At 44.2% G+C, this 72,089-nt stretch overlaps 3 protein-coding genes across 4 annotated transcripts in view; 1 reads left to right on the top strand and 2 right to left on the bottom strand.

Moving 5' to 3' along the window:
• The first annotated feature begins 29,561 nt into the window (after positions 1-29,561).
• Positions 29,562-30,797, top strand: LOC123158652 (uncharacterized). The gene is made up of 2 exons (XM_044576559.1): positions 29,562-30,094; positions 30,184-30,797. The coding sequence occupies exons 1-2, from the start codon at positions 29,817-29,819 to the stop codon at positions 30,482-30,484; spliced, it is 579 nt and encodes a 192-aa protein (XP_044432494.1). The 5' UTR covers positions 29,562-29,816; the 3' UTR covers positions 30,485-30,797.
• A 172-nt stretch (positions 30,798-30,969) lies between these two features.
• LOC123158651 (acid phosphatase 1) lies at positions 30,970-34,102 on the bottom strand. The gene is made up of 3 exons (XM_044576558.1): positions 33,560-34,102; positions 32,413-32,622; positions 30,970-31,355 (listed from the first exon to the last, which is right to left on the bottom strand). The coding sequence occupies exons 1-3, from the start codon at positions 33,949-33,951 to the stop codon at positions 31,178-31,180; spliced, it is 780 nt and encodes a 259-aa protein (XP_044432493.1). The 5' UTR covers positions 33,952-34,102; the 3' UTR covers positions 30,970-31,177.
• A 32,407-nt stretch (positions 34,103-66,509) lies between these two features.
• LOC123162744 (solute carrier family 40 member 1) overlaps positions 66,510-72,089 on the bottom strand; it is an 8,162-nt gene continuing 2,582 nt past the window's right edge. Inside the window, exons 1-7 of one of the 2 annotated variants that reach the window (XM_044580508.1) lie at positions 70,779-71,233; positions 70,556-70,706; positions 68,251-68,447; positions 67,623-68,072; positions 67,346-67,517; positions 66,984-67,232; positions 66,510-66,869 (exon numbers count right to left, since the gene is read on the bottom strand). In XM_044580508.1, the coding sequence (XP_044436443.1) occupies positions 66,723-66,869; positions 66,984-67,232; positions 67,346-67,517; positions 67,623-68,072; positions 68,251-68,447; positions 70,556-70,706; positions 70,779-70,903 (1,491 nt within the window). In that variant the 5' untranslated portion in view covers positions 70,904-71,233 and the 3' untranslated portion in view covers positions 66,510-66,722. Of the gene's footprint in view, positions 66,870-66,983; positions 67,233-67,345; positions 67,518-67,622; positions 68,073-68,250; positions 68,448-70,555; positions 70,707-70,778; positions 71,234-72,089 lie in introns of those variants that run through there. The other variant, XM_044580507.1, reaches the window with a different exon arrangement.

Below are 72,089 nucleotides of genomic sequence, written 5' to 3'. Positions count from 1 at the left end.
TTGGGAACCTATGCATAGGGGTTGGCACACATTCTTGACTCTCCGGTAGTAGCTTTGGGGCACTCTTTGAAGTACTTTTATGTTGGTTGGATGAATCTGAGATTGTGTGATGCATATCATATAATCATGCCCACGGATACTTGAAGTGACAATGGAGTATCTAGGTGACATTAGGGTTTTGGTCGATTTGTGTCTTAAGGTGTTATTCTAGTACAAACTCTTTTATAGATCGATCTGAAAGAATAACTTTGAGGTGGTTTCGTACCCTACCATAATCTCTGCGTTTGTTCTCCGCTATTAGTGGCTTTGGAGTGACTCTTTGTTGCATGTCGAGGGCTTGTTATATGATCTATCTATGTTATTATTGTTGAGAGAACTTGCACTAGCGAAAGTATGAACCCTAGGCCTTGTTTCCTATCATTGCAATACCGTTTACGCTCACTTTTATCACTCTTTACCTTGCTGTTTTTATTATTTCAGATTACAAAAACCCATATCTACTATCCATATTGCACTTGTATCACCATCTCTTCGCCGAACTAGTGCACCTATACAATTTACCATTATATTGGGTGTGTTGGGGACACAAGAGACTCTTTGTTATTTGGTTGCAGGGTTGCTTGAGAGAGACCATCTTCATCCTACGCCTCCTACGGATTGATAAACCTTAGGTCATCCAGTTGAGGGAAATTTGCTACTGTCCTACAAACATTTGCACTTGCTGGCCCAACAACGTCTACAAGAAGAAGGTTGTGTAGTAGTCATCAAGCTCTTTTCTGGCGCCGTTTTCGGGGAGGTTAGCGCTTGAAGGAATATCTTTAGATCTTGCAATTGAATATTTTTGTTTCTTGGTTTATCACTAGTTTAGTTTATAAAAGAAAACTACAAAAAAATGGAATTGAGTTTGTCTCATACGCTTCGTCTTTTTAATATCTTTCGTGAGTATGATGGAAAGGAAAATTGTGCCAAAGTGTTAGAAGAAGAATGCATTAAATTGTTTGGCACTAAATCTTTGAATGATGAGCATGATTGCAATGTTGTTAGTACGAATTCTTTGAATATCCATAATGCAAATAATGATTGCACTAGTTATGATGAAAGTATCTCTTATGAGCATGTCAACTTTTGTGGAGTGCATGTTTGCATGAACACACCAAATAGAGAAGATATTTATTGCAAGAGGCATAAGTACTTAGAAACCAAATTGTTGCAAGAAGAGCTAGATGAATGTGCTGAAAGATTCAATATTTTTTGCACTCGTTGTGAACTTTGCAATGAACATGGTCATTTAAAACTCCAATGCTATTTGTTTCATGATCAAGTCGTGTCCAAATATTGTGATAACTTGATTACCCTTGAGCATCATAAAGAGCTTAGTCTTCTTTTGGGTTATGAAGAAATGAAACGTATAACTGAGGATATTCCAAAATTTAATCTTGATAAATTTCTTGACTTTGATCTAGAGAAGATTTATATGTATTGTACGAAGAACTGCATTGAAAATCCTTATATTGCCAATTACATAAAGAACAGAAAGCAAATAGAAGATGAAGAGAATACTAATGAAAGGGAAGAGACTGCCCAATCTCCTCCTATTATTTCTTATGATGAATCAGGTAACGAGGAGGAGCCTTCTATTCAACCAATCTCATCAATAAGGAGCTCAAAGAGGAAGGTGGAACCCACACATATTGTGAAGAAGAAAAAGAAAAGAAGGAACAACAAAGGTAGAAAGGTATCCCTCCCAAATGAGGTTGCTCCTACTACTCATTGTGATGATGATAATTGCTATACTATTGGTGCTATCAATATTTTTAATGATGAGAGTGATTATGCTTATGATATGAAAGGGCCCAAGCTTGGGGAAGCTATGTTTGATGAGGATGAAATATTTGAGAATATATTTGCTGAAATTAGTGTTTGTCCTAAGCTTGGGGATGCTATGCTTTATGAACATGATATTTTTAGCATCCCAAGTTTTGATATGCAAAGTTGTTATGATGATAGCATGGCTCCTACCTATGATGATTATATTGATGAAAGTGGGTTTGGAAGAGTGTCAACTTTAGTAATTAGTGATCCCACTATTTTTGAGGATGTTGAATTTTATTGTGATGAATATGAAAGTGGATTTGGAAGAGTGTCAACTTTATTTAGTGATTCCAATATCTTGGGAGAGGTTTCAATCAATTATGATGAGAACGAAGTTGCTACTTATGATGATTATTGTGATGAAACTTATGCTATAAAAAGTAGTGATGATTATATTTATAAAACTTGTCATGATTATGATTACCCTTTTTCTGAACATTACTCTTTTAATGTGGAAACAATTTTTAGTGTTCAAGTCTCTTATGATACTCCCACTATTCCGAATGAGAAGAATGTTGCTTATGTGGAGAGTAGTAAATTTTCTATGCTTGTAGATCATGAAAAGAATGCTTTATGTGCTGGTTATATTGTTGAATTCATTCATTATGCTACTGAAAATTATTATGAGGGAGGAACATATGCTTGTAGGAATTGCAATAATGTCAAATTTCTTCTCTATGTGTTGAAAATCTTGAAGCTATGCTTGTTGTGCCATCCTATGCTAGTTGATTATTGTTACCATAAGTTGTTTGCTCACAAAGTCCCTATGCATAGGAAGTGGGTTAGACTTAAATGTTCCAGTCATATGCTTCATGATGCTCTCTTTATGTTTCAATTCTTATCTTTTATGTGAGCATGATTGCCATCATCATGCCTAGCTAAAAAGGCCTTAAAGAAAAGCGCTTGTTGGGAGACAACCCAATATTTACCCTTACTGTTTTTGTGTGTACACATGATTATGCTACTGTAGTAATCATGTTTTATAGCTTTTGTTTCAATAAAGTGCCAAGTAGAACCTTTGGGAAGACTTGGGTGAAGTTTATGTGATCTTGCTGTGAAAAAACAGAAACTTTAGCACTCATGAGATTAGCTGCCATTTTTTTGCTGGAGAGTTATTTTAGGTTGATTCTTTTTGAAGATGATTAATAGACAAATTTCTCAGGTCCAGAAACTTATTTCATAATTTTTGGGGTTCCAGAAGTATACGTTTTATACAGATTACTACAGACTGTTCTGTTTTTGACAGATTCTGTTTTCTATGTGTTGTTTCCTTATTTTGATGCATCTATGGCTAGTATTAAGTGGTATGAACCATAGAGAAGTTAGAATAAAGTAAATATTACACCAATATGAATTTAGAATGAGTTCATTACAGTACCTAAGTGGTTGTTTTATTTTCTTATACTAACGGAGCTTACGAGTTTTGTTTTGAGTTTTGTGTGGTTGAAGTTTTCAAGTTTTGGGTAAAGATTCGATGGACTATGGAATAAGGAGTGGAAAGAGCCTAAGATTTGGGATTCCCAAGGCACCCCAATGTAATATTCAAGGACAACCAAGAGCCTAAGCTTGGGGATGCCCCGGAAGGCATCCCCTCTTTCATCTTCGTTCATCGGTAACTTTACTTTGAGCTATATTTTTATTCACCACATGATATGTGTTTTGCTTGGAGCGTCATTTCTTTTGTTAGTTTTTGCTTGCTGTTAGTTATATTAATGTTTTGCATCTTTAGTTTCAATAAAAGTGTCAAGGATAGCCATTGCCATGCTTGTTTTGCTAGTATACATCTTGCTGTTTGAAAACAGAAAGTTTACCGCTGTTGCAAACATTCCCTAGAAAAGTCAGAGCATGGTATAATGTTGAATCTTTTTGAATATTGAGCTCTGATAAATTCATTACAGTGGGAATTTTAGTTCATAATTTTTGGAGTTAGGGAAGTATTGATACTCTTGCATTCTTTACAGACTGTACTGTTTTGGCAGATTGCTGTTATGGTTGCATTGTTTGCATATGTTTGCTTGTTTAATGATTCTATTTGAGGATAGGAGTATTAAATATACAGAGGCATTTAGTATGCAATGTTGAATAATGATTTAAGTGATTTGTTACAGTAGAAAATGATAAGATTTTGCATTGGTTTATACTAACCTATCTCACGAGTTCTTGTTGAGTTTGTTGTGAATGAAGCTTTTGATAAAAAGAGAAACCATGATATGAGAGGAATTAAGGAGACACAAAAGTTCAATCTTGGGGATTCCCAAGGCACCCCAAGATAATATTTCAAGAAGTCTCAAGCATCTAAGCTTGGGGATGCCCCGGTAGGCATCCCACCTTTCTTCTTCAACAACTATCGGTTAGTATCGGTTGAGCCTAAGTTTTTGCTTCTTCACATGAGTTGTGCTATCCTTGAAATGTAGTTTTATTTATCTTTGCTTGCTGTTTGAATAAAGTATCAAGATCTGAAATTATTAAATGGGAGAGTCTTCACATAGTTGCATAATTATTCGACTACTCATTGATCTTCACTTATATCTTTCGGAGTAGTTTTTGTTTTTACTCTAGTGCTTCACTTAGATCTTTTATAGCACGGTGGTGCATTTGTTTTAAAGAAACTATTGATCTCTCATGCTTCACTTAGATTATTTTTAGAGTCATTAATAGCATGGTAATTTGCTTAAATATTAATATACTTGGTATTCAAGATATGTGAAACTTTCTTTTGAGTGTGTTGAATACTAAGAAAAGTTCGATGCTTGATAATTGTTTTGAGATATGAAGATGGTGATATTAGAGTCATGCTAGTTGGGTGATTATGAATTTAAATAATGCTTGTGTTGAAGTTAGCAAGTCCCATAGCATGCACGTGTGGTTAAAGTTGTGTAACAAATTTGAAACATGAAGTGTACCTGGCTTGTGTATCCTTATGAGTGGCGGTCGGGGACGAGCGATGGTTTTTTCCTACCAATCTATCCCCCTAGGAGCATGCGCGTAGTACTTGGTTTTTGATGACTTCTAAATTTTTGCAATAAGTATATGAGTTCTTTTTACTAATGTTGAGTCCATGGATTATACGCACTTTTACCTTTCCGCCATTGCTAGCCTCTTCGGTATCGTGCATTGCCCTTTCTCACCTTGAGAGTTGGTGCAAACTTCACCGGTGCATCCAAACCCCGTGATACGATACGCTCTATCACACATAAACATCCTTATATCTTCCTCAAAACAGCCACCATACCTACCTATTATGGCATTTCCATAGCCATTCCGAGATATATTGCCATGCAACTTTCCACCGTTCCGTTCATCATCAACATGACATACATTACTTTTGTCATATTGCCATTGCATTGTCATGTAGTTGACATTGTATTTATGGCAAAGCCACCATGCATTATTTTTATACATGTCACTCTTGATTCATTGCACCATCCCGGTACACCGCCGAAGGCATTCATATAGAGTCATATCTTGTTCTAGTTTCAAGTTGTAATCCTTATGTTGTAATCAATAGAAGTGTGATGATCATCATTATAAGAGCATTGCCCAAACAAAAAAAGGCCAAAAGAAAAAAAATAAAGGCCCAAAAAAAGGGCAATGCTACTATCTCTTTTTCCACACTTGTGCTTCAAAGTAGCACCTTGTTCTTCATGTAGTGAGTCTCATATATTGTGCTTCAAAGTAGCACCATGCTTTTCATGTAGAGAGTCTCATGTGTTATCACATTCATATACTAGTGGGAATTTTTCATTATAGAACTTGGCTTGTATATTCCTACGATGGGCTTCCTCAAATGCCCTAGGTCTTCGTGAGCAAGCAAGTTGGATGCACACCCACTAGTTTTCTTTTGTTGAGCATTTATTTATAGCTCTAGTGCATCTGTTGCATGGCAATCCCTACTCCTCATGTTGACATCAATTGATGGGCATCTCCATAGCCCGTTGATTATCCTCGTCAATGTGGGAGTTTCTCCTTTTTTGTCTTCTCCACACAATCCCCATCATCATATTCTATTCCACCCATAGTGCTATATCCATGGCTCACGCTCATGTATTGCGTGAAGGTTGAAAAAGTTTGAGATTATTTAAGTATGAAACAATTGCTTGGCTTGTCATCGGGGGTATAGAAGTTGGGAACATCTTTGTGTGACGAAAATGAAGCATAGCCTAACTATATGATTTTGTAGGGATGAACTTTCTTTTGCCATGCTATTCTGAGAAGACATGATTGCTTTGATTAGTATGCTTGAAGTATTATTATTTTTATGTCAATATGAACTTTTGTCTTGAATCTTTCGGATCTGAATATTCATACTACAATTAAGAAGATTTACATTGAAATTATGCCAAAGTATCACTCCGCATCAAAAATTCTTTTTTATCATTTACCTACTCGAGGACGAGCAGGAATTAAACTTGGGGATGCCTGATACGTCTCCAACGTATCTATAATTTTTTATTGCTCCATGCTACTTTATCTACTGTTTTAGGCAATATTGGGCTTTATTATACACATTTATATTATTTTTGGGACTAACCTATTAACCGGAGGCCCAGCCCAGATTTGCTGTTTTATGCCTATTTCAGTGTTTCGAGGAAAAGGAATATCAGACGGAGTCAAAACGGAACGAAATCAACTGGAGAAGTTATTTTTGGACGGAAACCCACCTGATGGACTTGGACCCCACGTCAGAAGATACAGGGGGTGCTCACGAGGGTGGGGGGCGCGCCCACCCCCCTAGGGCGCGCCCCCTGCCTCGTGGGGACCCTGTAGCTCCACCGACGTACTCCCTGCACCCATATATACCTACGTATCATAAAACTTCCAAAACAGAAGATAGATCGGGAGTTCCGCCGCCGCAAGCCTCCAGAGCCACCAAAAACCTCTCGGGAGCCCGTTCCGGCACCCTGCCGGAGGGGGATCCCATCACCGGTGACCATCTTCATCATCCCGGCGCTATCCATGACGAGGAGGGAGTAGTTCACCCTCAGGGCTGAGGGTATGTACTAGTAGCTATGTGTTTGATCTCTCTCTCTCTCATGTTCTCTCTCGTGTTCCCTCTATGGCACGATCTTGATGTATCCCGAGCTTTGCTATTGTAGTTGGATCTTATGATGTTTCTCCCCATCTACTCTCTTGTGATGAACTGAGTTTCCCCTTTGAAGTTATTTTATCGGATTGAGTCTTTTATGAGAACACTTGATGTATGTCTTGGTGATCAACTTGCGGGTTTCGTGACATTGGGAACCTATGCATAGGGGTTGGCACACGTTCTTGACTCTCTGGTAGTAGCTTTGGGGCACTCTTTGAAGTACTTTTATGTTGGTTGGATGAATCTGAGATTGTGTGATGCATATCGTATAATCATGCCCAGGAATACTTGAGGTGACAATGGAGTATCTAGGTCACATTAGGGTTTTGGTTGATTTGTGTCTTAAGGTGTTATTCTAGTACGAACTCTTTTATAGATCGATCTGAAAGAATAACTTTGAGGTGGTTTCGTACCCTACCATAATCTCTATGTTTGTTCTCCGCTATTAGTGGCTTTGGAGTGACTCTTTGTTACATGTCGAGGGCTTGTTATATGATCTATCTATGTTATTATTGTTGAGAGAACTTGCACTAGCGAAAGTATGAACCCTAGGCCTTGTTTCCTATCATTGCAGTACCGTTTACGCTCACTTTTCTCGCTCGTTACCTTGCTGTTTTTATTATTTCAGATTACAAAAACCCATATCTACTATCCATATTGCACTTGTATCACCATCTCTTCGCCGAACTAGTGCACCTATACAATTTACCATTGTATTGGGTGTGTTGGGGACACAAGAGACTCTTTGTTATTTGGTTGCAGGGTTGCTTGAGAGAGACCATCTTCATCCTACGCCTCCTACGGATTGATAAACCTTAGGTCATCCACTTGAGGGAAATTTGCTACTGTCCTACAAACATGTGCACTTGCAGGCCCAACAACGTCTACAAGAAGAAGGTTGTGTAGTAGACATCAGATTGTCACATGTGCCTTGACACCATGGATTCATCACCAGGGGATGTACCCAGCCCGGTGTATATTGTCAAGTCCGAACACCTATAGGGAGTGTTCGGCGTCGCGAGTTTGGCCTTATATGCATAAACTCTGAATCATGTCTTTGGTCAATAGTTGGGTTTCTCGGCTCCTGTGCTTGCTACCTTACGTTCCGCTATATCGGCTAAGGTAGTAAAGGGAGAACTACTGCGATTGTGCCCCGGCTAGCCCGGACGAGCACCTCGGTAGAGAAAGCCGAAAACTGACTGTCATGATGTGGCGAGAGCTGGTCAACCACTCGATGACTCATCGGATCTTTGTGATTCCCTCCTTGTTAAACGAAGGACCGTTATTCTGGTCACGTATGTAATCGCGCCGTATGCGGATAACCGCGGACATACCAGGGGCTATATAGTAGCCCCACCATCAAACTCCTATGGTTAAGTGAAAGTGTTAAAGCTCTAAAGTCCGATTGCCTCGTTCGCCGCACTAACACCTCCTTCACGGACCAAGACATTGGGTCAAGTGCAAGTGCTTTTCCGAACACCCCTGCGTTATACGCAAGGGGGGTGAAGCCGACGACTGCAAACTTTCAGATTGAATATATATATATAATAAGACAGCCGCATAGGAGGCACTATAACTTTTCGGGCAAAAAGTATAAAAACATAGCCTTAGATGAATCATAATATTGTTATTACAGTTTTGATACACCTCACTCGAACATAATATCTTTCGAGAACTGACCCTCTATTAAGCGGGCACCATCTAGGACATCTTCAAAGTAATGTTCTGGCATGTTAAGGTCCTTGCCTTTGGGTGGACTCTGCGCTGCAATATCGGTAGCAGTCATCTTCGCCCAGTATATCTTGACACGGGCAAGGGCCATCTGTGCACCTTCTATGCACGTTGACCGCTTCACAGCGTTGATATGCGGCACCGCATTAACAAGCCGCCGCACCAAACTGAAATAATTATCCAGAATGGGTTCACCACAGCTGGGCTATGACGTCCTTCATGGTAGTGTCAGACATCCTGGGGAGCAAGGCCCATTGGGCCATCTATTCGTTCAACAATGGACTCTTCGGCGTGTCAAACTACGACCAAAGCAGCTTTTCCGTTGCATGTCCTTCCTGCGCATGGAAAAACTGATTCGCATCGGCAGCACTCTTCAGCAAGTCCATAAAGGGGTCCGGAGAACTCCACCGTTGATTAAGCGGCGCATACTTTAGATAGCCAAACTTAGTTGGCAATAAAAAGGGCTTACCAGCCACGATCTCCCCAGCTTGTCGGATCTCCTCCCGAGCTGCTCTAGACTCAGATCGGGCTTCTTTCACCTCTTGTAAGGCCTTGTCCAGTTCGGCCGCTTTGGCTTTGTTATCTTTCTCAAGATCTTGGCATCAGCTAGTGGCACTCTTCAACTCAAGTGCTATGGTGGATATCCTCTCCTTGCACTGACGCTGAGCGGTCTGCTCCACTTTTAATTTGGCGGTTGTCTTTTCGGCACCCGCATTACCCATCCTGGCCTGCTCCTCGGCCCGGGCAAGTTCTGCCCGAAGGGTCTCAATGGCAATGGCACTATCTGCAGTTATGCATATAAAAAATTTCAGTACCAAGCTCATTTCACAATACTAGCATGTACTGAGTGCCCCAGAGACATACCTTGCGCCTCGTCGAGCCGCCTGTTCATAACCGTGATGTCATCATCCGCCGCATCAACTTTCTGCTTCAAATGTGCTACCTCGATAGCTTGGACAGTCCCCACGGATGTAACAACCTGTGTTTCAATTAGTCATATCATTTCCTGGGTATATATTGGATCCTCTGATCGCATTGCTTTGAATGTCAACTAGAGTCTCAGGGGCTACTATCTATACACAGGTGCAATTCGCACTTACAATATAACAGAAATCACACTACGTACCTTGAAGCCTCTTAGTAGGCTAGAGAAGGCTTCATTCAATCCGCTTTTCGCGGGCCGAACTCTTTCCAACACCGTACCCATCAAGGTACGATGTTCCTCTGAGACGGAGGCATGTTGTAAAATATCTATCAGTGCATCCGGCGTTCCTTGGACAGTTGATAGTCCAGGACTTTTGTCGTCCCCTGTAGGAGCCGCACACCCCGGACCCTGGGCGGCTAAAGTATTACCTTTGGCCCCGGTCCTCATTGTCCCTTGCGCCACTTGCAGATTAGGAAGGATCCTTCGGGACGACACCTCGGCGTCGTCTGCCTTATCCGGCACGGAAATCTGTGGAGGCGTCTTGCTCTCCATCATCTCCGGAAGTGGATCCCCCGAAGAAGAGGACTGTTGAGGAGGGATGCGTGTCGAACTGCAAACATGAGTTTAAAATATTACCCTTATAGCCAGGAAAGAAAGGCACATGTGTAAAACACCCTGGATCTCTTACTATCCGGCTAGGGGCTCATCCTTCCGGGGTGACTACGTGTCAACGTCATCCCCTGACTGGGATGTCTTCCCCTTCTTAGAAGCTTCTCTCTTCAAGTCTTCAGAGGCAGACCGTTTCTTCCCATGAGGAGAAGGGATGTCAGCTTGCCCTTCCCTTCCACTTTTGGAAGTGGAAGTTATGGTCTCCCCGGATAAATTGCCTGGTGTGCCTCTGGAATGAAGCTCGCCTTGGGCCTCTTCTCTCTCCTCCTTATCTTCCCCCGCCGGCACTTGATACAGCGTCGGAGCCAGCATCCTTGTTAATAATGGATCGGCAGTATCTTTAGGAAGTGGAGTCGAACACCTGATTCTCTCCGCCTTCTTCAGCTAGCCCTGGCCGGATAGAGTTTTATCAGTACATTGTCGTGGATAATTTGACTAAATTGTGTTCGGGAGTCGAGTACTTACCGGAGTATCCGGATGGTTGCAGTCAAGTCCGATGTCTTCTGTAGTATCCAGCCACTTTTTTCGTGCGTCGAAGAACAATTTCCACATCTCTTTGAGCATCATGCCAGAGAGGTACTGAAGAGTCTGTGGACCTTCTAGATTAAATTCCCACATGTAGAGAGGGCGTCGCTGACAGGGTAGGATCCAGCGGACTAGCATTACTTGGATTACATCGATGAGACCAGTGTCCTTCTTAATAAGGCTCTAGATGCGGCTTTGCAGTGTCTGCACTTCGTATGTAGATCCCCAGTCTAGCCCCTTGTTAATCCACGATGCAAGTTGTGGCGGAGGACCGGACCGAAACGTAGGAGCAGCTATCTGCCTTGTACCGCGGGGTTCGGTGATGTAAAACCACTCCCATTGCCATAAATCAGAAGATTCTGCGAAGGAGCCCTTTGGCCAAGTGGAGCTGATAAGCTTTCTTATTGAAGCGCCTCCGCACTCCGCTTGTTCCCCGCCGATTACCTTCAGTTTCACGCTAAAGATCTTGAGCCATAAGCCGAAGTGTGGGGAGATACAGAGGAAGGCCTCACACATGGTGATGAACGCCGAGATGTGGAGAAAGGAGTCCGGAGCTAGGTCATGGAAATCTAGCCCATAATAAAACATAAGTCCTTGAACAAAGGGATGGAGAGAAAACCCAAGCCCTCGGAGGAAGTGAGAGATGAACACGACTCTCTCATTGGATTTGGGAGTAGGAATAACCTGCCCTTGGGCAGGAAGCCTGTGGTAGATTTCCGCAGTCAAGTACCTTGCCTCCCTAAGCTTCGAGATGTCTTCCTCTGTGACAGAAGAGGCGATCCACCGGCCTTGAAGGCTGGGTCCGGACATGGATGGAAGCTTGAAGCAACTAGATTGACCCTTGGGTGTTGGAACTTGAGGAGGGAGGCAGGGGAAGAGCTAGCACAAAAGAAAGAGGACAGGTCCTAACCCCTTTATAAAGGCGATGGATGTCAAGCATCCCCTTCGTGGCCTTAAAACATGCCTATTCCTGAGGACTTATACCAACAGAACGGTTGGGTTACCCACGCCCGTGCTGATGAAAATCCCGTAATAAGGGGACACGATCTTTGCTTTGACAAGACGTGCCAATAAAAACCACCCCCCGAGACGTAGGGCAGCAGGCTAGAAAACGATTCAAAATAATGGTCGGGTAATGACGTCATGTCGTACTACCAAAATTGTCAGTGGATCAGACTCGTGAAGTATTCTCTACGGGTGCGTGTGGAATTTGTTTTGCAGAGCCGGACACGATTCTTGTGTCCGGAATTTACTTTGAAGTGTTTGGAGAAGGAACCCGCCTTGCAATGCCGAAGACAATCTGCGCGTCAGACTCATCGTCATTGAAACCTGGTTCAGGGGCTACTAAGGGAGTCCTGGACTAAGGGGTCCTCGGACAGACGGACTATATCTTTGGCCGGACTGTTGGACTATGAAGATAAAAGATAGAAGATTTCGTCTCGTGTCCGGATGGGACTCTCCTTAGCGTGGAAGGCAAGCTTGGCGATTCGGATATGTAGATTCCTTCCTCTGTAACCGACTTTGTACAACCCTAGCCCCTCCCGGTGTCTATATAAACCGGAGGGTTTAGACTTCTAGGGTTAGAGTCACAATTATCATAACCTCATAGGCTAGACTTCTAGGGTTTAGCCATTACGATCTCGTGGTAGATCAACTCTTGTAATACTCATATTCATCCAGATCAATCAAGCAGGAAGTAGGGTATTACCTCCGTAGAGAAGGTCCGAACCTGGGTAAACATCATGTCCCCGCCTCCTGTTGCCATTAGCCTTAGACGCACAGTTCGGGACCCCCTACCCGAGATCCGCCGGTTTTGACACCGACACTAGTATGCAGTTCCTTTTGTCCATCGGTATGTTACTTGCTCGAGATTCGATCGTCGGTATCTCTATACCTAGTGGGCCCCAAGATACCTCTCTGTCATACGGAGTGACAAATTCCAGTCTTGATCCATGCCAACTCAACAGACACCCTCAGAGATACCTGTAGAGCATCTTTATAGTCACCCAGTTATGTTGCGACGTTTGATACACACAAGGTACTCCTTCGTTGTCAGTGAGTTGCATGATCTGATGGTCAATGACCAGATACTTGACATGCAAAAAATCATAGCAATAAACTTGATACGATCATACGCTACGTTTATAGTTTGGGTCTTGTCCATCACATCATTCTCCTAATGATGTGATCCCGTTATCAAATGGCAACTCATGTATATGGCTAGGAAACCATAGCCATCTTTGATCAACGATCTAGTCTAGTAGAGGCTCACTAGGGACAGGTTGTTGTCTATGTATCCACACATGTATTTGAGTTTCCAATCAATACAGTTATAGCATGGATAATAAATGATTATCATGAACAAGGAAATATAATAATAACCACTTTATTATTGCCTCTAGGGCATATTTCCAACACACTTACCATGTGCTACTGCTAAGCATCTACCTATAACGTATTTCCTAGTAGTGTGATGTAGAGGCCCTCCGTGATCGATTCCCCCTCCGACACAGTACCGGAAAATGCCTCCAGGTGGGATCATGGAAGAACAGAGACTTGCGGCGGCGGAACATTGTTTCGGTTCGTGCTCTTAGGTTTTTACAACATTTGGGAATTTATAGCGTTGGAATTAGGTCAGACGGAGCCACGAGGGGCCCACAAGGCATCCGTCTCCTCGTAGGTCTTCTAGTCCCTCTTCGAAACTTCTAGGACCTCTTAAGTCCAGAAAAGAAAAACGTCAAAATGTTACGTTGTGTTTGGACTCCGTTCTTACAGATTTTCTATAAAACCAAAAATAAACGGAAATCAACAACTGGTAGTATGCACTGAGTTAATAGATTAGTTCCCAAAAATGATAAAAAATTGCATATAAAGTATCTAACGTTGATAATATAATAACATGAAACAATAAAAAATTACAGATAAGTTGGAGATGTATTTGCATTCTCAAGCTTAATTCCTGCTCGTCCTCGAGTAGTCAAATGATAAAAACATAATTTTTAATGTTGAATGCTACCTAGCATGTCTATCATGTAATCTTTTTACGATACACAAAAATAATTTTATTGTAGGTAACATGGCAATTTAACTTTTTAGACCATGGCATTTTTATTTTGTAGACCATGGAAAATTTTCTTAAATTTGCCATGCTTTTGAGAAACAACCCCACCTTAGTTTGCCATGCGTCAATTACATTTTTTTCAAAACTTGCTAGGATTTCAAAAAACACATTTTTTGCAAGGCTACCATGTGATCATTAGATACATTTTCATATTTTGCCATATTTTTAAATAACATTTTTTCTTTCAGTTGTCCCATGCAACTACTTTCACTTTAACATGCGCCATTTCTATGTTATATATCATGTCAATTTTTATTTGTGTTCTTAAGATGTAATTGTTTTAGTACTTGAATCTTGAAAATGGCAAACATTTGAGAGAATGGCAGTTCTTCTTATGTTAGAACTATTTAGATCATGGTAATTTCTGTTATTTCAAAGAATGGAAATTTTGTTTGCTATTTTTTGAGGGGTTGCCATTTTAATTATGTACATCATGGCAATTTTGTGTTGTTTAGCTATTAAAAAATGAGGTCCCGCACGTTTTTTTTTACCTTTTCCTACTTGTTTACACAAGGTAATGCTGATTGGGCCTAGAGGCTTAGCAAAGGGCCTATCTGGCCATTTTGTTCGCATCGGGTGTGCCAATTTGTGCAGCGGCCTGGCTACTCTAGGACCTATTATTTTTATGTTTTCCGGAAACATCAAAATACCTAACAAAATGTTAGATTATTTTCTAGGGAAACGCCAAGTATTTTTTGGAAAATATGATTGTTTTTTGAGTTTTTGAACATTGTTTTAGACACAAATATTTTTGGAAAGTACAAACAATTTTTGGAAAGTACAAATAACGGGTTTTTTTATCACTTTTTGGAAAAATGAACAAAATGTTAAGATTTTTATAAAATTCCCAAAAAAGTTAATTTAAATCATGAAGTAATTTGAAACATTCTGAAAAAGCAAACATAATTTGATTTTTAATTATTTTTGGAAATAGAAACAATTTTTTAATCAAGTAAAAAAACAAATATTTTAAGAAAATCCAAACAATTTTTTAAAATCTGTTCTAAATTTATAATTTTTTAAAAAAAAAGAAAGGAGAAGAAAAAAAGCATAAAAACCGAAAAGAAAAAATAAAACAAAAAATAAGACGAAAATGAAAGAAAAGCAGGGAAAAAGGGTACATAAAACCTTCTAGAAGGTCCCAAAACTAGTAAAAACCTTCTGGAAGATTTCCAAACCCGGAACCAAAACAACCTCTGCTTAGCGCTGAAAATGGGTCAGCTCACTCGCATGTTCTCTCCGAAGGTTCGACAGTTCGACGCACCGTGCATCATACAGAAAATTCCCTAAAACGTTTGCAGAGGGAGGCCTCCCGTAGCAAACCTTTGTATATTCGGGTCCATAAATACTCTTCAGTTACCGTTTAAAGGCAAAATTGTACAAGGTGTACACCCCCTCTCTCTCCATAGATACTGTATGGGCCGTCCCATATACGACATAGCGGGAGTTCCCCATACCTGGTTTTGGGAAGCTCGTAGAAGCTTCCTTGCTTGATTTTGGGAAGCTTTTGTCTGGTTTTCTTTTTTAGTTTTTTAGACCGGTTTTGTTCTTTTTAATTCATTTTATTTTGTATTTTTTTCTCCTTTTTTCGTTTTCCCTTTTTATTTTCTCAAATGCATGAAACTTTTTGTAGTTTGAACACTCTTTCAAATACATGAACCTTTCTAAAATTTGTGAACCATTTTTACATAACCCCATGAACTTTTTTTCAAATCCACATATATTTGTTTTTGAATTTGTGAACATTTTTTCAAATGATTTTTTTTTCAAAATTGATGTACATTTTTAAAGTTTCAAATTAATGCATGAAATTTTCCTAATTTTATTGAAGATTTTTAAAATTAGAAAACTTTTTTAGCTTCATGAAGTTTTAAATTTCATGAAGATTTTCCAAATTCCTGAAATTTTGAGTTTTTTGATTATTTTAAAATTCATGAAATTTTTAAGAACTTTGTGAATTTTTTCTAATATCAGTAAAAAATTATTGCATGATTGTTTATCAAATTCATGAATTTTTAAAGTTTATCGATTTATTTTAGGAACTTTTTGAAAAGTCAACAGGTACTGGGCCCCAGTCAATGATCAACAGTTAGCTGGCCAAGGCCCTCTATGATTCACATTATTCCCAAAATGCAAGAATATGAAAAATATAGGATTAAAGTGGCATGCCCACTTGAATACTATGAGATTGGCATAGAGTGTTTGATTCCATAGGAAAAATAAAGAAATTGTAAAAAGAGGTTACAGCGGATACTAGATTTCCAATAGTACACATGATCTCTTAGGAAACAATTCTGTAGGATTCAACCGTATGAATCAAACTAACGTAGTAAAAAATTATAAGGACTCTAAGCCTCCAAAAATTCTATAAAGTTCCTTTAAATCAAAGAGCCCTTAACTGGGAACCTTGTGAACCAAGTAAACCAAGGAAATAAAAAGGCGAACGAACCATGAAGGTTTTTTGGGCGAGCGAACTAGGAATTGAGTAGCACTCAACTTTTTTATTTGACCAGCCCATTAGCGGGAGGTGTTCCCCAGCTGGAGCATAAGGTTTCTCTCTCAAAAAACCTGGCGCATAAGGTGTCCATGTGTGTCGCCCTAGCTTCTCGTGCTTTTTGTAGAACACGGTACAAACGCAGGCGCTCATATATACACATGTGCCAATGAATGCGCAACCTTTGAGGATGCTTGTGTGGAATGTGCGAGGCCTAAGCGCCCCCGCGAGGAGGAATGTAGTCTTTCAGGTGGTGAATTCGGCTAGTCCGGCCATTGTGTGTTTGCAGGAAACGAAAATGCATGTGATCTCGGACACTATTGTACGACAGTGCCTTGGTAATAAATTGGGCAAGTCTTTTACTTGCCTGCTGTGGGGACACATGGGGGTATCTTGATAGCTTGGGATGAAACGATCACCCAACTATCAAACCTGCATCAGACTAATCATACGCTTACGGTGCTTGTTAAGTGCATGGATGATGCTCAGCCATGGTGGCTAACTTGTGTGTATGGGCCATAGGAGGAGAGTGATAAAGTTGAGTTCATGCAGGATTTGGTGGATATCAGGGATGTGCATGTTAGCCCGTGGCTGGTTGTGGGAGATTTAAACCTACTCACAAAGGAGGAGGACAAGAACAATGCCTTGGTCAACAGAAGGATGTTGGGAAGATTTCGCACTAAACTTAATAGACTTGAGCTCAAAGAACTATACTTAAACGGCAGACGGTATACATGGTCAAATGAAAGGCAGAATGCAACCTTGGAGAATATAGATCATGTTTTTGCCTCCAATGAGTGGGACGAGGCATATCCCTCATGTTTCCTATCGGCACTGGGCACGGTGATATCAGACCACTGTCCGTTGATGCTGGACTTCAATATGGATGTGTGTACAAAGAGGAGATTCAAGTTTGAAGCATTCTGGTGTAGAGATGATGGGTTTTTGGATGTAATCCAGTCGGCATGGGCCTTGACGCCGACGGCCTCAAACAACTACCTCACCTTGCATAACAAGCTAAGAGCCACTGCAGTTAGTCTTCAGAGATGGAGTGATTTCTTGATTGGGAATGTCAAACTGCAGATCAGAATTGCTATGGAGGTGATAAAGCAACTTGACATTGCTATGGACTCAAGGGTGCTTTCGGATGCGGAGAGGGAGTTGCGGAGATGTCTTAAGAAGAAGCTTCTTGGGTTGTGCTGTTGGGGAACGTTGCAGAAAATAAAAAAATTCTATGCTTTCACCAAGATCAATCTATGAGTTCATCTAGCAACGAGAGAGAGGAGTGCATCTACATACCCTTGTAGATCACGAGCGGAAGCGTTCAATAGAACGGGGTTGAGGGAGTCCTACTCGTCGTGATCCAAATCACCGATGATCCTAGTGCTGAACGGATAACACCTCCGTGTTCAACACGTGTACGGTTGAGGAAGACGTCTCCTCCTTCTTGATCCAGCAAGGGGGGAGGAGAGGTTGATGAAGATCCAGCAGCACGACGGCGTGGTGGTGGATGCAGCAGCGATCTCGGCAGGGCTTCGCCAAGCTTCTATGAAAGGGAGAGGTGTAGCAGGGGGAGAGGGAGGCGCCAAGGGCATGGGTGCGGCTGCCCTCCCTCCCCCCTCTTTATATAGGCCCCCTAGGGGGGGCGGCCCTAGGAGATGCAACCTCCTAGGGGGGCGGCGGCCAAGGGGGTGGCTTGCCCCCCACCCCTAGGGTTTCCAACCCTAGGCGCAGGGGGGCCCAAGGGGGGGCACACCATCCCACCAGGGGCTGGTTCCCCTCCCACTTCAGCCCATGGGGCCCTCCGGGATAGGTGGCCCAACCCGGTGGACCCCCGGGACCCTTCCGGTGGTCCCGGTACAATACCGGTAACCCTCGAAACTTTCCCGATGGCCGAAACTTGACTTCCTATATATAATTCTTTACCTCCGGACCATTCCGGAACTCCTCGTGACGTCTGGGATCTCATCTGGGACTCCGAACAACTTTCGGGTTACTGCATACTCATATTTGTACAACCCTAGCGCCACCGAACCTTAAGTGTGTAGACCCTACGGGTTCGGGAGACATGCAGACATGACCGAGACGCCTCATGGTCAATAACCAACAGCAGGATCTGGATACCCATGTTGGCTCCCACATGCTCCTCGATGATCTCATCGGATGAACCACGATGTCGAGGATTCAATCAATCCCGTATAAAATTCCCTTTGTCAATCAGTATGTTACATGCCCAAGATTCGATCATCGGTATCCCCATACCTCGTTTAACCTCGTTACCAGCAAGTCACTTTACTCATACCATAATGCATGATCCCATGACCAGACACTTGGTCACATTGAGCTCATTATGATGATGCATTACCGAGTGGGCCCAGAGATACCTCTCCGTCATACGGAGTGACAAATCCCAGTCTCGATTCGTGCCAACCCAACAGACACTTTCGGAGATACCCGTAGTGCACCTTTATAGTCACCCAGTTACGTTGTGACGTTTGGCACACCCAAAGCACTCCTACGGTATCCGGGAGTTGCACAATCTCATGGTCTAAGGAAATGATACTTGACATTTGGAAAAGCTCTAGCTAAACGAACTACACGATCTTTGAGCTATCCTTAGGATTGGGTCTTGTCCATCACATCATTCTCCTAATGATGTGATCCCGTTATCAATAACATCCAATGCCTATAGTCAGGAAACCATGACTATTTGTTGATCAACGAGCTAGTCAACTAGAGGCTTACTAGGGACATGTTGTGGTCTATGTATTCACATGTGTATTACAATTTCCGGATAACACAATTATAGCATGAATAACAGACTATTATCATGAACAAAGAAATATAATAATAACCATTTTATTATTGCCTCTAGGGCATATTTCCAACAGTCTCCCACTTGCACTAGAGTTTAATAATCTAGTTACATTGTGATGAATCGAACACCCATGGAATTCTGGTGTTGATCATGTTTTGCTCTAGGGAGAGGTTTAGTCAACGGATCTGCTACATTCAGGTCCGTATGTACTTTACAAATATCTATGTCTCCATCTTGAACATTTTCACGAATGGAGTTGAATCGACGCTTGATGTGCCTGGTCTTCTTGTGAAACCTGGGCTCCTTGGCAAGTGCAATAGCTCCAGTGTTGTCACAGAAGTGTTTGACCGGCCCCGACGCATTAGGTATGACTCCTAGGTCGGTGATGAACTCCTTCACCCAGATTGCTTCATGCGTTGTCTCCGAGGCTGCCATGTACTCTGCTTCACATGTAGATCCCGCCATGACGCTTTACTTGCAACTGCACCAGCTTACTGCCCCACCATTCAAAATATACAAGTATCCGGTTTGTGACTTAGAGTCATCGAGATCTGTGTTGAAGCTAGCGTCGACGTAACCGTTTACGACGAGCTCTTCGTCACCTCCATAAACGAGAAACATATCCTTAGTCCTTTTCACGTGCTTTAGGATGTTCTTGACCGATGTCCAGTGTTCCATGCCGGGATTACTTTGTACCTTCCTACTAAACTTACGGCAAGGTTTATATCAGGTCTGGTACACAGCATGTCATACATAATAGACCCTATAGCTAACGCATAGGGGATGACACTCATCTTTTCTCTATCTTCTGCCATGGTCGGGCATTGAGCTGAGCTCAATTTCACACCTTGCAACATAGGCAAGAACCCCTTCTTGGACTGATCCATATTGAACTTCTTCAATATCTTATCAAGGTATGTGCTTTGTGAAAGACCTATGAGGCGTCTCGATCTATCCCTATAGATCTTGATGCCTAGTATGTAAGCAGCTTCTCCAAGGTCCTTCATTGAAAAACACTTATTCAAGTAGGCCTTAATGTTGTCCAAAAGTTCTATATCATTTCCCATCAAAAGTATGTCATCTACATATAATATCAGAAATGCTACAGAGCTCCCACTCACTTTCTTGTAAACGCAGGCTTCTCAATAAGTCTGCATAAACCCAAACGCTTTGATCATCTCATCAAAGCGAATGTTCCAACTCCGAGATGCTTGCACCAGCCCATAAATGGATCGCTGGAGCTTGCATACCTTGTTAGCATTCTCAGGTTCGACAAAACCTTCCAGCTGCATCATATACAGTTTTTCCTTAAGATGGCCGTTAAGGAATGTCGTTTTGACATCCATTTGCCATATCTCATAATCATAGTATGCGGCAATTGCTAACATGATTCGGACGGACTTTAGCTTCGCTACGGGAGAGAATGTCTCATCGTAGTCAACCCCTTGAACTTGTCGATAACCCTTAGCGACAACTCGAGCTTTATAGATGCTAACATTACCATCCACGTCCGTCTTCTTCTTAAAGATCCATTTGTTTTCTATCGCTCGCCGATCATCGGGCAAGTCTGTCAAAGTCCATACTTTGTTTTCATACATGGATCCTATCTCGGATTGCATGGCTTCAAGCCATTTGTTGGAGTCTGGGCCCGCCATCGCTTCTTCATAGTTCGAAGGTTCACCATTGTCCAACAACATGATTTCCAGGACAGGGTTGCCATACCACTCTGGTGTGGAATGTGTCCTCGTGGACCTACGAAGTTCAGTAGTAACTTGATCCGAAGTACCTTGATCATCATCATTAACTTCCTCTTCAGTTGGTGCTGGCACCACAGGAACATCTTCCTGAGCTGCGCTACTCACAGGTTCAAGAGGTAGTACTTCATCAAGTTCCACTTTCCTCCCACTTACTTCTCTCGAGAGAAACTCTTTCTCCAGAAAGGACCCATTCTTGGCAACAAAGATCTTGCCTTCAGATCTGAGGTAGAAGGTATACCCAATGGTTTCCTTAGGGTATCCTATGAAGACGCATTTTTCCAACTTGGGTTCGAGCTTTTCAGTTTGAATTTTCTTGACATAAGCATCGCATCCCCAAACTTTTAGAAACGACAGCTTAGGTTTCTTCCCAAACCATAATTCATACGGTGTCGTCTCAACGGATTTAGACGCTGCCCTATTTAAAGTGAATGTAGCTGTCTATAGAGCGTATCCCCAAAAAGATAGCGGTAAATCGGTAAGAGACATCATAGATTGCACCATATCCAATAAAGTGCGATTACGATGTTCGGACACACCGTTACGCTGAGGTGTTCTAGGCGGCGTGAGTTGTGAAACGATTCCACATTTCCTTAAGTGTGTACCAAATTCGTGACTTAAATATTCTCCTCCATGATCTGATCGTAAGAACTTTATTTTCCGGTCACGTTGATTCTCTACCTCATTCTGAAATTCCTTGAACTTTTCAAAGGTCTCAGACTTGTGTTTCATCAAGTAGACATACCCATATCTACTCAAGTCGTCAGTGAGAGTGAGAACATAACGATATCCTCCGCGAGCCTCAACGCTCATTGGACCGCACACATCAGTATGTATGATTTCCAATAAGTTGGTTGCTCGCTCCATTGTTCCGGAGAACGGAGTCTTGGTCATTTTGCCCATGAGGCATGGTTTGCATGTGTCAAATGATTCATAATCGAGAGACTCTAAAAGTCCATCAGCATGGAGCTTCTTCATGCGCTTGACACCAATGTGACCAAGGCGGTAGTGCCATAAGTATGTGGGAGTATTGTTATCAACTTTACATCTTTTGGTATTCACACTATGAATATGTGTAACATCACGTTCGAGATTCATTAAGAATAAACCATTGACCATTGGGGCATGACCATAAAACATATCTCTCATATAAATAGAACAACCATTTAAATGAGTAGCCATCTCGTATTAAACGAGATCCAGATACAATGTTCATGCTCAAAGCTGGCACTAAATAACAATTATTGAGGTTTAAAACTAATCCCGTAGGTAAATGTAGAGGTAGCGTGCCGACAGCGATCACATCGACCTTGGAACCATTCCCGACGCGCATCGTCACCTCGTCCTTCGCCAGTCTCCGCTTATTCCGCAACTCCTGCTTTGAGTTACAAATATGAGCAACGACACCGATATAAAATACCCAGGAGCTACTACGAGTACTGGTAAGGTACACATCAATTACATGTATATCACATATACCTTTAGTGTTGCCGGCCTTCTTGTCCGCTAAGTATTTGGCGCAGTTCCACTTCCAGTGTCCGCTTCCCTTTCAATAAAAGCACTCAGTCTCAGGCTTGGGTCCATTCTTTGACTTCTTCCCGGCAACTGGCTTACCGGGCGCGGAAACTCCCTTGCCATCCTTCTTGAAGTTCTTCTTACCCTTGCCTTTCTTGAACTTAGTGGTTTTATTCACCATCAACACTTGATGTTCCTTTTTGATCTCTACCTCCGCTGATTTTAGCATTGAATATACCTCAGGAATGGTCTTTTCCATCCCCTGCATATTGAAGTTCATCACAAAGCTCTTGTAGCTCGGTGGAAGCGACTGGAGGATTCTGTCAATAACCGCGTCATCCGGGAGATTAACTCCCAGCTGAGTCAAGCGGTTGTGCAACCCAGACATTTTGAGTATGTGCTTACTGACAGAACTATTTTCCTCCATCTTACAACTGAAGAACTTGTCGGAGACTTCATATCTCTCGACCCGGGTCATGAGCTTGGAAAACCATTTTCAGCTCTTCGAACATCTCATATGCTCCGTGTTGCTCAAAATGCTTTTGGAGCCCCGGTTCTAAGCTGTAAAGCATGCCGCACTGAACGAGGGAGTAATCATCAGCACGAGACTGCCAAGCGTTCATAACGTCTTGGTTCTCTGGGATGGGAGCTTCACCTAGCGATGCTTCTAAGACATAATCTTTCTTTGCAGTTATGAGGATGATCCTCAGGTTCCAGACCCAGTCCGTATAGTTGCTGCCATCATCTTTCAGCTTGGTTTTCTCTAGGAACGCGTTGAAGTTGAGGGTAACGTGGGCCATTTGATCTACAAGACATATTGTAAAGATTTTAGACTAAGTTCATGATAATTAAGTTCATCTAATCAAATTATTTAATGAACTCCCACTCAGATTAGACATCCCTCTAGTCATCTAAGTGATACATGATCCGAGTCGACTAGGCCGTGTCCGATCATCACGTGAGACGGACTAGTCATCATCGGTGAACATCTCCATGTTGATCGTATCTTCCATATGACTCATGTTCGACCTTTCGATCTCTTGTGTTCCGAGGCCATGTCTGTACATGCTAGGCTCGTCAAGTTAACCTAAGTGTTTATGCATGTGTAAATCTGTCTTACACCCGTTGTATGTGAACGTTAGAATCTATCACACCCTATCATCACGTGGTGCTTCGAAACAACGAACTTTCGCAACAGCGCACAGTTAGGGGGAACACTTTCTTGAAATTATTATGAGGGATCATCTTATTTACTACCGTCGTTCTAAGTAAACAAGATGCAAAAACATGATAAAAATCACATGCAATCAAATAGTGACATGATATGGCCAATATCATATAGCTCCTTTGATCTCCATCTTCGGGGCTCCATGATCATCTTCGTCACCGGCATGACACAATGATCTCCATCATCGTGTCTCCATGAAGTTGCTCGCCAACTATTACTTCTACTACTATGGCTAACGGTTTAGCAATAAAGTAAAGTAATTACATGGCGTTAAATCATTGACACGCAGGTCATACAATAATTAAGACAACTCCTATGGCTCCTGCCGATTGTCATACTCATCGACATGCAAGTCGTGATTCCTATTACAAGAACATGATCTCATACATCACATATATATCATTCATCACAACTTTTTGGCATATCACATCACAAGGCATAAGCTGCAAAAACAAGTTAGACGTCCTCTAATTATTGTTGCATGGTTTTACGTGGCTGCAATAGGGTTCTAGCAAGAATGTTTTCTTACCTACGTAAAAGCCACAACGTGATATGCCAACTTCTATTTACCCTTCATAAGGACCCTTTTCATCGAATCCGCTCCAACTAAAGTGGGAGAGACAGACACCCGCTAGACACCTTATGCAACTGGTGCATGTCAGTCGGTGGAACCTGTCTCACGTAAGCGTACGTGTAAGGTCGGTCCGGGCCGCTTCATCCCACGATGCCGCTGAAGCAAAATAAGACTAGTAGTGGCAAGAAAGTTGACAACATCTACGCCCACAACAAATTGTGTTCTACTCGTGCAAAGAGAACTACGCATAGACCTAGCTCATGATGCCACTATTGGGGAACGTTGCAGAAAATAAAAAAATTCTACGCTTTCACCATGATCAATCTATGAGTTCATCTAGCAACGAGAGAGAGGAGTGCATCTACATACCCTTGTAGATCGCGAGCGGAAGCGTTCAAGAGAACGGGGTTGAGGGAGTCGTACTCGTCGTGATCCAAATCACCGATGATCCTAGTGCTGAACGGACAGCACCTCCGCGTTCAACACACGTACGGTTGAGGAAGACGTCTCCTCCTTCTTGATCCAGCAAGGGGGAAGGAGAGGTTAATGAAGATCCAGCAGCACGACGGCGTGGTGGTGGATGCAGCAGCAATCTCGGCAAGGCTTCGCCAAGCTTCAGCGAGAGGGAGAGGTGTAGCAGGGGAAGAGGGAGGCGCCAAGGGCATGGGTGCGGCTGCCCTCCCTCCCCCCTCTTTATATAGGCCCCCTAGGGGGCCGCAGCCCTAGGAGATGCAATCTCCTAGGGGGGGGCGGCGGCCAAGGGGGTGGCTTGCCCCCCAAGGCAAGTGGAGGCGCCCCCCACCCCTAGGGTTTCCAACCCTAGGCGCAGGGGGGCCCAAGGGGGGGCGCACCAGCCCACCAGAGGCTGGTTCCCCTCCCACTTCAGCCCATGGGGCCCTCCGGGATAGGTGGCCCCACCCGATGGACCCCCGTGACCCTTCCGGTGGTCCCGGTACAATACCGATAACCCCCAAAACTTTCCTGATGGCCGAAACTTGACTTCCTATATATATATCTTTACCTCCGGACCATTCCGGAACTCCTCGTGACGTCCGGGATCTCACCCGGGACTCCGAACAACTTTCGGGTTGCTGCATACCCATATCTCTACAACCCTAGCGTCACCGAACCTTAAGTGTGTAGACCCTACGGGTTCGGGAGACATGCAGACATGACCGAGACGCCTCTCCGGTTAATAACCAACATCGGGATCTGGATACCCATGTTGGCTCCCACATGCTCCTCGATGATCTCATCAGATGAACCATGATGTCGAGGATTCAATCAATCCCCTATACAATTCTCTTTGTCAATCGATATGTTACATGCCCGAGATTCGATCGTCGGTATCCCAATACCTCATTTAATCTCGTTACCGGCAAGTCACTTTACTCGTACCGTAATGCATGATCCCGTGACCAGACACTTGGTCACATTGAGCTCATTATGATGATGCATTACCGAGTGGGACCAGAGATAGCTCTCCGTCATACGGAGTGACAAATCCCAGTCTTGATTCGTGCCAACCCAACAGACACTTTTGGAGATACCCGTAGTGCACCTTTATAGTCACCCAGTTACGTTGTGACGTTTGGCACACCCAAAGCACTCCTACGGTATCCGGGAGTTGCACAATCTCATGGTCTAAGGAAATGATACTTGACATTTGGAAAAGCTCTAGCTAAACGAACTACACGATCTTTGAGCTATGCTTAGGATTGGGTCTTGTCCATCACATCATTCTCCTAATGATGTGATCCCGTTATCAATAACATCCAATGCCCATAGTCAGGAAACCATGACTATTTGTTGATCAACGAGCTAGTCAACTAGAGGCTTACTAGGGACATGTTGTGGTCTATGTATTCACACGTGTATTACGGTTTCCGGATAACACAATTATAGCATGAATAACAGACTATTATCATGAACAAAGAAATATAATAATAACCATTTTATTATTGCCTCTAAGGCATATTTCCAACATGTGCTCCCTAGAGCGATCAATTGCGAGGCAGAGATCTCGGCTTTTACAGCTGCGGGAAGGCGATGGAAACACCAGGTTATTCCACTAGCAAGCCAGCCACATGCAGAGGAAGAACATAATCAGAGTGGTTAGCCATAACAGCCAACTCTACTTGGGGCAGGATGAGGTGGCTTTGGCCGTTGATGCTTACTATGGGGCAACTTTTGGCACTTTGACTCCGAGGGAGCATACGATCAACTTGGCGGTGCTTGATCTTCCACGGTTAAACCTTGAGCATCTAGAGCAGCCATTCACAGAGGATGAAGTAGAAGGTGTGATCAAAGCCATGCCATTGGATAAAGCCCCGGGACCGGATGGGTTCACAGGTAGATTCTATGCAACATGTTGGAATATCATCAAACATGATTTCATGAAAGCAATGACCCGCTTCTACAATGGTGATTGAGGGGTGTGGTGGCAATCAATAAATCCTTTGTCACTCTACTGCCAAAGAAAGATGGGGCTTTGGATGTGGGTGACTTCCGGCGATTAACCTAGTTCATGGGGCAATCAAGATCTTTGAGAAGGTTCTTGCGTGCAGACTGGTGGAGGATATTCCTAGGCTCGTGGGGAACCACCAAAGTGCATTTGTAAGAGGGAGAGCACTGCATGACAACTTCATGCTGGTGCAAAGCATGGCACGACGCCTCAATGCCCTTAGAAACCATTCGGTTTTGCTAAAGCTTGATATTTCAAAGGCTTTTGACTCAGTAAGATGGTCATTCCTATTGGAGGTTCTTCAACAGTTAGGTTTTGGGCCTCGATGGAGAGCATGGATTTGTGGCATTCTGGCTACGTCGACTACCAAAGTCATGGTTAATGGCGACCCCAGTGACACTATTTTTAACTGCAAGGGGCTACGCCAAGGTGATCCGATCTCGCCGATGTTATTCATCCTCACAATGGAGCCACTATAAAGATTATTTGAATTTGCAGAGAGAAGAGGAGCCTTGGCACCGCTGGCTCAGGTGGGCATGAGGAAAAGACTGCCCACCTTTGCGGATGACGTGGCCTTGTCCGTCAAGCCAAATCAGAGGGACCTTGAAGTATGCAAGTGCATTTTTGAGCTGTTTGGGGAGGCATCCGGCCTTTGAATCAACATGAATAAGTCTGTTGCACTACCGATTAGATGTTCAGAGTAGGAGATCTCCATGGTTTGCACTCAGCTTGGCTGCCCCCTCGGATCGTTTCCTATCAAGTACCTTGGGCTCCCTCTATCTTTGAGGAAGCAAATGGCAACACAATTGCAGTACCTGGTGGATCAAATGGCCAATAGGCTACCAAAGTGGAGGGCTGCCCTCATGCCAAAAAGTGGGAGATTAACCTTGGTCCATTCAGTTTTGCGTGCCATGCCTATTCACGCCATGATGGCCTTGGACCTGCCCATGAAAACGATTGCGGCGATGAATAAGGTGTGTAGGGCCTTCCTGTGGTGCAGACGGGCAGAGGCCAACAGCGGGAACTGTGCGGTTGCATGGGAGACGGTGTGTGCACCAAAATGGGCAGGTGGACTTGGGCTGGCGAACTTGCGGTGGATGAATGTGGCCATGCAAGCTAGATGGCCCTGGCTCATGAGGACGGACGCAACCAGGCCATGGAATGAATTTAAGATCAGAGTGCCCGATGATTCGATGCACCTCTTTCAGGCTGCTACAAGGAGTATAGCTAACAATGCCCTCACGACGCTCTTTTGGGAGGACCGCTGGGCGCACAGGTGGAGAATACAAGGAATCGCCCCCATTGATCTATGGCAAGATTCCACCACTGATAAAGGCATCCAGGACGCAGGCAAGCTATGGAGGATGGATCATGGGCATTGGATATTGGCCTAAACATGGATCCAGAGGCACTACATGAGTTCCTCGAGTTATGGCGGAGACTTGGACATGGGAGCCTACGGAGAACGTGTCAGATGACGTAGCTTGGTCATGGGAGGCCAACGGGCAGTTCTCGGTGCGCTCGGCGTATGCGAGCAGTTTCTGGGGCAGGGAGGTGAGCCCTACGGCAGCTCTTACATGGAAATCGCGAGCACCCATGCATTGCCGCTTCTTTACGTGGCTAGCTCTACGGAATAGATGCTGGACTTCGGATCGCCTAGCACGACGAGGGCTGCCACACCAAGACACGTGCCCTTTTTGTGACCAGGAAGAGGAAACGATTAATCACCTGCTACTCACTTGTGTGCTTACAAGGACAGTGTGGACTGAGATCTGTGAGGCCTTGGAGCGGCCGGATTGGGTGCCGTCTCAGCATGATTCCCTGACCCCTTGGCTAATCAACAAGCAAGGGCCGCACAACATGACCATCAAAGATCTTCGCACCATCCTAGGGCTCACAATGTGGGAGATCTGGAAGCACATGAATGTTGTAGTGTTTGACGGTGCACGGCCGTCCGTTGACTTGTTGTTGCGTTGTATTAGACTAGAGGGATTGCCGTGGGTGTCGGCGGGCCTACTGAAAGGGAATGTAAACCCCTTTTTTAGTAGGCTAGCAATGCGGGAGAGTCGTGAGTAGTGTAATATGTTGTTATTGTAACTATAGTGGAAGCACCTTTTGCCTTTCTTCTTCAATATATGATCGTGCATATTCGAGAGAAAAAAATATACACACGTGCACTTATCCCTATAAACGAACACATGAAAACCTACCCCTACGAGCACTTTGAAAAGACTGAGCCGATATACCATCTTTAGATTGACGAAGTCAGCATAGAAACGTCTCCTCTCACTGAATGCGTACTGCCGAAAATTCTGAAATAAATTCAGTACAGTGTGTGCATCAGGACTTAATCCTGATCGGCTTGGAATACCACTGCCTCCTAACCATCCAAACTTTCCATTTCTTAGCAGTTGATCATGCTGAGATAAGACTTTCCATTTTTCGGCAGCTAAGAGAAGACTTTCCGAACTTGTACACTGCGGATCACATCCACGATCGAGACTCACACGCATGCACAAGCCTTAATTATCCCCACGCGCACTCTTGGCACACCTAGCCTTTAAATGCAATGTTTATCCCTAGCAATTAACCACTCCCATTCAATCAGTTCAACTCCCACGCGCGCGTTATGTATGGGCGCTCCTTGATCCGACGGCCCACAGGAGCGTTGGCAACGAGCATCCATCGATCCGACCGTCTGTCGAGGAGCGATACGTGCCGAAACTCGGATTTGGATGACGACGATCGCCTTCCTTTTCCACCTTCCTCACCCATCCAGTCTGACCACCAGGGGTTCAGAATTCTGGCGTTGCGCCCACGGAAACCTTTAGTGCCATGCATATCCCGCAATTCTCTCTCTGTCCGTTCTCCTTTCCATTTCCACCGCCGTTATCCATCCAGCCCATCGCCCCCTGGCTCCTCGCGATCTTCTTGCACATATAAGCAGGACCAAGATGGCCTGCTCCTCTTCCACCTGTGGCGATAGCACACTGCGCATTTCGTTGCCTGCTTGGTTCATGTGTTACTAGGCCAGGGCTTCATGGGCGAGTTCCGTGTAGGCGGACGACGTCGAGGAGGTGAAGACGTTGTCCCCGGCGCCGCCGACGCCGAGTCGATGGGGGCCAGCTCGGATTCCGGCGCGTCCAGCGGATCGCTGTGCTCGTCGATCATGTCGAGCCTGACAGACGACGACGCAGAGTCCTCCCCGGTGGCGGGTGATCCTACGCCGTCGCCGCCGTCGGACACGATGCAGCTGGACGGGGGAGGCGGCGGGCCTCTCTACGAGCTGTCGCCGCTGCTGGCGCACCTTCCCGTCAGGTGCGTGGATCGACGTCCAAAAGCCACAGCATACTTGTTCCCAACCAAATCAATCAAAACTGACAAAATAAACAATTCACTTCTCACAGGACAGGGCTGTCTAAGTATTACAAAGGGAAGTCCCAGTCATTCACTTCTCTTTCCGACGTCAAATGCTTGCAAGATCTCGCAAAGAAGACCACCGCCCACACCGGCAGGAAGGCGAGCCGTTCGTCGATTTCACTTCACGTTCAAGGGCCTCACAGCAAGACGATAGGGAAGAAGACACCGCCCAGGGGTTCATCTGGCCGGCTGCCGTCAAGAGCATGGAGCAGGGGCCTTCCGCACAGAAGCGGTAAACCGCCTGCGTACCAGAGCAAGAAAGAGCTGTGCAGCAGAGATTTCTGCTAGCTAAAGGCAATGCAAGGTTTTGTAACATGGGGCGAGATAATGTTTCTGCTAGCTAAAGGCACCGGAGGAAGAAAGAGTACCCCCAAGATTCCATGTCTTCGTCTGCCAGTAGAGATTTCTGCAACTGAAGCTCTTGGGAGCATGTTTTGCTTCTATTTTCATCCGTGACCAATATTAGTGATAACTGCATATGCTCGGTCTAATGATTCCGAGGACAATTTGCTGAGACTGTACTGACAACACAAACCCATTATTGTAATAAACAGAGTCTATGTGACCCAGCACAATGCATATTCAGACATTTGGTTAGTTAGCAATGCCTGAATACACAACGTTTGGCACTTTCAGCTAGCAGTAATCAACAAAGCTTAATGTAGTCCAGCACAATGTGATGTTTATTTAACTGAAATCTCATCTGTAGATCTCAGTACAACTTGTGGTGCAATTTTTGAATTTGTATAACCAATCCTCTCAGGCACAACACAGAAACAATGCACTTCTGAGCAATATATCCATAGACATTAGTGGCAACTGGCAAATTCATTGGTACCCAACCAGCGACTGACGTGATTGATTCAAGAATTCTTTACAAATTAAGGCCGCCAACTTAAACAACTTTGAGAGTGGGGCCATAAAAATGGTTGTAGTGTTGTACAAGAAGAATAGCTATTTTCTCCAGCGCCGCCAATAAAATCAACTGATGAAGTACATTGGATTTGGAAGCTTAAAGGACCTCGTTGCCATTGGCAATCCTATCAGGTCACTCCATTGATCCCCAGAGTTTCCAAGTATCTTGAATCCTTCCGCTTCCATTGCAGCTCGCCTCTCTGATTTGTACTGCACAGCGGTCTTGCCAATATCAGAGATTTGCCTGCAGCATGTGTATACAGTATACTTCCGATTAATACAAACTGGCTATGGTACAAAATGGAGTAATTATTTTTAATGCCTGCACTTTCCTTTTGTGTATAGTGAGAGCACAAGCACAAGTAAAAAATGGGAAAAGAAAACTTAGGTAAAACTAGATGGTTACACTGTAGACTGTACCACCTCTCTTTTTTATAGCCGCATTATATCTATATGCAACTCAAAGTCGGAGAAAGATGGTTAACAGCCTAACTTCAAAATGATCCACTAACGATTCTAAATAAAAAAATCACTACAATGGCAATATAGAAAATCAAAGTACAGCAGAGTTCTATGTGTGATAGAATTTTGGCAACACTCCTTACATTGAACATCATTCAACACATTGCTAGAAGTTAAATTGTGATACAATTCATTGGGAGCTTTCTATGGACTAGCAAAGTAACAATCATCCGCGTGCAGTGCACATTTACCGCAATATATGTTGTACTAGAAATTATAATAATGCATGGGTCAAACTATATTTACAATGTAAGTACTCATTATTGAAATTACTTTATATCATGTAAACTAATCATAGGAAGAAAGAATAAGCATTAAACCTACACTAAACCATGAGCTATGTACCTAGAATTAACATGTCGATACTTGATTGGTTAGGGGATTTATTATTTTGAACCAGCAACAAAATATACAATTATTGGAGGAGAGATTAGGAGGTAGGATTCCAGCTAATTCTTAAGTCCTTGGATCTGTGATTAACATATTATGAACAAGACAAATGGCTAAGATTGTTTGGATCAAACTCTAACTAGTATTCCCTCTGTCCCAAAATAAGTGTCTCAACTTTAGTATAACTTTGTACTATAGTTAGCTGGAATAACAAGTTGACTTAATAACAAGTTGTTTTCGGGGAAGCCTCCTGAAGTTCATACCATACTGAGTGACCATCTCCAGGATATTATTTGGAAACTAGGGTCTTCCAGAAACTTCTTGGATCCAAGCAAGATGGCGTCTTATGCAAAAAGATAGTCATTTGATACATGAGTTGTAGCAAATACCTCAGTATGAGTTTTTCCCATGAATGGTAGCCCGCAAACAAGAGATTTTCCTCTGTAGCATTTCGCTGCAATTCACTTCGTCCAGTCAAGAGGATAATATGGAAACCAAGTCCTTGCAGTTCATTGTACAGTTTCAAGCTAGATGGTAATGCAGGTGCTTTCGCTATGTCTACCCATGCATCAAATGAGGTCTCGTTGAATTCCTGTAATCTGCAAAATCAGTGGAGCTGTGAAAAAATGATGTAGCAATTTTTATCAATAGAAACTACAAAGTAGAATATCCTTAATATTATCACATCATCTGCCCTTTTCGAAAATTTGGAAATTAAGAAATGATACATGTTTCAATCATACTCCTTGGATATTACTGTAGGTTCTACAGCCCACACTGACCCGGTTGCTACGAAACTGGAGATTGCTTCACCATGACTTCGAATTGCTGGTGATGGATATTGAGAATTTTGAGCAGAAAGATAAGGCGCCGCTGATGTTTGGGTGGCTCTGAAGAAGAAAAGGGGAATAAATGTGGAGATCGTTGCTTCGAAAAGGAAAGGAGGGGATATAATCTTGCAGTCTGCAGCATGCGTTGCTGGAAGAGCCAGAAAGTCTGAGCCAGATTGCTGTGAAATCCAACACTTAATTTAATAGGCTTAGGTGTTGATAATTTTGTTGCTAAAATGTGGTTTCCAGTTAGTTATTTGAGCCCTGTTTTCTTTTTCAAACAAAATGCAGATAACCCTACTATAGTTTGTTTCTTGCAATGAAGGTGTATCTCGGGCAATGATGTGCATGCCCTTCAGGTAAAACAAGATTGCAAACGGAAGAAATGTGATTATGCTGTCCTTTCGTAAGAGACAAATCTGCAAACGCTCAAGAGAACAGGCTACCAGTCAGGTACTGTTTTGTCAGGCTTCAGACAAATTTACACCTATAAACTTAAAAACACAAGCATATCAAACAATACTTGAGACGAAAGATCTAAAACCTACTCACAAATTATTAAGGTAGTTATGAGTTCACACAAATTCTCATGGAATCCAATGAATTGCCAATCTCAAATGCAGGAGCCAATAACAGCGACTGATTAATCGGAGCACGCACAATCAATGCAATCGGAAAAAACAGAGCTGGGGTCGGGGTCAATTACCCCCATCCGCTGACGGCGTAGTAGGGTGCGTTGGAGAGCAGCGTCTCGTCGACGTCGAACACCCACGCCGGCATGGCTCCCCCCACGCCCGACGCGAATGCCTGCGCAGCGAAGGCGAGGGATTCGGCGGCCGCGACGGCGGAGTCGGACGCGTAGCGCTCACCCTCCATGTACGCGCGCACGGACGCCCCGCAGCGCGCCGGCACGGTGCGCCAGGGGCCCGCGTTGGCCGTCTCCACCGACAACCTCCAGCTGTCGCAGAAGAGCGCGTCCGCGTCGGAGACGCCCGAGGACACGGCGGTTGGGACGTCCGTGACCTGGCGGAGGACGGACTCGGCGCCGGCGACGACGACCGCCGCTGCGGCCGCGAGAACGAGGAGGATGCGACGCATTGTGGGCGGCGATTGGCTAGGTATCTGGCTCCACCCCGGTTCGGGCTTCGCCGTCGGCGATGGATGGCTTTGCTCGATTTGGCGATTACCGGAGAGGTTGGACGGGCGCAAGGTGCCCCATGGGAATCTTTGGCTAGTATATTGGCGTGTCGCCGTGGGGCACCGTGACTGAATTTCGAGGGACCCGCAAGGCCGCAACTTGTCCGTTTGACGGAGGATGGCCCCACAGATTTCGAGGCCCAGTTGTCAGTCACGTTTAGATTATCTCAATAATTCCTTCGTCTCTGGCACAGTTTTCTTTTCCTTGTTGTCAGAGCATTTTGCAAATCCGTCCTCCCATACGTCGACAGCGGTCCACACACAAAAATAAAATTTATTTGTTTCAAAAATACATAGCCCAAACTTAAAATTTGTTCAAGGTGCTTGATTGAAACATAAAGAATAGTTCAATGATTTCTAGCATGGATCCACATGTGCTGTACAAGATTGTTGAAAAGTTACTACATATGCCCCTGTTGATCTCAAAGTTGTCGATGCATTTCAAGAAAATCGGCAACACGCTTCGCCTCTTGTTCCGCGAGACGGACTTGAACTTGGCCGGAGGAGTTGCACGTACCGGGGCGGCATCCGGTGCCAGCGAATTAGTCCGATGGCGGCATGGTCGGTGGCGTTGTGGGTTGGGCCTCCGGTGACGGCGCTGTGGGTTGGGTATGATGGCAGAGCTACAATGGCGTCTGTGTGGACGAAGCAGAAAAGAGGAAAGGAAGAGGGCAGATCGCGAACGTCTTTAAGAGATTTGGCTCGAGGCCCTGTCGTCGGTCTAACGTGGCAGACGCATCCTCGTCCCCATATACATTTTGGGGCTTCGGAAGCATCAAATGGTTGTCTTCTCAGAAGAATGACTTCTCCAAAGATGGTGATTACTAGAACCTTGATGTCACAAGATGAAAAGTTGTGTAACATATTCAGAAGACAATGCTTGACGATGGGTATGATAAAACACTCATTACATGAGCAAATGTGACAATAGAATAACAATCGGCATTTTCTTATTGATTGATCTAACGTAAATCAAAAGGGTGTTGAAACTGTGTGGACGAGTACCAAGTCCAAATTGGTGATTGGATCTATTAAAACTGGTACATGGTGATGGATAGGGAAATCAGTGGAAGTGTTGGAAAGTCAGAAATATAAAAATGTTTGAAAGCACAAGACCGTGTGTTCTGTAGTATTTAGTACACATATGAAAGTGTCGAGAACATGGCAGAAGGAGACTCACATTGTCAGGGGCGGAGCTCTGGAGGGGCCAAACTGGGCCATGGCCCGCCCACGAATTTAACAAAAAAATATTTTACCTATATGTCGTCTTAGCCCAGCCCACGAACAGTCACAACATCACCGTCCTCTCGTCTCACGCACGAACAGGCACACACATCCCCCAATTCCCCATCCTCTCAGCATGTTAGCCGCCGTGGACATGGAGCACCATCCATTGGAGTGCGACTCCTGCTGTCTTGCGGAGCAACCGCCGGAGACGCTCGCGCCCCGCGAGATCTCACCTAGCCCTCGTCGCCTCACCCTTTCTCTGCTCCCTCGCGTGGTCGTGCCGCCCAGTCCCCCAGGGGCCCACTATCTCACGATTCGCAAAGCTAATGCCGCGGCGTTGCCCGCCGGGATCTTGCGGTTGTTCTCCTCCAACTCCCGCCTGCCCAGTCCCTGGTTCTGCCACTACCACATCACACTACACACACAACATCAACCAGCAGGGTAACACGGGCAGGAGTCTGATTTTGTTTAGTTTCATATACATTCAGTGATCAGGTCTGCAAATTGCAACATAGGTAGTCATGGACAAGGAAAATTGGACTCGAAGAAGAATTGATTTAGTGTTTAAAAAGGAAAAGAGATGATATAACTGAAGTTGAGGAAGACCATGTATTGCCCTTGCTTGAATTGGAACAACAACAACCTGAACAACAACATAACCTAAATGGAAGAGTTCGAACAAGTGAACCTGAACAACAACATAACCAAGGTCTCAACACTTCTGTATTAGTTAACTTAATAGTGTGTCATGGTTGCACTGTACTTTAGTACATGTATACATATCTGCTAGCTCAATCTTGTGACCTGAGTGCTTGCAATATGTCCTTATCATTCAGACTTTGAAAAAAAATTGTTCTCTTCTTTAGTCTAGCCCACCCAACTTTTCCGTTCAAGCTCCGCCACTGCACATTGTAGCTAAGGGCCATGCAAATAAAATATCCCAGAAAATGATGACACAACTACAAATTCAATTTAGGATGACTAAAGGACATCAATGAAATATTTTTGGTTTTTCCATACATGAGGAAGTCAGCAAGAGCAAAGATGTTTGGTTCAAAAAACTCTTATATGTGGGTGTGGCCTATACTTTGTAAGTTGTTCACTTTCACACAGACCAAAAAAGTGGCTAACACGTTGTCGGAATCGAGGCTTCAGGGGCCCAAAGGTTCAAACTATGGGGTGCGCTCGTTCCTACCGTCCCACTCTTTCCTACATCTAACCACGGCGAGAGCGAGCTAGTGGGAGCGGGCTAGAAACACATCAGTTACCCAAGTTCAGGCCACCTTACGGTGTAAAACCCTACTCCTGCTTGGATTGGGATTGCACTGAGAGGGAGCTAGGGTACAATGGGTGGAGAGCCTCTGCCCTCTCTCTACGGCGGCACCCTGCCCTCCTTTATACCTGCCTTGGTCCTCTTCCCACGAAAACATTGGCGGGAAGGGTTGCCACACAACAACAATTCGAAGGGGGACAGGGGCGCAGTCTATCCTGACAAAAGGTGGTCTTTGCCTCCAAAGTCACCATCCATGACGTGCCAGTGGGCTCGGTGGTTACCTCCGTCCTGCCCGCCCGTCATCTTGGTCTTCTTGCACCCATCGGGCAACCTTTTGGGATTGCTTTGGAAACCAGCGAGTTGGCTGATAATCCCCAAGTGCAGGGAATCATCATAGCAATTCCCAAAGGTGGAAGTGATAAATATGGAGTGTCGAACCCACAAGGAGCTAAAGGTAAGATCAATATTCCCTCAAGTCCTATCTGCCACTGATACGACTCTACGTACACCGAACGTTTGCTTCCAACTAGAAACGAGAAATAAAACTACGTTGTGGGTATGAAGAGGATAGCTTTGTATGGTATCGGAGAGCTAAAATATAAAAGTAGGTGTTGTTATCATAAATTAGAATATATTACTAAATATTATAAATAGCGAGTGTGGAATAATGATGGGTCGGTGTGCGGAATTATCCTAGGCAATTGTTAACAAGACCGGTAGTCGTCATTGCAATTTCATATGAGGGAGAGGCATAAGCTTACTTTCTCTTCTTGGATCATATGCACTTATGATTGGAACTCTAGCAAGCATCCGCAACTACTAAAGATCATTAAGGTAAAACTCAACCATAGCATTAACATATCAAGTCCCCTTTATTCCCATATGTCGTGACCCACTTATCCGTGTTTATGCTTCTGTCACTCAAACAACACAGGCAATAAGTAAACCATGGACATATTACAACACCCTACAGCGGGAAACCCTCACGCTTGCGCGACACGGAGGGCACAATAGGACAACACCAAAATAAAACATACAACTCATACTAATCTAGATCATCAATCAACCCAAAGACAAAGGATATCTACTCAAAACATCATAGGATGGCAACACATCATCGGATCATAACATGTGGCATAAAACACCATGTTCAAGTAGGGATTACAACGGGGTGCGGGAGAGTGGACCGCGTAAAAGAGACGAGGATGGTGATGATGATGGTGATGTTGATGAAGACGATCACCGCGGTGATGATTCCCCTCTCGATGGCACTCCGGCGCCACCGAGAGAGAGGAGGAGAGGTTCTCCCCCTTATGCTTCCTCCTCCATGGCCTCCCCCGTGGATGGGGAGAGGTTCCCCCTCTGGTCCTTGGCCTTCACGGTGATGATGGCCCCTCCGAAATCCTTTCCCATGGCCTCCGGTGATGATGGCCCCCTCCGGCAGGGTGCCAGAGAGGGCCTAGATTGACTTCTCGTGGCTACAGAGGCTTGCGGCGGCGGAACTTCCGATCTAGGTTATTTTCTGGAGGTTTGGGCATTTATAGGAGAGGTTGGTGTCGAGGACAAGTCAGCGGGCCCCATGGGGAGTCCACGAGGCACAGGGGCGCACCCCAGGGGGCTGGGTGCACCCCCTACCCTTGTGGGCCCCACGGGACTCCCCTCCAGTAGAATTTTGTTCCAGTATTTTTATATTTTCCACAAAAAATCTCTGTTGATTTTCAGCACATTCCGAGAACTTTTATTTCTGCACAAAAACAACACCACGGTAGTTCTGCTGAAAACAGTGTTAGTCCGGGTTAGTTCTAATCAAATCATACCAAAATCATATAAAACTATTGTAAACATGGCATGAATACTTCATAAATTATAGATACATTAGAGACTTATCAGCATCCCCAAGCTTAATTCCTGCTCGTCCTCGAGTAGGTAAATGATAAAAGAAATAATCTATGAAGTGTGAATGCTAGAAAGTGCTTAAGTTTAATCAATGATAGTTTCAATCACTTTTTCTAGCATCTTTGGATATCATAACAGTATCTCAACTCATAGAACTTCTCATGATCAAGTAACAATCTATTCACATGTTAAGGTATAGATCATAAACTTTCTTGAAAACTAACAAACTATGTTCTTAGTCATCAAACAATTGCAATTCATCTTATTTTCAGGAAGGGTCTATGTAAGAGCTTTGATTTAGAAAACTCCACATACTCAACTATCATTTATTCTTTCACAATTGCTAACACTCATGCGATATTTATGGGTTCAAAGTTTCAGTCGGACACAGAGAAAGATAGGGGCTTATAGTTTCGCCTCCCAACCTTTTACCTCAAAGGTAATGTCAACAATAATAATTTATGAAAACCTACATCCAAGTGGATATATATATATATATATATATATATATATATATATATATATATATATATATATATATGTCCGGATCGCTCCAACACAAAGTGCTTGCCAAAGGAAAAAGTGTAAAAAGGAAAGGTGATGATCACCATGACTCTTGTATAAGGGTAGAAGATAAAACTAAAAGATAGGCCCTTCGCAGAGGGAAGCAGAGATTGTCATGCACTTTTATGGTTGGATGCACAAAATCTTAATGCAAAAGAACGTCACTTTATATTGCCGCTTGCGATAAAGACCTTTATTATGCAGTCTGTCACTTTTATTTCTTCCCTATCACAAGTTCGTATAAAGCTTATTTTCTTTGCATTAATTGTTGGAAATATGCCCTAGAGGCAATAATAAAATGGTTATTATTGTATTTCCTTGTTCATGATAATTATCTATTATTCATGCTATAATTGTATTGATCGGAAACCGCAATACATGTGTGAATACATAGACCAAAACATGTCCCTAGTGAGCCTCTAGTTGACTGGCTCGTTGATCAACAGATGGTCATGGTTTCCTGACCATGGACATTGGATGTCATTGATAACGGGATCACATCATTAGGAGAATGATGTGATGGACAAGACCCAATCCTAAGCATAGCACAAGATCGTGTAGTTTGTTTGCTAAAGCTTTTCTAATGTCAAGTATCATTTCCTTAGACCATGAGATTGTGCAACTCCCGGATACCGTAGGAATGCTTTGGGTGTGCCAAACGTCACAATGTAATTGGGTGGCTATAAAGGTACACTACAGGCATCTCCGAAAGTATCTGTTGGGTTGGCACGAATCGAGACCGGGATTTATCACTCTGTGTGACGGAGAGGTATCTCTGGGCCCACTCGGTAGGACATCATCATAATGTGCACAATGTGATCAAGGAGTTGATCACGGGATGATGTGTTACGGAACGAGTAAAGAGACTTGCCGGTAACGAGATTCAACAAGGTATCGGGATACCGACGATCGAATCTCGGGCAAGTACTATACCGGTAGACAAAGGGAATTGTATACAGGATTGATTGAATCCTTGACATCGTGGTTCATCCGATGAGATCATCGTGGAACATGTGGGAGCCAACATGGGTATCCAGATCCCGCTGTTGGTTATTGGCCAGAGAGTTGTCTCGGTCATGTCTGCATGGTTCCCGAACCCGTAGGGTCTACACACTTAAGGTTCGATGACTCTAGGGTTATAGGGAATAGATATACGTGGTTACCGAATGTCGTTCAGAGTCCCGGATGAGATCCCGGACGTCACGAGGAGTTCCGTAATGGTCCGGAGGTAAAGATTTATATATGGGAAGTCCTGTTTTGGTCACCGGAAAAGTTTCGGGTGCTATCGGTAATGTACCGGGACCACCGGGAGGGTCCCGGGGGTCCACCAGGTGGGGCCACCGGCCCTAGAGGGCTGCGTGGGCCAAGTGTGGAAGGGGACCAGCCCCAAGTGGGCTGGTGCGCCCCCCCCCCCACCAGGGTCCAAGGCGCCTAGGGTTGAAAACCCTAAGGGGAGGGGGCGCCTCCACCTTGCTTGGGGGGCAAGGCACCCCTCCTGGCCGCCGCCCCTCCCCTCTAGATGGGATCTGGAGGGGGCTGCCCCCTCTTCCCTTCCCCTATAAATAGTGGGGGCTTTGGGGCTGCCAAACACAAGAGTTTTCACCTCTCCTGGCGCAGCCCTACCCCTCTCCCTCCTCGTCTCTCGCAGTGCTTGGCGAAGCCCTGCTGGAGTGCCACGCTCCTCCATCACCACCACGCCGTTGTGCTGCTGCTAGACGGAGTCTTCCCCAACCTATCCCTCTCTCCTTGCTGGATCAAGGCACGGGAGACATCACCGAGTTGCACGTGTGTTGAAGGCGGAGGTGTCGTCCGTTCGACACTAGGATCTTCGGTGATTTGGATCACGACGAGTACGACTCCCTCAACCCCGTTCTCTTGAACGCTTCCGCTTAGCGATCTACAAGGGTATGTAGATGCATTCCCTTTCCCCTCGTTGCTAGATTACTCCATAGATTGATCTTGGTGATGCGTAGAAAATTTTGAATTTCTGCTACGTTCCCCAACAGTGGCATCATGAGCTAGGTCTATGGCGTAGATTCTATGCACGAGTAGACACAAGTTGTTGCGGGCGTTGATTTTGTTCAATATGCTTACCGTTACTAGTCCTATCTTGTTTCGACGGTATTGTGGGATGAAGCGGCCCGGACCGACCTTACACGTACACTTACGTGAGACAGGTTCCACCGACTCACATGCACTTGTTGCATAAAGGTGGCTAGCGGGTGCCAGTCTCTCCCACTTTAGTCGGATCGGATTCGATAAAAAGGGTCCTTATGAAGGGTAAATAGCAATTGGCATATCACGTTGTGGCTTTTGCGTAGGTAAGAAACGTTCTTGCTAGAAACCCATAGCAGCCACGTAAAACATGCAAACAACAATTAGAGGACGTCTAACTTGTTTTTGCAGGGTATGCTATGTGATTTGATATGGCCAAAAGAATGTGATGAATGATATGTGATGTATGAGATTGATTATGTTCTAGTAATAGGAATCACGACTTGCATGTCGATGAGTATGACAACCGGCAGGAGCCATAGGAGTTGTCTTTATTTATTGTATGACCTGCATGTCACTGAATAACGCCATGTAATTACTTTACTTCATTGCTAAACCGTTAGCCATAGTAGTAGAAGTAATAGTTGGCGAGACAACTTCATGGAGACACGATGATGGAGATCATGATGATGGAGATCATGATGATGGAGATCATGGTGTCATGCCGGTGACGATGATGACATGGAGCCCCGAAGATGGAGATGAGATGGAGCAAAATGATATTGGCCATATCATGTCATTTTTTGTTTGCATGTGATGTTTATCATGTTTATGCCTCTTATTTGATTAGAACGACGGTAGTAAATAAGATGATCCCTCATAATAATTTCAAGAAAGTGTTCCCCCTAACTGTGCACCGTTGCGAAAGTTCGTTGTTTCGAAGCACCACGTGATGATCGGGTGTGATAGATTCTAACGTTCACATACAACGGGTGTAAGCCAGATTTACACACGTGAAACACTTAGGTTGACTTGACGAGCCTAGCATGTACAGACATGGCCTCGGAACACAAGAGACCGAAAGGTCGAACATGAGTCGTATAGTGGATACAATCAACATGAAGATGTTCACCGATGATGACTAGTCCGTCTCACGTGATGATCGGACACGGTCTAGTTGACTCGGATCATGTATCACTTAAGATGACTAGAGGGATGTCTATCTGAGTGGGAGTTCATTAGATGAACTTAATTATCCTGAACATAGTCAAAAGGTTTTTGCAAATTATGTCGTAGCTCACGCTTTAGTTCTACTATTTTAGATATGTTCTTAGAGAAAATTTAGTTGAAAGTTAATAGTAGCAATTATGCGGACTGGGTCCGTAAACTGAGGATTGTCCTCATTGTTGCGTAGAAGGCTTATGTCCTTAATGCACCGCTCGGTGTGCTGAACCTCGAACGTCGTCTGTGGATGTTGCGAACATCTGACATACACGTTTTGATGACTACGTGATAGTTCAGTAATGTTAAACGGTTTAGAATTGAGGCACCGAAGACGATTTCAAAATGTCGCGGAACATATAAGATGTTTCGAGGGCTGAAATTGGGATTTCAGGCTCGTGCCCACGTCAAGAGGTATAAGACCTCCGACGAGTTTCTTAGCCTGCAAACTAAGGGAGAAAAGCTCAATCGTTGAGCTTGTGCTCAGATTGTCTGAGTACAACAATCACTTGAATCAAGTGGGAGTTAATCTTCCAGATGAGATAGTGATGTTTCTCCAAAGACATTGCCACCAAGCTACTAGAGCTTCGTGATGAACTATAAAATATCAGGGATAGATATGATGATCCTTGAAATATTCACGATGTTTGACACCGCAAAAGTAGAAATCAAGAAGAAGCATCAATCGTTGATGGTTAGTGAAACCACTAGTTTCAAGAAGGGCAAGGGCAAGAAGGGGTACTTCATGAAACGGCAAATCAGTTGCTGCACCAGTGAAGAAACCCAGGGTTGAACCCAAACCCGAGACTAAGTGCTTCTGTAATATGAGGGAACGATCACTGAAGCAGAACTACCCTAGATACTTGGTAGATGAGAAGGCTGGCAAGGTTGACAGAAGTATATTGGATATACATAGTATTAAATGTGTACTCTACTAGTACTCCTAGTAGCACCATGGTAATAGATACCGGTTCGGTTGCTAAGTGTTAGTAACTCGAAATAAAAGGCTATGGAATAAACGGAGACTAGCTAAAGGAGAGATAACGATGTGTGTTGGAAGTTTTTCCAAGGTTGATGTGATTAAGCATCGCATGCTCCGTCTACCATCAAGATTGGTGTTAGACCTAAATAAATGTTATTTGGTGTTTGCGTTGAGCATAGACATGATTTGATTATGTCTATTGCAATACGGTTATTCATTTAAGGAGAATAATGGTTACTCTATTTATTTGAATAAAACCTTCAATGGTCTTGCACCTAAAAGAATGGTTTATTGAATCTCGATAGTAGTGATACACATGTTCATGCCAAAAGATATAAGATAGTGATGATAATACCACCTACTTGTGGCACTGCCATGTAAGTCATATTGGTATAAAACGCATGAAGAAGTTCCATGTTGATGGATCTTTGGAATCACTCGTTTTTGAAAAGTTTGAGACATGTGAACCATGTCTATTGGTATGTGTGCATGAAGAAACTCCATGCAGATGGGTCGTTTGGACTCACTTGATTTTGAATCACTTGAGACATGCAAATCATACCACATGGGCAAGATGACTGAAAAGCCTCGTTTTCAGTAAGATGGAACAAGAGAGCAACTTGTTGGAAGTAATACATTTTGATGTGTGATGTCCAATGAGTGTCGAGGCACGCAGTGGATATCGTTGTGTTCTTACTTCACAGATAATTTGAGTAGATGTTGAGTATATTTACTTGATAAAACACAAGTCTGAATTATTGAAAGGTTCAAGTAATTTCAGAGTGAAGTTGAAGATCTTCGTGACAAGAGGATAAAATGTCTATGATATGATCATAGAGATGAATATCTGAGTTATGAGTTTGGTATACAATTGATACATTATGGAAATTGTTTCACAACTAACACCGCTTGGAACACCATAGTGTGATGGTGTGTCCGAACATCCTAGATGCACCCTATTGGATATGGGGCATACCATGATGCCTCTTATCTAATTACCACTATCGTTCATGGGTTAGGCATTAGAGACAACCGCATTCACTTTAAATAGGGCACCACGTAATTCCGTTGAGATGACACCGTGTGAACTATGGTTTAGAGAAACCTAAGCTGTCATTTCTTGAAAGTTTGGGGCTGCGATGCTTATGTGAAAAGTTTCATCCTGATAAGCTCGAACCCAAAGCGGATAAATACATCTTCATAGGACACCCAAAATAGTTGGGTAAACCTCCTAATTCACATCCGGAAGCAAAATTGATTGTTTCTAGAAATGGGTCCTTTCTCGAGGAAAAGTTTCTCTCGAAACAATTGAGTGGGAGGATGGTGGAGACTTGATGAGGTTAATGAACCATCACTTCAACCAGTGTGTAGCAGGGCACATGAAGTTGTTCATATGGCACCTACACCAATTGAAGTGGAAGCTGATGATAGTGATCATGATGCTTCGGATCAAGTCACTACCAAACCTCGTAGGTCGACAAGGACGCGTACTACTTCAGAGTGGTACGCAATCCTGTCTTAGAGGTCATGTTGCTAGACAACAATGAACCTATGAGCTATGAGGAAGCGATGGTGGGCCCGGATTCCGAAAAATGGCTTGAGGCCATAAAATTCGAGAGAGGATCCATGTATGAAAACAAAGTGTAGACTTTGGAAGAACTACTTGATGGTCGTAAGGCTGTTGGGTACAGATGGATTTTAAAAGAAAGACGGACAATGATGGTAAGTATCACCATTAAGAAAGCTCGACTTGTCGTTAAGATGTTTTCCGACAAGTTCAAGGAGTTGACTGCGATGAGACTTTCTCATTCGTAGCGATGCTAAGAGTCTGTTGGAATTATATTAGCAATTACTGCATGATTTATGAAATTTTGCAGATAGGATGTCAAAAAACATTGTTTCCTCGATGATATTCTTGAGGAAAGGTTGTATGTGATACAACCAGAAGGTTTTGTCAATCCTAAAAGGTGCTAACAAGTGTGCAAAGCTCCAGCAATCCTTCTAAGGACTGGAGTAAGCATCTCGGAGTTGGAATATATGCTTTGATGAGATGATCAAAGATTTTGGGTTTATACAAAGTTTATGCGAAACTTGTATTTCCAAAGAAGTGAGTGGGAGCACTATAGCATTTCTGATGAGTATATATTGTTGATTGGAAATGATGTAGAATTTATGGAAAGCATATAGGGTTATTTGAAAAGTGTTTTTCAATGGAAAACCTGGATTAAGCTACTTGAACATTGAGCATCAAGATCTATAAGGATATATCAAAACACTTAATAGTACTTTCAAATGAATACATACCATGACAAGATTTTGAAGGAGTTCAAAATAGATCAGCAAAGAAGGAGTTCTTGGCTGTGTTATATGGTGTGAGTATTGAGTAAGACTCAAGACATGACCATGGCAGAAGAGAGAGAAAGGACGAAGGTCGTCCCCTATGCTTCAGACGTAGGCTCTATAGTATGCTATGTTGTGTACCGCATCGGAAATGTGCCTTTCCAATGAGTCAGTCAAGGGGTACAAGAGTGATCCAGGAATGGATCACTGGACAGCGGTCAAACTTATCCTTAGTAACTAGTGGACTAAGGAATTTTCTCGATTATGGAGGTGGTAAAAGAGTTTGTCGTAAAGGGTTACGCCGATGCAAACTTTGACACTAATCCGGATTATTCTGAGTAGTAAACCGGATTCGTATAGTAGAACAGTTATTTGGAATAGTTCCAAATAGAGCGTGGTAGCTGCATCTAGGAGATGACATAGAGATTTGCAAAATACACACGGATCTGAAAGGTTCAGATCCGTTGACTAATAACCTCTCTCACAAGCGAGATATGATCAAACCCCATGGGTGTCGATTCATTACAATCACATAGTGATGTGAACTAGATTATTGACTCTAGTGCAAGTGGGAGATTGTTGGAAATATGCCCTAGAGGCAATAATAAAATGGTTATTATTGTATCTCCTTGTTCATGATAATTATGTATTATTCATGCTATAATTGTATTGACCGGAAACCGCAATACATGTGTGAATACATAGACCACAACATGTCCCTAGTGAGCCTCTAGTTGACTGGCTCGTTGATCAACAGATGGTCATGGTTTCCTGACCATGGACATTGGATGTCATTGATAACGGGATCACATCATTAGGAGAATGATGTGATGGACAAGACCCAATCCTAAGCATAGCACAAGATCGTGTAGTTCGTCTGCTAAAGCTTTTCTAATGTCAAGTATCATTTCCTTAGACCATGAGATTGTGCAACTCCCGGATACCGTAGGAATGCTTTGGGTGTGCCAAACGTCACAACGTAACTGGGTGGCTATAAAGGTACATGCTACCTGTTGAGCACTACGTTGGATTTCCCCGAAGAGGAGAGGATGATGCAGTAAAGTAGCGTAAGTATTTCCCTCAATTTTTGAGAACCAAGGTATCAATCCAGTAGGAGACCACGCACAAGTCCCTCGTACCTACACAAAACGATAGCAACCAACGCTTAGGGGTTGTCAATCCCTTCACGGTCACTTACGAGAGTGAGATCTGATAGAGATAATATTTTTGGTATTTTTGATAGATAGATGCAAGGTAAAAAGTAAAAGGCAAAGTAAAACAAAGCAAGTAAATAAAGTGATATAGATTGATATGATGAGAATAGACCCGGGGGCCATAGGTTTCGCTAGTGGCTTCTCTCAAGAGCATAAGTATTCTATGGTGGGTGAACAAATTACTGTTGAGCAATTGACAGAATTGAGCATAGTTATGAGTATATCTAGGCAATGATCATGTATATAGGCATCACATCCAAAACAAGTAGATCGAAACGATTCCGCATCTACTACTATTACTCCACTCATCGACCGCTATCCAGCATGCATCTAGAGTATTAAGTAAAAATAGAGTAACGCCGTAAGCAAGATGACATGATGTAGAGGGATAAATTCATGCAATATGATAAAAACCCCATCTTGTTATCCTCGATGGCAACAATACAATACGTGACTTGCAACTCTTTCTATCACTAAGTAAGGACACCGCAAGATTGAACCCAAAGCTAAGCACTTCTCCCATTGCAAGAACTACCAATCTAGTTGGCCAAACCGAAAAGATAATTCGAAGAGACTTGCAAAGATAACTCAATCATAGATAAAAGAATTCAGAGAAGAATCAAATATTTTCCATAGATAACACTGGATCATAAACCCACAATTCATCGGTCTCAACAAACACACCGCAAAAAGAAGATTACATCGAATAGATCTCCACGAGAGAGGGGGAGAACATTGTATTGAGATACAAAAAGAGAGAAGAAGCCATATAGCTACTAGCTATGGACCCGAAAGTCTGAAGTAAACTACTCACACTTCATCAGAGGGGCTATGGTGATGATGTAGAAGCCCTCCGTGGTGGATGCCCTCTCCGGTGGAGCTCCGGAGCAGGCCCCAAGATGGGATCTCACGGATACAGAAGGTTGCGGCGGTGGAATTAGGTTTTTGGCTCCTGTTCTGATTGTTCGGGGATACGTAGGTATATATAGGAGGAAGGAGTACGTCGGTGGAGCTCCGAGGGGCCCACGAGGTAGGGGGCGCGCCCAGGGGGGCACCCTCCACCCTCGTGACCTCCTCGGAAACTTCTTGGAGTAGGGTCCAAGTCTCATGGATCACGTTCGGTTGGAAAATCACGATCCCGAAGGTTTCATTCTGTTTGGACTCCGTTTGATATTCTGTTTCTTTGAAATACTGAAAAAGGCAAAAAACAGCAATTCTGGGCTGGGCCTCCGGTTAATAGGTTAGTCCCAAAAGTAATATAAAAGTGGAAAATAAAGCCCAATATAGTCCAAAACAGTAGATAAAGTAGCATGGAGCAATCAAAAATTATAGATAAGTTGGAGACGTATCAGGCATCCCCAAGCTTAATTCCTGCTCGTCCTCGAGTAGGTAAATGATAAAAAAGAATTTTTGATGCGGAGTGATACTTTGGCATAATTTCAATGTAAATCTTCTTAATTGTGATATGAATATTCAGATCCGGAAGATTCAAGACAAAAGTTCATATTGACACAAAAATAATAATACTTCAAGCATACTAATCAATGCAATCATGTCTTCTCAAAATAACATGGCAAAAGAAAGTTCATCCCTACAAAATCATATAGTTAGGCTATGCTTCATTTTCGTCACACAAAGATGTTCCCAACTTCTATACCCCCGATGACAAGCCAAGCAATTGTTTCACACTTAAATAATCTCAAAGTTTTTCAACTTTCACGCAATACATGAGCGTGAGCCATGGATATAGCACTATGGGTGGAATAGAATATGATGATGGGGATTGTGTGGAGAAGACAAAAAAGGAGAAAGTCTCACGTTGACGAGGCTAATCAACGGGCTATGGAGATGCCCATCAATTGATGTCAACATGAGGAGTAGGGATTGCCATGCAACGGATGCACTAGAGCTATGAATGCTCAACAAAAGAAAACTAGTGGGTGTGCATCCAACTTGCTTGCTCACGAAGACCTAGGGCATTTGAGGAAGCCCATTGTAGGAATATACAAGCCAAGTTCTATAATGAAAAATTCCCACTAGTAAAAAAAGGACAACTTATGAGACTCACTACATGAAGAACAAGGTGCTACCTTGAAGCACAAGTGTGGAAAAAGAGATAGTAGCATTGCCCCTTTTTTTTGGGCCTTTATTTTTTTTCTTTTTGGCATTTCTCTTTTTTTTTATTTGGGCAATGCTCTAATAATGATGATCATCACACTTCTATTGATTACAACACAAGGATTACAACTCAAAACTTAGAACAAGATATGACTCTATATGAATGCCTCCGGCGGTGTACCGGGATGGTGCAATGAATCAAGAGTGACATGTATGAAAAATAATGCATGGTGGCTTTGCCACAAATACGATGTCAACTACATGATCATGCAATGGCAATATGACAAAAGTAATGTATGTCATGATGATGATGATGGAAGTTGCATGGCAATATATCTCGGAATGGCTATGGAAATGCCATAATAGGTAGGTATGGTGGCTGTTTTGAGGAAGATATAAGGAGGTTTATGTGTGATAGAGCGTATCGTATCACGGGGTTTGGATGCACAGGCGAAGTTTGCGCCAACTCTCAAGGTGAGAAAGGGCAATGCATGGTACCGAAGAGGCTAGCAAAGGTGGAAAGGTGACAGTGCGTATAACCCATGGACTCAACATTAGTCAAAAGAACTCATATACTTATTGCAAAAATTTAGAAGTCATCAAAAATTCAAGTTCTACGCGCATGCTCCTAGGGGGATAGATTGGTAGGAAAATACCATCGCTCGTCCCCGACCGCCACTCATAAGGATGCACAAGCCAGGTACACTTCATGTTTCAAATTTGTTACACAACTTTAACCATACGTGCATATTACGGGACTTGCAAACTTCAACACAAGTATTTCTCAAATTCATAATCACCCAACTAGCACGACTTTGATATTATCACCTCCATATCTCAAAACAATTATCAAGCATCAAACTTATCTTAGTATTCAATTCACTCAAAAGAAAGTTTCACATATCTTGAACACCAAGTATATTAACGTTAAGCAAATTACCATGCTATTAAAGACTCTCAAAATAATCTAAGTGAAGCATAAGAGATCAAATAGTTTCTTTAAAACAAATCCACCACCATGCTCTAAAAGATCTAAATGAAGTACTAGAGCAAAAATTATCACGCTCAAAAGATATAAGTGAAGCACTATGAGCAAAACTATCAAGCTCAAAAGATATAAGTGAAGCACATAGAGTATTCTAACAAATTCCAATTCATGTATGGCTCTCTCAAAAGGTGTGTACAGCAAGGATAATTGTGGTAAACTAACAAGCAAAGGCACAAATAATACAAGACGCTCCAAGCAAAACACATATCATGTTGGTGAATAAAAATATAGCTCCAAGTAAATTACCGATGGAAGTGGACGAAAGAGGGGATGCCTTCCGGGGCATCCCCAAGCTTTGACTTTTTGGTGTCCTTGGATTATCTTGGGGGTGCCATGGGCATCCCCAAGCTTAGGCTCTTGCCACTCCTTGTTCCATAATCCATCAAAAGAATTCACCCAAAACTTGAAAACTTCACAACACAAAACTCAACAGAAATCTCGTGAGCTCCGTTAGAGAAAGAAAACAAAAGACTACTTCAAGGTACTGTAATGAACTCATTATTTATTTATATTGGTGTTAAACCTACTGTATTCCAACTTCTCTATGGTTTATAAACTAATTTACTAGTCATAGATTCATCAAAATAAGCAAACAACACATGAAAAACAGAATCTGTCAAAAACAGAACAGTCTGTAGAAATATGTAACTAACGCAAACTTCTGGAACTCTAAAAATTCTACCAAAATAGGAAGTCCTGGAAACTTTGTTTATTGATCAGTAGCAAAAAGAATCAATGCAAAAGCACGTTCCTGTGATTTATTGAATCTTTTCTCGTGAGCGCAAAGTTTCTGTTTTTCAGCAGAATCAAATCAACTATCATCGTAGGTCCTACTTGGCACAAACACTAATTAAAACATAAAACCACATCCAAACAGAAGGTAGATGGATTATTTATTCCTAAACATAAGCAAAAACAAAAAACACAAAATAAAATTGGGTTGCCTCCCAACAAGCGCTATCGTTTAACGCCCCTAGCTAGGCATAAAAGCGAGGATAGATCTAGGTATTGCCATCTTTGGTAGGCAATCCATAAGTGGCTCTCATGATAGATTCATATGGTAATTTTATTTTATTTCTAGGGAAGTCTTCCATACCCTTCTTTAAGGGAAATTGGAATCTAATATTCCCTTCCTTCATATCAATAATTGCACCAATCGTTCTAAGGAAAGGTCTACCAACAATAATAGGACATGAAGGATTGCAATCTATATCAAGAAGTATAAAATCTATGGGCATATAATTCCTATTTGCAACAATAAGAACATCATCAATTCTTCCCATAGGCTTTTTAATAGTGCAATCCGCAAGATGCAAGTTTAGGGAGCAATCATCAAAATCACGGAAATCTAGCAAATCACATAAAGTTTTGGGAATAGTAGAGACAGCACCCAAATCACACAAAGCATAAAACTCAAAATCTTTAATTTTAATTTTAATAGTAGGTTCCCACTCATCATAGAGTTTTCTAGGGATAGAAACTTTCAACTCAAGTTTTTCTTCATAAGATTGCATCAAAGCATCAACAATATGTTCGGTAAAGGCCTTATTTTGACTATAAGCATGAGGAGAATCTAGCACAGATTGCAACAAGAAAATACAACCAATCAAAAAGAAATTTTCATAATTAAATTCCTTGAGATCCAAAATAGTGGGTTTAGCAACATCACGGTTTTTATTTATTTCAATCCCACTTTCATCAATTTCATCATCAAGATCTAGAAACTCTGAATTCTTATAACGCCTTCTAGGTAAAGGAAGATAATCTTCAGATTCATCAAGATTCATATTGCAAAACAAAGATTTAATGGGGGACACATCAATAACTTTTAGATCTTCATCTTGATTTTCATAGGTATTTGGTTTAGCGACCATCTTATTGACTAAGGTAGCTTGCATATCCGAAATTTCAGCGGTCATCTTTTCAAGACGAGCAATTTGAGCCCTTATACCATCAAACTCTTTAGACATATCATCGAGTTCTTTATTCATAAAGCTCATAAAACTTTTTTGTTCCTTAAGTTCGTTTCTAAAGAAATTATTGTGCTCAAATTGTAAAACCATAAACTTTTTAACATTGCTTTCGATCTCCTCTACCCTTTTAAGGTGAAGGTCACCAAATCTAGGTAGAGCCATCGCAACAAAAAGACAAACTAACACAAGAGCAAGCAGGAAGGCAAAGGGGAAAAGGCAAACGGGAAAGAGAGGAGGAGATTGGGAAAGAGAGGGCAAATAAAACGGCAAGGGTGAAGTGGGGGAGAGGAAAACGAGAGGCAAATGGCAAATAATGTAATGCGAGAGATAGGGATTGCGATGGGTACTTGGTATGGTTGACTTGCTTGCGTGAGCCTCCCCGGCAACGGCGCCAGAAATTCTTCTTTCTACCTCTTGAGCACTGTGTTGGATTTCCCCGAAGAGGAGAGGATGATGCAGTAAAGTAGCGTAAGTATTTCCCTCAGTTTTTGAGAACCAAGGTATCAATCCAGTAGGAGACCACGCACAAGTCCCTCGTACCTACACAAAACGATAGCAACTCGCAACCAACGCTTAGGGGTTGTCAATCCCTTCACGGTCACTTACGAGAGTGAGATCTGATAGAGATAATATTTTTGGTATTTTTGATAGATAGATGCAAAGTAAAAAGTAAAAGGCAAAGTAAAATAAAGCAAGTAAATAAAGTGATATAGATTGATATGATGAGAATAGACCCGAGGGCCATAGGTTTCACTAGTGGCTTCTCTCAAGAGCATAAGTATTCTACGGTGGGTGAACAAATTACTGTTGAGCAATTGACAGAATTGAGCATAGTTATGAGTATATCTAGGCAATGATCATGTATATAGGCATCACGTCCAAAACAAGTAGATCGAAACAATTCTGCATCTACTACTATTTTACTCCACTCATCGACTGCTATCCAGCATGCATCTAGAGTATTAAGTAAAAACAGAGTAACGCCGTAAGCAAGATGACATGATGTAGAGGGATAAATTCATGCAATATGATAAAAACCCCATCTTGTTATCCTCGATGGCAACAATACAATACGTGCGTTGCAACTCTTTCTGTCACTGAGTAAGGACACCGCAAGATTGAACCCAAAGCTAAGCACTTCTCCCATTGCAAGAACTACCAATCTAGTTGGCCAAACCAAAAAGATAATTCGAAGAGACTTGCAAAGATAACTCAATCGTATATAAAAGAATTCAGAGAAGAATCAAATATTTTCCATAGATAACACTAGATCATAAACCCACAATTCATCGGTCTCAACAAACACACCACAAAAAGAAGATTACATCGAATAGATCTCCACGAGAGAGGGGGAGAACATTGTATTGAGATCCAAAAAGAGAGAAGAAGCCATCTAGCTACTAGCTATGGACCCGAAGGTCTGAGGTAAACTACTCACACTTCATCGGAGGGACTTTGGTGATGATGTAGAAGCCCTCCGTGGTGGATGCCCTCTCCGGCGGAGCTCCGGAACAGGCCCCAAGATGGGATCTCGCGGATACAGAAGGTTGCGGCGGTGGAATTAGGTTTTTGGCTCCTGTTCTGATCGTTCAGGGATATGTAGGTATATATAGGAGGAAGGAGTACGTCGGTGGAGCTCCGAGGGGCCCACGAGGTAGGGGGTGCGCCCAGGGGGGCGCCCTCCACCATCGTGACCTCCTCGGAAACTTCTTGGAGTAGGGTCCAAGTCTCCTGGATCACGTTCGGTTGGAAAATCACGATCCCGAAGGTTTCATTCCGTTTGGACTCCGTTTGATATTCTGTTTCTTTGAAATACTGAAAAAGGCAAAAAACAACAATTCTGGGCTGGGCCTCCGGTTAATAGGTTAGTCCCAAAAGTAATATAAAAGTGGAAAATAAATCCCAATATAGTCCAAAACAGTAGATAAAGTAGCATGGAGCAATCAAAAATTATAGATACGTTGGAGACGTATCCGTACACTATAGTCATCTCCAAAAGTATTTGTTGGGTTGGCAAGAATCGAGACTGGGATTTGTCACTCCGTGTGACGGAGAGGTATCTCTGGGGCCACTCAGTAGGACTTCATCATAATGTGCACAATGTGATCAAGGAGTTGATCATGGGATGATGTGTTACGGAACGAGTAAAGAGACTTGCCGGTGACGAGATCGAACAAGGTATCGGGATACCGACGATCGAATCTCGAGCAAGTACTATACTGGTAGACAAAGGGAATTGTACACGGGATTGATTGAATCCTTGACAGCATGGTTCATCCGATGAGATCATCGTGGAACATGTGGGAGCCAACATGGGTATCCAGATCCCGCTATTGGTTATTGGCCGGAGAGTTGTCTCGGTCATGTCTGCATGGTTCCCAAACCCATAGGGTCTACACACTTAGGTTCGATGACGCTAGGGTTATAGGGAATAGATATACGTGGTTACCGAATGTTGTTCGGAGTCCCGGAAGAGATCCCGGAAGTCACGAGGAGTTCCGGAATGGTCCAGAGGTAAAGATTTATATATGGGAAGTCCTGTTTTGGTCACCGGAAAAGTTTCGGGTGCTATTGGTAATGTACCGGGACCACTGGGAGGGTCCCGGGGTCCACCAGCCCCAGAGGGCTGTGTGGGCCAAGTGTGGAAGGGGACCAGCCCCAGGTGGGCTGGTGTGCCCCCGCACCAGGGCCCAAGGCGCCTAGGGTTGAAAACCCTAAGGGGAGGGGGCGCCTCCACCTTGCTTGGGGGGGCAAGGCACCCCTCCTGGCCGCCGCCCCTCCCCTCTAGATGGGATCTGGAGGGGGCCGCCCCCCTCTTCCCTTCCCCTATAAATAGTGGGGGCTTTGGGGCTGCCAAACACAAGAGTTTTCACCTCTCCTCGCGCAGCCCTACCCCTCTCCCTCCTCGTCTCTCGTAGTGCTTGGCGAAGCCCTGCTGGAGTGCCACGCTCCTCCATCACCACCACGCAATTGTGCTGCTGCTAGACGGAGTCTTCCCCAACCTATCCCTCTCTCCTTGCTGGATCAAGGCACGGGAGACATCACCGAGTTGCACGTGTGTTGAAGGCGGAGGTGTCGTCCGTTCGGCACTAGGATCTTCGGTGATTTGGATCACGACAAGTACGACTCCCTCAACCCGTTCTCTTGAACGCTTCCGCTTAGCGATCTACAAGGGTATGTAGATGCACTCCCCTTCCCCTCGTTGCTAGATTACTCCATAGATTGATCTTGGTGATGCGTAGAAAATTTTGAATGTCTGCTACATTCCCCAACATTAATAGATCATACATATTTAAGGAGCAATTTTTATTGCATGCATGATGACAACTTACTTGAAGGATCTTACTCAATCCATAGGTTGGTATGGTGGACTCTCATGGAAAAACTGGTTTAAGGGATGTTTGGAAGCACAAGTAGTATCTCTACTTGGTGCAAAGAATTTGGCTAGCATGAGAGGGAAAGGTAAGCTCAACATGTTGGATGATCCAAGACAATATAACGTTTAGGATATAGGAAAACATAACCCATTAAGTTGTCTTGCTTGTCCAACATCGACCTTTTAGCATGTCATATTTTAATGAGTGCTCACAATTACAAAAGATGTCCAAGATAGTATATTTATATGTGAAATCTCTCTTCCTTCAATATTCTTTCATGAATTGTTCAAGTGACCATAACTTTCAATAAATTTTACCACCTATACTTATTATGTGTGAAGTCATTACTCCCTATGGTATAGGCATATGAAATATATATATATATATATATATATATATATATATATATATTCAGATTTATGATATTCAATTCATTCAACCATTTACTCATAGGATATACGTGAAGCACGTGAGTAAATGACAAACTACTCCAAAAGATATAAGTGAAGAACAAGAGTAGTCCAATAATTAACTAGCCATGAGAGGATTCTTTTTCATTCAAGATTTCAAATCCAATGATTTTATTCAAAGTAAAATTGAAAATACGCTCCAACCAAAACATATATCATGTGACGAATAAAAATATAGCTCTGAGTAAGGTATACCGATAGTTTTGAAGACGAAAGAGGGGATGCCTTTCAGGGCACTCCCCAAGCTTAGGCACTTGAGTCTTCCTTGAATATTACCTTGGGGTGCCTTGGGCATCCCCAAGCTTAGGGTCCTTCCACTCCTTATTCTCCTCATATCGATATCTTACTCAAAACTTGAAAACTTCAATCACACAAAACTTAATGGAACTTCGTGAGATGGGTTAGTATGATAAAGAGTAAATCATTCACTTTGGTACTGTCAAAGACAAGATTCCGAATTGTTATCACATAATGCCTATTGTACCATATCATTTCTACAAATTATATTGAGCAATATAAGCCATAGAAACTAGAAAACAAGCATACTATGCAATGAAAACAGAATCTATCAGAAACATAATAGTCTGTAATTTTTTGAACAACAACCATACTTGTGCTACTCCAAAAATTCTGAAATAAATTGGTGGACGTGAGGAATTTGTTTATTAATCTTCTTCAAAAAGAATCAACTCAAAAGCACTCTTCTGTAAAAAAATGTCAGCTAATCTCGTGAGCGCAAAGTTTCTGTTTTTTACAGCAAGATCACATTAACTTTCACCCAAGTCTTCCCAAAGGTCTGTGACGCCCGGATACTTAAGCTACAGTAATCCCCTGCTAATGATGCCATGTCATCATATTACTGTTGCTAATTTTCGCTTGATCCAAATCTTAGTTCAAATTCAAATTCAAATTAAAGCTCCAAATTCAAAATTCTCAAACATGCAAAATAAAAAGTTCAAAGTGTGGCAAATAATATTTGGTTATTTGTCAGGTTGAAACCTATATTTCATAGTATGTTTTAATGCCCTAAACTAATAAAACAGTGACCAAGGCAATAAATATAATGCTTTTCTAATTTATGAAAAATCCAAAACATTTCAAAAGCCTCCCAAACTTTTTGTGGCAACGCTCAATATTTCCTAGTATTTGTTCTGTCCACCTCCACATTTTTTTGCAAAGTCATTTCATGGCTTTAATGCAAATGGAGGATGGTAAAAGAAAACAAAAAAAAGGGGAAATCAGAAAATAAAAGGAAAAGGAGAGAAACCCCCCTCCCCCACAGGGCACCGACCCAGCTAACCAACTGGCCGGTCCAGTCGGCCAGCCCATCCCGGCCAGCCCACCTCTCCCCGCATACCCCCCCCCCCACCACCACCACCACCACCGGCAAACCCTAGGCCCGATCCCAACTCTCCTCACTTCCCCCGATCCACTTTTTCCCCCACCCCCCTCAATCTCTCTCCCTCTCCCCCCGATCCGATCTGGATCGGGATCGGGCGAACCGCCCCGTCACTGGACCTCCACCCCGTCAAACGCCGCCCCACGCCTCCGTCGCCGGCACCCAACCCTGGCGCCGCCCTCGCCGGACGTGCCGCCCTCGCCTCCCCCCCACCGGACTGCCTCGTCCCCGTCGCTCGCGTCCCCGCCTCCTCCTCGCCGGCGCCATCGCGCCTCGCCGACCCTGATCCCCTACAAACGGGGTGAGCTGCGCCCCCTCCTCCGGCTCTCTGCCTCCCCGTGCCGTTCGCCGTGCACGACGCGACCCTGGCTACTCCGGCGCTCGCGCCGCCCCTGCCCTTGCTGTCTGCCACCGCAGCCCGTTGCAGCGCCCGCGAACCCCCTGGACGCGCGCCTGCCTCGTTGCTATGCCCCGCCTGCTAGTCGTTGCTACGCTCAGCGCCACCTCCTTTGGCGCGCCACCGCGGCCCCTCCCGCCTCCGGCCACTGCAGGCCCTGCCCCGCCGCGCCATGCTCGCTGGCGGCGCGCCTTGGCCGCGGCCACGCCTCGGGCGTGTGCGCGCGAGCCCTGGCGGGTCCATCCCGCCCCGCTGCCTGTTACGTCCGCCCCGTCAAGGCCCCTGGGCCACTGACGTGGGGCCCCACGCCCCCCTAAAAAACAACGCTTTAAAAAATATATATATGAAAATAAATAAATATGATTAATTAATTAGTTTAATTAACTTAACTTAATTAACTCGGGGTTAGTTAGCCTAATCACTGGATTAGTTGAAACTGAATTAGTTAACTAGACATAGTCAATGACAAGGGGGTCCCATCCCCGTTGACCAGTCAAACGTTGACTGGTCAACTGGGTCCCCCTGGTCCACCTGTCAGCCATTGGGTACACTCTTGTGTACACTGTGCTGGGTACACCTAGCATTTACTCTTTATTTTCGGATTAAAATTAATTTCAAAATATTAATAAAACTTTGAAAATTAATAGAAATTAAACCGTAGCTCGGATGAAAAAAAATTCTACATGAAAGTTACTCAGAACGACGAGACAAATCGGAATGCGCGGTCCGTTCGTCCTCCACATGTCCCTAGCATAGCAAACATGCAACAATCCCCCTCCGTTTCATCTGTACGAAAATGCCAAACTCCGGGAAAACTTTCCCGGATGTTATCCCACTTCACCCGTATCGCGTAGCACTGTGTTAGAACACCTCTAGCACCGCTTATTGTCTTGTTGTGCATATATTTGCGTGTATTTACTGTTTCTTCCCCCTCTTCTTCTTTGGTAGACCTCGAGACCGCTGTTGATGCCCCTGTGATCGACTACGTCGACGACGAGACTCCTTCTTGTCTGAGCAACCAGGCAAGCCCCCCTTTGATCATCCCGATATCGCCCATTCTATACTCTCATGCTTGCATTAGATTTTGCTACTGTTATTGTTTTCTCCTATTCTGATGCATAGCCTGCTTTTGTACCTGCTATTGTTACCTACCTGTTTATCCTAGACTGCTTAGTATAGGTTGGCTAGTGATCCACTAGTGACCCCCACCTTGTCCTTGTTGCCCCTGCTTCATCATCGACGACTCGACCAACGTGATCGACGACCAGAGCCCGACACCTCACATCACATTACACTGCTTTTTTTGCTCGACTCTGCGGAGTTACCATCGAGTGACGAGAGTGGAACCTCATACATCACTCTTGATGAGATCTCTATAGTGTAGCTATTCGGTCATGGTCAACGAGGGTGATTTCCTCTTTCACCATTCTCGATACGGCTCTGTCATGCAACACCTCAAGTGTGAACCTCGAGGGTGGATCCTCTTACGTTCACCTTGATGATTACATCCAGTGGAATCCTCCGTGGGTGATTCCTCGGGTTTTCCCCTTGATGTTTGGACACTCAGTTACAATTTACTTTACTTGAGACCTTGGTGAAAGTCGGGCAGGCCTGGAGAGCACCCACAAGATGGTTACGTGGCACGGCCGGGCATTCTAGGCCCTTGTTGTAAGTCCACGAGACGGGGCGACGGGGTCACTTTCGATCGTGAGTCTCTTCTCGTCTCCGCAAGCTAATAACACACTATGTTTGGGTATTTGTTCTGAGTTGGCCTCTGGCCATTACGCACCAACCCCACGTGAGAATAGTTATGGGCCTCGACGTCGTGGTATCAACCGAAGCTTTGTCAGACGTCCAATTCAGCAGTGCGGCACAGCTAGGCCGGCACCATCCTGTAGTGGTGGAGCCTGGACCCGCCCTGCGCGCAACGACCTGGAGTGCAACGGGCGATGGGCCCAGACCCCGGAGTGCTTAGGAGGTAGACCGGCGGGGACCTCTCTGCTGAGCCTAGGTAGGGATGCGACATGTTGATCTTCTGAGGCTGGGCATTAACCCCAGAAAGGTGTGTCCGGCCAGAGTGATCGAGCGTGTTGGAAAACGTGGTGCACCCCTGCAGGGAAGATTATCTATTAATAGCCGTGTCCACGGTAACGGACGTTCAGACTTATATCCTGATCTTATACAACTACAAATGGATACTTGAGAAATGTGGCTCCGGGATTGCTTTCTCACAGGGAGTCGAGGAAGGATCTCTGGGCATTAATATTAAAACATGCTTGTTAAATATAAACTACTATTCTTTACTCTCCTACATGCTGCAAGATGCTTGGAGCTGCTTGAAGATGCTAGTCTTTAATAGGCTAGGCCTTCCCCCTCTATTCTGGCATTCTACAGTTCAGTCCACAGATACAAACCTTCCAGTTGATACCAGTGCATACTTAGTATATATTTGATGCTTGCGAGTACTTTGGATGAGTACTCATGGTTGCTTTGCTACCCCCTTTCCCCCCTTCTTTCTTCTTTCCGGTTGATGCAACCAGATGGTGGATCCCTGGAGCCAGATGCCGCCGCCGACGGATACTGCTACGTGGAGCCCGCCGACGACCGGGAGTAGTTAGGAGGTCCCAGGCAGGAGGCCTTGCCTCTTCGATCGTGTTGCTTTTGTGCTAGCCTTCTTAAGGCATCCTTGTTAACTTATGTCTGTATTCAGATATTTTTGCTTCCACTGACTCTTGTGTATCGAGTTATGTATTCGAGCCCTCGAGGCCCCTGGCTTGTAATATGAAGTTTGTATTCTTTTATTTGTGTTTATAGTTGTGCTGTGATATCTTCCAGTGAGTCCCTGATCTTGATCGTACACATTTGCGTGTATGATTAGTGTACGATTGAATCGGGGGCGTCACAAGGTCTTACTTGGCACTTTATTGAAACAAAAGCTATGTAAAACATGATTACTATAGTAGCTTAATCATGTGAACACTCAATAATAGTAAGGGTAAATATTGGGTTGTCTCCCAACAAGCGCTTTTCTTTAATGCCTTTTATCTAGGCATGATAATTTCAATGATGCTCACATAAAAGATAAGAGTTGAAACATAAAGAGAGCATCATGAAGAATATGACTAGCACATTTAAATCTAACCCACTTCCTATGCTTAGGGATTTTGTGAGCACACAATTTATAGGAACAAGAATCAACTAGCATAGCAAGGCAAAACAAGTATAACTTCAAAACTTTAAACACATAGAGAGGAAACTTGATATTATTGCAACTCCTAGCATGTATTCCTCCCTCATAATAATTTTCAGTAGCATCATGAATGAGTTAAACAATATAACCCTCACATAAAGCATTCTTTTCATGATCTACAAGCATAGAAATTTTACTACTCTCCACATAAGCAAAATTCTTCTCATTCGGAATAGTAGGAGTAAACTCAACAAAATAACTGTCATATGAGGCACAATCCAATTGAAAATTAAAATGATGCTGACAAGTTTCATCTTAACATATTCCCTTATAGCATACATGTCATCACAATAACAATCATAGGTAGCAACTTTGTTCTCATAATCAATTGGAACCTCTTCCAAAATAATGGAATCATTACTAACTAAAGTCAAGACCTCTCCAAAATAGTGGGATCGTTACTTCCTAAAGTTGACAATCTTCCAAACCCACTTTCGATGATATTATTATTCATACTCCAAAATATACAAGTTAAGTTCATGGAGCATTCTGCAATTAATATAGACTAACCAATATCCAAACTCAAAATATATAAGTGAAGCACACGAAGCATTCTATAAAAACCATACTCAAAAGATTTAAGTGAGGCACAAAGAGCATTCTATAATATCATTGAAGGGCTATCTCATACTAGCATGGTTCCTAAAGAAAAATAAAAATACAAAGGACACAAATCATGTGGACAAAACAAAAACCGAGGTATATTGATAGTTTTGAACACGAAAGAGTGGATGCCTTCCGGGGCATCCCCAAGCTTAGATGCTTGAGTCTCCTTGAAATATTTACTTGGGGTGCCTTGGGCATCCCCAAGCTTGAACTCTTGCCTCTCTTTATTCTTCTCACATCGGCAACTCCTCGTTCTTCGAACACTTCATCCACACAAAACTTAACAAAAACTTTGTGAGATCCGTTAGTATAATAAAGCAAATCACTACCTTTAGGTACTATTGCAAACTCATTCTTAATTTATATTGGTGTAATATCTACTGTATTCCAACTTCTCTATGGTTCATACCCCCCGATACTACTCATAGGTTCATCAAGATAAGCAAACAACACGCAAAAAACAGAATCTGTCAAAAATAGGACAGTCTGTAGTAATCTGGAAATTTAGTATACTTATGTAACTCCAAAAGTTATAAATAAAATATGAAAATTTAAACAATGTGTACAGAAGGAATGTGCAAAAAGTTTCAGACCCATTTGACTTTCTAGTAAAAAAATGTAAATTCATGCGCTACAGCCAAATTTTCGGCTTTTGTACTGCACATAGTAAACAAGCAATCTAATCATCCTAAAACCAAAGCTTGGCACATTATTTTTATAATAAAATGGATATATACAAGGGGATAATTATTTACAGAGAAACTTCCATGAAAAATTCTACATTGTTTCCATGAGCATGAACACAAGTGCTCAATGTCGACCCTCACTTCTCCAATGCATAACTTTCCAATCACTTCTCTTTTTGAAAAACTTTTTAGGCATATGAGGCAAGTGAATCTTTTTGTATTTTCATTCTTTTATTTTTTTTGTATGTTTCACCCACAACTAAGCAAAACTAAAAAGGGAAAGCAAAAACTACTTAGTGAAGAAAGCAAACAAGCATACATGAAAATATCAACCCCACGCTATTGCTCCCCCACAACGGCGCCAAAAAAGAGTTTGATAATCCCCAAGTGCAGGGAATTATCGTTGCAATTCCGAAAGGTGGAAGTGATAAATATGGAGTGTCGAACCCACAAGGAGCTAAAGGTAAGATCAATATTCTCTCAAGTCCTATCTGCCACTGATACGACTGTACATACACCGAATGTTTGCTTCCAACTAGAAACGAGAAATAAAACTACGTTGTGGGTATGAAGAGGATAGCTTTGTATGATACCGGAGAGCTAAAATATAAAAGTAGGTGCTGTTATCATAAAGTTAGAATATATTACTAAATATTATAAATAGCGAGTGTGGAATAATGATGGGTCAGTGTGCGGAATTATCCTACGCAATTGTTAACAAGATCGGTAGTCATCATTACAATTTCATATGAGGGAGAGGCATAAGCTAACATACTTGCTCTTCTTGGATCATATGCACTTATGATTGGAATTCTAGCAAGCATACGCAACTACTAAAGATCATTAAGGTAAAACCCAACCATAACATTAACATATCAAGTCCCCTTTATTCCCATACGCCGTGACCCACTTATCCGTGTTTATGCTTCTGTCACTCAAGCAATGCAGACAATAAGTAAACCATGAACATATTGCAACACCCTACAACGGGAATCCCTCATGCTTGTGCGACACAGACAGCACAATAGGACAACACCAAAATAGAACATACAACTCATACCAATCTAGTCAACCCAAAGGCAAAAGATATCTACTCAAAACATCATAGGATGGCAACACATCATAGGATGGCAACACATCATTGGATCATAATATGTGGCATAAAGCACCATGTTCGAGTAGGGATTACAGCGGGGTGCGGGAGAGTGGACCGCGTAAAAGAGATGAGGATGGTGATGATGATGGTGATGTTAATGAAGACGATCACCACGATGATGATTCCCCTCCTGATGGCACTCCCACGCCACCGAGAGAGAGGAGGGGAGGTTCTCCCCCTTGTGCTTCCTCCACCATGGCCTCCCCCTAGATGGGGAGAGGTTCCTCCTCTGGTCCTTGGCCTTCATGGCGATGATGGCCCCTCCAAGATCCTTCCCCATGGCCTCCGGTGATGATGGCCCCCTTCGGCGGGGTGCCAGAGAGGGCCTAGATTAATTTCTCGTGGCTAGAGAGGCTTGCGGCGGAGGAACTTCCGATCTAGGTTATTTTTTGGAGGTTTGGGAATTTATAGGAGAGGTTGGTGTCGAGGACAAGTCAGCGGGCCCCACCAGGAGTCCACAAGGCACAAGGGCGCGCCCCAGGGTGCTGGGTGTGCCACCACCCTCGTGGGCCCCACGGGACTCGCCTACGGTAGATTTTTGTTCCAGTATTTTTTATATTTTCCATAAAAAATCTCCATTGATTTTCAGCACATTCCGACAACTTTTATTTCTCCACAAAAACAACACCACGGGAGTTCTGCTGAAAACAACGCCAGTACGGGTTAATTCTAATCAAATCATACCAAAATCATATAAAACTATTGTAAACATGGCATGAATACTTCATAAATTATAGATATGTTGGGGACATATCATTGTCCTCGCTCCCTTAGCATAAAAGAGGAAATCTTCCTCATCCGCGCCGGCTGGCGCGACCTCTGGTGTCATTTGTGATTGCGCGCTTCACCCACATGGAGGCACGAGGCCTCGAGACTGGGCTGAACAGCCCTTGACTTGCATGCCCCTGAGAGGGCGCCTTGGGAGACTACTTCGGGAGGCCAGTGCGGCGTCTGACCCATCCGGCAAAGCGGCGGCCAGCTCGCTCATCACCGGCGCCAGCGACGAACATGCTTACGAATTGTTTGAAGTAGAAGATAGATGCTCAGATGTGGATCCCTTGTGTCTTAACGGTCAAACAGACGGTGTTGGTTTAAGGTGCCTCATCAGCATGGATGCGTGGGCCAACCCTGTCATAAACGGGTTTAAACGAGCCTAGTCAGCACTAGGTAGTAGTTTTTTTTACGCGGATTAAGAAATTTTGGGTCCCCGGAGCCCCGATTCTGACACATGATGTGATACAAGGGTGTTGTAGGATATGATGACTTGAAGATCGATGTTGACAATGTTTAATGAATACTCTAAAAGTGGGGAACACAAAATGAGAGTGCGAAAGAAATTAGATTATTGCGGAAATATCGAGTGTGATGAAGTAAAGATTGGGACAATAGTTGAAAGTGAATCATGTGAAGTTGAGAGAGCGGTACCAAAGGTCAGGATATCATTTCAAATGCAGTGTGCATGAAAACTTCAATACGACGAAGTACACATTCGACAATGAGAAGTTTCTTGTGTTTCTCTCAATATATGTTGGGGTTATGCTTGTTGCTAGCATGTGACTAATGTGTTTAGTCATGGGGATCTTGCATTACGAACGAGTAAAGAGACTTGCCGGTGACGAGATTGAACTAGGTATGGCGATACCGACGATCGAATCTCGGGCAAATAACATATCACCAGACAAAGGGAATTGTACACATGATTAACTAAATCCTTGACATCGTGGTTCAAACCGATAAAGATCTTCGTTGAATATGTTCGAGTCAGTATGGGCATCCAGGTCCTGCCAATTATTATTGATCAAAGAGGTGCCTCGGTCATGTCTGCGTGTTCTCAAACCCGTAGGGTCACACACTTAACGTTCGACAACGCCATGGTAGTATCAAGATATTAATGTTGACAAGACCAAAGGTAGTCCGGAGTCCCGGATGGGATCCGAGACATCCGAAGGAGCTCCGAAATGATTCGGAGGTAAAGATTCATATATGAAAAGTGGTTTCCAAGGTTCCAGAAAAGTTCAGGGATTTACCGATAATATACCGGGAGGGGCCCACCTTCCCTGAAGGGCCACATGGACCCTTAGTGGGTGCCCTAGGCCTACATGGGCCAGGGTGGCCACACCCCACCAGGCCCATGCACCCAAGGAAGGGGGCATCCACCCCCTTGGCTTGGAAGAAGGGGATGCCGCCCCTTGGCTTAGAGAGAGGGGCGCCACTCATTGGCTTGGAGGGGGGCATCCGCCCCTTGGCTTGGAAGGAGGGCCACTGCCCCCTGTCTTGGAGGGGACTAGGGCTGGCGCACCCCCTCCCCCCCCCCCCCACACCCCTCGGTTGCCGGAGCGGTGGTTCCAAAAGGTGGGCGCGGCGACACCTTTCCCGCAGGTATCGCTATGTGGGTGCTCGTGTGTTGCCTCAACCATGTGGGCGATAAGGTGACTCATTCAGGGGCGTCTGTCATGTGGGTGTGGTCTTCGCTACCACCCGCCTTGTTTCACGTGTCGTGTGTAACTTTCCTTGGCTGGCCATGGTTGTTGGTTGGGGGGGGGGACTGGGGGTTGGGTCCCGAGCAAAAGCTTTGCCTAACTGTGTCGTTGCCGATGATAGTGATGTCGCATGTCATTTTCCTCCTTGGAGGTGTCACCGTGGGTGACCCCATTCACCATGGGCTCTGGGTGAAAACCATTGGTCCGACTGGTTCTAGATTGGGCGGTGGCAGCGTTGTGGCATCGTTTCCTCCTTGGAGGCTCCGTGTTCGTCTCGTGAGCAAGGTCCTATGTTGCTGGTTGTGGGGTGAGTTTTCGTGATCGACAACTTCTTCTCATCGTGTGTCGAGTCCTTGCCTCGACGGTGGTGCTCTCGTGCGGAGCTAGGTTCGACGAGGTGGTTGTGCTCGAAGACCTTCCTCTGATGTCCTGGCCCTAGCCTCCATCCGTGTTTTAGGGTGGTGAGCATTCCATCTCCTGATGGTGTGGCGCCTCCCGAGCCGGGGCGATGAGCTAGAGGCTCCTGAGGATGGAACGGGATGTCGTTGGTGTGGGTGCCCAAGCGATGGCATTGGCATAGCCACCTCTGCCGGCTTATCTCCGCCTCGAGCCGGCTCCATTCGCATCATTGGTCCTTGGTGCAGGCTCCGGTGTCTTACTTTCTTAGTTTTTGAGCTATGTCGCTGCTTCTCGGCACCCATGTATCTTGCCGAAGCTCTTTCTTCTACTTTGTGCTATTGCGTTGTGTTGTACCGTTGGTTAGAAGGGCTTCATTAATTTAAAGTCGGACATCAGCCTCTTTTCTTAAATAATAAAAAAAGAAAATAAATTACTTTACAGTTACACTAGCCAGCACCGGGGCGAATTATTTGACAGCTCACTCATTCCTTATCAGGTCGAAGCAGGTAAGGAGTTCCTTAGCCTGCTACCAAACCCAGAAACAAAGGAAATCTGAAGAAGATGATTAACCATGAGCTTAATTGACAACAGGCTCTGGCCACTATTGCAAGGTCGCACACCAACCCATCTTGGCGAAGATCTTGTCCAGGTGCAACAGGTGTTTCCGTACGCGGTATACGTGCAGCGTGTACATGAGCGCGGCACAGGTCACCAGCAGGAAGGACAGGACGATGAGCTCGCTGAAATCCTGTTTGGGTGCACACGTTGTAGATTGTAAATGGTAATCGTCGAATTCATCTCCTCGTTTGTTAACAATCATAGTAGTACTAATTAAAAGGAGCTGATCGATATGCTCGCGCACCTTGGGGTCGGAGACGATGATGCCCATGATGTAGGTGAGCAAGTCGAACATGGACTGCAGCGAGTTCTGGACCCCTCCGACGACGCACCGGTCGGAGTCCGGGACGCTGTCCTGCATCAGCTGCATGACCGCCAGGTCGAACATCCAGAGGCCAAGGCGCGACGCTGCGACGCCGGCCATGAGCACCCACGCCGACGCCACGCCGTCGCTCACCCAGATGGAGCCGACGCAAAGCAGCAGGCAGCACCACTGCAAGCCCATGTCACCGCAAGAAACCCATCAAATACCCCATCAGTCCAAGCAATTGAGTAACAAGTGCAGTGAGTCTGTGGGTACTGAAAATGGGTGATCGATCGACGTGCCTGCATCCAGACGGACCAGAGCCCCGTTCGAAGCGTGGACACCCACGAGTGCACCACCGGGTACAGCAAGGTCGCCCCGATCCCGACGATGGCGCTGAACCCCCGTGCCAGACTGATCACGTACGCCGGTATGCCTTTCCAGTCCAGAGTTGCAGTCATCAGCGTACCAAAGCTGCAAAGGCAACACAAAATTGCATGTAAAAATGCACATTCTTGCTGAATGCATGCATACAAGAGAGTCAGTGCCTCGGTGTACATTTTTCCATGCCTTGATTACCTTAGTACTGTGAAGTAGAGGATGGCCAGAGCAACCCCTGGCAGCATCACCTCCTGCCTCATGTACACAGCCCATGATTCCCAGCAGGGCAGGATGGAGAGGCGCTCCGTAACACCGACCCTCCAATCCGACGCGTCCTGACCGCATCTCTGCACCTCCTCGTCAGCCGGTGCCACCACCAGCGCTGCGGTCGACTCCCTTCTCCGCTGGACGTCCTCGCTGAGAGCGGGCACGCCGTTGTACACAGAGACGAAGAGCCAGTACTGCAGCCACACCGAGGCGATGTTCCACAGCGCAAGCGCCACCGCGGAGGCCTGCGTGGAAACGAAGCTGATGATGAACCCGGACAGGACCGGCGCCAGCAGCTTGCAGCTCAGGTCGATCCTCCGGATCATCGAGTTGGTCTTCGTCAGTACCGCCGGCGGATGCCGGCCGCAAATCACCACCACCCTGCATGCATCGTCGCATAGGTGGTTAGTGCTACTAAAAGTACAGTACTCCCTCCGTTCCGAAATAAATGACGCAACTTTGTATTAACTTTAATATAAAGTTGGGTCATCTATTTTGAAACGGAGGGAGTACATGTTATCTCCGCTCCTTTGTTGAGTTGAAAGTTTGATTTGTTTACCATTCTCGCTCAATCAGTATGGTGCCGGCAAGAGTTGAGAGCGCCGCGAGCGCGCCAGACAGGTTAGTCACCACGACTAGAGCTAAGAAGACCGGGAAGCTTGTGTCTTTCAGCTTATCGTAGATAAGCAGTCCGGTTACCGAGACCCCAGCGGTGATGAAGGATAAGCTTTGAACCAGCAGCCATAGGCCCAAAACCTGCAGTGCAACCAAGCATATTCTTCACTGAGGAAACTTTGGTACATGGAAGAAATATGGAGTAATTTGTCACTAAATCAGGAAATGCAGAGTAATTCAACGGTATGGCTGATGAAGATGATCGTTTACAGTCTGATGGTACTACAGGGTATTTTGTTTTATGCCACAATTTTGTTTGAGAAAAATTACACTATTACGCATTATGAGTTGCCATCTTCTATTAACACACTTCAGTTTCATTTTGTTTTTGAGAAGGGCTTAATTTAATTTTCCACTTATTTTTTCAGAGTCTTCGGTGCATAGGCTGCAAGAACATTTCTCTTCCATATTCTAGATTATATTGGTCACAATTGGGAAACCAAAAAGGTTTGGCACATTTATCCTTTTGTGTATGTGTAAAATAAATTATTTAGCCCCCCAAGCGGTATGCTGCTATAAAATTTTGTTATTGCACCCAACAAAAAATATGTTAAGTTACCAGCTTAATAGTTCCAAAAAAATGGCAACAAATTAAAATGAATTCTCTAATGTAAAAATATCTCAAGCCAGATTATATATGTGGTATTCTCTCTTTTATTTTGTTAGGCCGATCTCCAAAAAGTCTTGTAGCAATGCATTCTTTCCCATGAAAAATTGATTTTTTTGACGAAACCTCGTCAAAGGGCGGGGAGCTCCCGCATTTGCATATAGAAGAAGAGAGTTGGTCCGGTTAATAAGGGAAACCGGACCCAAAAACCATACATGCATCGGTTAATTAAGGGAAACCGGCAAAGATCACACACACCGGACTAGCACTCAAGGGACGTCGTCCGAGCCAGATACAAGGGTGCCGAGGCCCAAGACCACCGTCAACACAGCATACTCGACCAAGACAACCACTGCAACCTCAAGAACATGCCTGCAACTAGAAGTGAACTCGCACCTAACCTTTTGAAACATGAGATTAACCATTGGCCTCCACCAATGAACGAATTGCCTGGATCGCAGTCGGCGTAGGCGGTTTCTTGTACATCCGAAGATAAGAGTTCATCTTCTCTTGCACATCCTCCTCGGAGCCTTTCTGAGATGCCATCCCCTTCGGGAGTTCCCCATAAGCCTCCGCCAACCTATATTCAGCGCGCTTGGCAGTAGGAATGTTGCAGCTCCTGTTCTTCTTCTCCAAACGTCCACTACGCCTCTCGGAACAAGTAGATGCCCCGTCAATCTGCACATGAATCGGTTCTTCGAGCAAGGACCGCGGCGTTGCGCAACTGAAACCGCTTAGAAACTCATCCAACAAGGTGGTTGATGGCACACCAATATCACCAAGTGGCTCCTTGGACCCAGAAGACACCATATTGGTAGTGCCCCCTGAAGCAAACGTCACCGAAAAGGAGACAAAGGGAGGCACCTCTCCAACCAAACCATCAGGTAAGGCCTCCTCAAAATGCTCCAAATCATCGCTTGGTGTGACTATCTTAGCAACCTTAGCTTGCTCCTCCTCACCTTGACATACCATCTCATGTAGAGCTACATCCATAGCAGGAAGAACATCATCGGCACTTCATATGCATGCCTTGCGCTCTGCACTTCATATTTTTCATTCTTTAGTCCAAATACCAACGATCAATGGGCAGGGTTAACTCCAGTAAACTCTCCATACACACATGCATGACATGAAAGGCTAATGACATGGGTTTGTGTAATCAAGATGATGTGGATAGTTGCACATGTTAAGAGAATTAGAGGTAGTGGGATCAACAATATGGGATTTGTACGTTGAGGTGGGGCGTACATATTGTTGACTTGTATAATCAAGATGATGTGGATCGTTGCACAATTTGGAGTCAACAATATGTTCAAGTTTATCGACTATTATCTACTATGCCAATACACCGATGATAATATTTTGGAGTTTTCCTATTGGTGGTTGTCCCTGGACAGAAGGATACCCATCGAATCTTTCTGTGCAATCACTAGTAGTAGGTTTTAGTAGATGATTTTGCCGGGGAAATTCCATGACGACACAGCAATTTCCCCAATTACCAATGTCCAATGAGCAAATTCTCATTGTGTGACTGGAAACACACAGCGTTGATAAACTTGAACAGTCCAATACGGCCACGGACCTGAAGATATGTGAGCCTCTCGACGAGGGTGCCAACCATGGGGCCGAAGACGACCACGGAGGAGGCCTCGACGACGCCGTAGACGGCCGCGAAGAGCAGTGAGCCCGGCCAGATGCGGATCATGTACAGCCCCACGGAGAACTCCCACATACTGGAACGGGGACGCGATCAAATAAGGGTGGTAGAACTGAACAAGTGACGAAGGCGCGCGCCGCGCACGTACCGTGCACCCCATCGGGCGAGGAAGTGGCCGACGTAGAGGCGGCGCAGGAGGGACGCGTCCAAGCCCCCGCCGCCGTGGCCGTCGAGGAGAGGCACGAGATGGCCGCCGCTCCCCACCTCCTCCATCTACGGCAGTGGGTCGGTGGCTGGCGCTACGTACCAAGGTGAGTGGAGGATCTAGGGTACGTATATATAGGGGGGAGAAGGCCCTCACCGGCGGGAGACAGAGGAGGAGGCATGGAACACGCGTGTGCTCGCGTCGTGATGAAGGGGAGGCACGATACCATGGGAGGGCAGATCGATGACGTTGACATTACCCTGATCTATGCAAGGATGGATCGAACCGTCGCGAGTCGTCGCTACCTTCCGCTTGTTTTCTATCGCCGCTCCCCCGGCCCGCCGGGCTCATCGTTTGCGTGCGGGCAGGTGCAGCAGGCGGCGAGATTCTGTCATGGGGCTACCCAACCCACTACACTGGTTCTATGGAACGGTTCGCCGTATATACATGCAGTATTGAAAGGGAAGCATCGTGAATCCCGGATCTGCCGCGAACGCCGTTGTTGCACACTCGTACATACGGTATAATATTGTCAGCACCGTGACGAACGGTTCCCCCACAGACTGCACCTATTCCATTTTTTTCCCAATAGTAATACGTGTCTCATTAATAACATAAAGATTCAGTTACAAGCCACGTAAATATTGATATTACAGGACTGAAAATATAGGATAATTATATGCAAAAAAACCAACGTCTAGCCCTCTTCACTAAGAAAAAGGAGAAAGATCGCCTCTTCATCTGAACTCGACGCGGCTCCATCGCTGATCTGCAGCTTTACGGACCTCCAAAGTAGTTTGCGTGAAGCAAAACCATTGCCGTTGAAAGAATCAGACCGGGGCAACGTGTCCCCGGACACGCCATCGAACTCCAGAACTGACACCCCCGCACGACTACGACGTCGGAGGAGGAACCCAGAACTGTCAGCCTCCAACCACAAACCCAGCACAAGATGCACCATCTTCCAGCTGTCATTTGCACAGACAAGCGTCTGCACAAACCTCCCTGCTCCACCATGACGTCGGGGATACGCCGCAGCAACGGGGACAAAGTAGAAGGAGAGACACACCTGATGGAGTCGCCGCCGCCGCCTCGCCGACACCATCCATGAACCCTAACATCGCCGATCTGAAGGATCGACAAACACACGATGCCACCAACCGAGACGCCACCATGAAGGACACCACCAATATGGGAGTGGAGTTGAGGCAGATTTATTCGTCCGGGCGCCTCTCCCACCACCCCAACGGCGCA

Source organism: Triticum aestivum, chromosome 7B, assembly GCF_018294505.1.
Source record: "Triticum aestivum cultivar Chinese Spring chromosome 7B, IWGSC CS RefSeq v2.1, whole genome shotgun sequence".
Classification (NCBI taxonomy): Eukaryota; Viridiplantae; Streptophyta; class Magnoliopsida; order Poales; family Poaceae; genus Triticum; species Triticum aestivum.
The sequence above is the reverse complement of the archived record's forward strand: the minus strand, read 5'-3'. Positions and strand labels throughout refer to the sequence as shown.

What these genes read in the sequence shown, in the direction of transcription:
- LOC123158652 (XM_044576559.1), top strand. Translation starts at nt 29,817, where the DNA reads ATGGGCGAGTTCCGTGTAGGCGGACGACGTCGAGGAGGTGAAGACGTT. An exon ending in CTGGCGCACCTTCCCGTCAG is followed by an intron (nt 30,095 to 30,183) that starts GTGCGTGGATCG and finishes CACTTCTCACAG; the next exon opens with GACAGGGCTGTCTAAGTATT.
- LOC123158651 (XM_044576558.1), bottom strand. Translation starts at nt 33,951, where the DNA reads ATGCGTCGCATCCTCCTCGTTCTCGCGGCCGCAGCGGCGGTCGTCGTC. An exon ending in TACGCCGTCAGCGGATGGGG is followed by an intron (nt 32,623 to 33,559) that starts GTAATTGACCCC and finishes CTGATTTTGCAG; the next exon opens with ATTACAGGAATTCAACGAGA. An exon ending in TGGGAAAAACTCATACTGAG is followed by an intron (nt 31,356 to 32,412) that starts GTATTTGCTACA and finishes CACATGCTGCAG; the next exon opens with GCAAATCTCTGATATTGGCA.